The 56045-nt window shown below is 45.1% G+C and overlaps 6 protein-coding genes across 10 annotated transcripts in view; 3 read left to right on the top strand and 3 right to left on the bottom strand.

Moving 5' to 3' along the window:
* The first annotated feature begins 7590 nt into the window (after nt 1-7590).
* On the top strand, nt 7591-30743 carry itgb4 (integrin, beta 4). 2 transcript variants are annotated; one of them, XM_028970472.1, is made up of 42 exons: nt 7591-7610; nt 10037-10116; nt 10246-10328; nt 10504-10599; nt 10889-11093; nt 11180-11276; nt 11411-11582; nt 12105-12368; nt 13205-13294; nt 13393-13515; nt 13598-13765; nt 13915-13991; nt 14656-14852; nt 14933-15036; nt 15115-15210; nt 15289-15418; nt 15518-15643; nt 15894-16000; nt 16370-16403; nt 16470-16664; nt 17142-17245; nt 17330-17388; nt 17482-17505; nt 17597-17745; nt 18576-18755; nt 19141-19292; nt 19383-19590; nt 19670-19768; nt 19847-19950; nt 20021-20201; nt 20286-20423; nt 20522-20704; nt 20893-21015; nt 23917-24528; nt 25762-25926; nt 26198-26314; nt 27534-27683; nt 27765-27953; nt 28046-28201; nt 28279-28443; nt 28527-28649; nt 29170-30743. In XM_028970472.1, the coding sequence occupies exons 2-42, from the start codon at nt 10041-10043 to the stop codon at nt 29301-29303; spliced, it is 5955 nt and encodes a 1984-aa protein (XP_028826305.1). In that variant the 5' UTR covers nt 7591-7610; nt 10037-10040; the 3' UTR covers nt 29304-30743. The 2 variants fall into 2 exon arrangements, with proteins under 2 accessions (XP_028826305.1, XP_028826306.1); XM_028970473.1 differs by lacking the exon at nt 26198-26314 and having other exon boundaries at nt 7593-7610.
* Nucleotides 30487-36667, bottom strand: LOC114784790 (erythroid membrane-associated protein). The gene is made up of 10 exons (XM_028970483.1): nt 36455-36667; nt 34651-34724; nt 34425-34523; nt 34242-34343; nt 33419-33568; nt 32663-32800; nt 32220-32271; nt 31999-32025; nt 31890-31916; nt 30487-31605 (listed from the first exon to the last, which is right to left on the bottom strand). Exons 2-10 carry the CDS (start codon nt 34711-34713, stop codon nt 31046-31048), a joined length of 1218 nt encoding a protein of 405 aa, XP_028826316.1. The 5' UTR covers nt 34714-34724; nt 36455-36667; the 3' UTR covers nt 30487-31045.
* A 23-nt stretch (nt 36668-36690) lies between these two features.
* Nucleotides 36691-41030, top strand: LOC114784789 (uncharacterized). 3 transcript variants are annotated; one of them, XM_028970480.1, is made up of 16 exons: nt 36691-36936; nt 37436-37540; nt 37649-37724; nt 37814-37970; nt 38056-38101; nt 38179-38237; nt 38548-38583; nt 38667-38719; nt 38841-38973; nt 39327-39544; nt 39630-39675; nt 39762-39827; nt 40074-40133; nt 40217-40302; nt 40609-40703; nt 40781-41030. In XM_028970480.1, exons 1-16 carry the CDS (start codon nt 36900-36902, stop codon nt 40813-40815), a joined length of 1308 nt encoding a protein of 435 aa, XP_028826313.1. In that variant the 5' UTR covers nt 36691-36899; the 3' UTR covers nt 40816-41030. The 3 variants fall into 3 exon arrangements, with proteins under 3 accessions (XP_028826313.1, XP_028826314.1, XP_028826315.1); XM_028970481.1 differs by lacking the exon at nt 40781-41030 and having other exon boundaries at nt 40217-40318; nt 40609-40666; XM_028970482.1 differs by lacking the exon at nt 36691-36936 and having other exon boundaries at nt 37484-37540; nt 37649-37720.
* LOC114784792 (histone H3.3) lies at nt 40905-42954 on the bottom strand. Its single transcript, XM_028970486.1, has 4 exons — nt 42826-42954; nt 41823-41956; nt 41568-41721; nt 40905-41485 (listed from the first exon to the last, which is right to left on the bottom strand). Exons 2-4 carry the CDS (start codon nt 41948-41950, stop codon nt 41357-41359), a joined length of 411 nt encoding a protein of 136 aa, XP_028826319.1. The 5' UTR covers nt 41951-41956; nt 42826-42954; the 3' UTR covers nt 40905-41356.
* A 399-nt stretch (nt 42955-43353) lies between these two features.
* galk1 (galactokinase 1) lies at nt 43354-47216 on the bottom strand. Its single transcript, XM_028970485.1, has 9 exons — nt 46866-47216; nt 46507-46696; nt 46282-46401; nt 46003-46138; nt 44649-44830; nt 44229-44379; nt 43960-44122; nt 43685-43867; nt 43354-43480 (listed from the first exon to the last, which is right to left on the bottom strand). Exons 1-8 carry the CDS (start codon nt 47028-47030, stop codon nt 43796-43798), a joined length of 1179 nt encoding a protein of 392 aa, XP_028826318.1. The 5' UTR covers nt 47031-47216; the 3' UTR covers nt 43354-43480; nt 43685-43795.
* Nucleotides 47217-50204: 2988 nt separating this feature from the next.
* The window catches only part of LOC114784788 (alpha-actinin-2-like), an 18470-nt gene continuing 12629 nt past the window's right edge, over nt 50205-56045 (top strand). For both annotated transcript variants that reach the window (XM_028970479.1, XM_028970478.1), the window contains exons 1-8: nt 50205-50493; nt 52852-52966; nt 53044-53163; nt 53322-53408; nt 53492-53579; nt 54287-54365; nt 55763-55844; nt 56042-56045. The exon at nt 56042-56045 is cut by the window's right edge and continues 82 nt beyond it. In XM_028970479.1, the coding sequence (XP_028826312.1) occupies nt 50365-50493; nt 52852-52966; nt 53044-53163; nt 53322-53408; nt 53492-53579; nt 54287-54365; nt 55763-55844; nt 56042-56045 (704 nt within the window). In that variant the 5' untranslated portion in view covers nt 50205-50364. The remainder of the gene's footprint in view (nt 50494-52851; nt 52967-53043; nt 53164-53321; nt 53409-53491; nt 53580-54286; nt 54366-55762; nt 55845-56041) is intronic.

Here is a 56045-nt window from a genome sequence, read left to right as displayed (position 1 = left end):
GGGAGCGCAGGCTCTGCCTCTGATCACTGGGAAAATTGCCGGCATTCCGTCTGAAATCCTTCACGTTCGTCCAGAGTGGTGCAACATTCAGTTAAGGAGGCGTACAGAGCCCAACACACATGTTTCCCAACAGTGTGGTGTGATGAGGAATTTCATCTTTTTATCAAAGGTGTGTGTTTGGCAGTTGAGCGGTATCCTGGAGTGAGGCATCAGCTTGAGCTCAGTCACCCAAATCCGGCGGATACCTGGTCTTACGTTAAGCCAGAGGTCAGTAGAAGATAAGATCAAACTTTTATTAGTTCCACAAGGGGGAAATTGCAATTGTCACGGCAGAAAGTGGATAGAAGCAGAAGGTAATAGCAGCACAAAAAAATAAGATAAATACAGGGAGTGCAGAATTATTAGGCAAGTTGTATATTTGAGGAATCATTTTATTATTGAACAACAACCATGTTCTCAATGAACCCAAAAACTCATTAATATCAAAGCTGAATGTTTTTAGTTTGTTTTTAGTTTTTAGTTTGTTTTTATTTTTAGCTATTTTAGGGCGATATCTGTGTGTGCAGGTGACTATTACTGTGCATAATTATTAGGCAACTTAACAAAAAACAAATATATACCCATTTCAATTATTTATTTTTACCAGTGAAACCAATATAACATCTCCACATTCACAAATATACATTTCTGACATTCAAAAACAAAACAAAAACAAATCAGCGACCACTATAGCCACCTTTCTTTGCAAGGACACTCAAAAGCCTGCCATCCATGGATTCTGTCAGTGTTTTGATCTGTTCACCATCAACATTGCGTGCAGCAGCAACCACAGCCTCCCAGACACTGTTCAGAGAGGTGTACTGTTTTCCCACAGTTTCTCACATTTGATGATGGACCACAGGTTCTCAATGGGGTTCAGATCAGGTGAACAAGGAGGCCATGTCATTAGTTTTTCTTCTTTTATACCCTTTCTTGCCAGCCACGCTGTGGAGTACTTGGACGCATGTGATGGAGCAATGTCCTGCATGAAAATCATGTTTTTCTTGAGGGATGCAGACTTCCTGTACCACTGCTTGAAGGTGTCTTCCAGAAACTGGCAGTAGGACTGAGAGTTGAGCTTGAATCCATCCTCAACCCGAAAAGGCCCCACAAGCTCATCTTTGATGATACCAGCCCAAACCAGTACTCCACCTCCACCTTGCTGGCGTCTGAGTCGGACTGGAGCTCTCTGCCCTTTACCAATCCAGCCACGGGCCCATCCATCTGGCCCATCAAGACTCACTCTCATTTCATCAGTCCATAAACCTTAGAAAAATCAGTCTTGAGATATTTCTTGGCCCAGTCTTGACGTTTCAGCTTGTGTTCAGCCTTTCTTACCTTGGCCATGTCTCTGAGTATTGCACACCTTGTGCTTTTGGGCACTCCAGTGATGTTGCAGCTCTGAAATGTGGCCAAACTGGTGGCAAGTGGCATCTTGGCAGCTGCACGCTTGACTTTTCTCAGTTCATGGGCAGTTATTTTGTGCCTTGGTTTTTCCACACGCTTCTTGCAACCCTGTTGACTATTTTGAATGAAACGCTTGATTGTTCGATGATCACGCTTCAGAAGCTTTGCAATTTTAAGAGTGCTGCATCCCTCTGCAAGATATCTCACTATTTTTGACTTGTCTGAGCCTGTCAAGTCCTTCTTTTGACCCATTTTGCCAAAGGAAAGGAAGTTGCCTAATAATTATGCAGACCTGATATAGGGTGTTGATGTCATTAGACCACACCCCTTCTCATTACAGAGCTGCACATCACCTAATATGCTTAATTGGTAGTAGGCTTTCGAGCCTATACAGTTTGGAATAACATGCATGAAGAGGATGATATGGACAAAATACTCATTTGCCTAATAATTCTGCAATCCCTGTATGTATCTGTATATATCTACAAATTTACAATTTAAACAATTTACAATTTAACAGAATGTACCACAGTGTGTGTGTTTGTCTGTGTGTGTGTGGTCAGCTGTGAGGTCTTTGTTATAGAGTCTGACAGCGGTTGGAAGAAAAGACCTTCTGAACCTCTCCTTCCCACATCGTGGGTGCAGTAGCCTGCCACTGAAGGAGCTGCTCAGTGCTGTCAGAGTTTCCTGCACGGGGTGGGAGATGTTGTCCAACAGGCATGACAGCTTAGCCACCATTCTCCTGTCACTCACCACCTCCACTGGGTCCAGAGGGCATCCTAGAACAGAGCTGGCCCACCGGATCAGCCTGTTCAGCCTCTTCCTGTCCCCAGCGGAGATGCTGCTGCCCCAGCAGACCACACCGTGAAAGATGGCCGATGCCACTACAGAGTCATAAAACGTCTTTAGGAGTGGCCCCTGTACTCCTCCGCAGCAGGTACAGCCTGCTCTGCCCTTTTTTATAAAGTGCATTAGTGTTATGAGTCCAGTCCAGTTTATTGTTCAGGTGAACCCCAAGGTACTTGTAGCTCTCCACAGCCTCAATGGCCATACCCTGGATGTCCAGTGGTTGCAGTGCAGGATGTTTGTGCCTGCGGAAGTCTACCACCAGCTCTTTGGTTTTTCCAGTGTTGATCTGGAGGTAGTTCTGCTGGCACCAGTCCACAAAGTCCCTTGTCAGTTCCATGTACTCCCTGTCGTCCCCATCAGTGATGAGGCCGACTATTGCAGAGTCATCAGAGAACTTCTGCAGGAAGCAGTTGGTGGAGTTGTGCGAGAAGTCTGCAGTATAGATTGTGAAGAGGAACGGCGCCAGAACCGTTCCCTGCGGGGCCCCCGTACTGCAGACAACCGTGTCTGACACACAGCCCTGAGTTCTCACATACTGTGGTCGGTTAGTGAGGTAGTCCAGGACCCATGTGGCTAGGTGAAGGTCCACTCCTGTGTGCTCCAGCTTGTCCCTCGGGATTGTGGGTAAGATGGTGTTGAAAGCACTGGAGAAATTAAAGAACACAATTCTCACAGTGCTCCTAGCGGTCTCCAGGTGAGAGAGGGAACGATGTAGGAGGTGGGTGTTGGCATCATCCACTCCAATGCCAGGCTGGAAAAACTACAGGTCTGGTAAGCCTCCAGATCGATGCATTTCTAGTTGGGTTAGGGTTAACGAGTGAGGATTCATCATCCTTGAAACCAAAAATGGTGCACAAAAATGGCGGATTGGTTTATTGTCAGTACAACTGTATGCACAGTATTCAGTGTATTGAAATAATGTTTCACACAGACCCCCATAGTACAATCATAAAATATAAATATATGCATACTGTACAGGCCAAACGTTTGGACACCTTCTCATTCAATCAGTAGCCTAGGGTGGTTGTAATCTAGTAGTAACCTAGACTACTAGTCAGGTTGAAGACCCAGGTTCAAACCATGGTGTCCCTGAGCAAGACACCATGGGGCAGTGGTGGCCTAGCGGCCCCGTAATCAGAAGGTTGCCGAATCCCGATCCGGCAACTATGAATGAACACATGTGGAGTTATGTACTTAACAAAAAGTGGAGACCTGACCTCCACAGTCACCGGACCTGAACCCAGTCCACATGGTTTGGGGTGAGCTGGACCAACAAGTGCTAAACACCTCTGGGAACTCCTTCAAGACTGTTGGAAAACCATTTCAGGTGACGACCTCTTGAAGGTCATCGAGAGAATGCCAAGAGTGTGCAAAGCAGTAATCAGGGCAAAGAAACTAGAATATAAAACACGTTTTCAGTTATTTCATGTGGAGTACATAACTCCACATGTGTTCATTCATAGTTTTGATGCCTTCAGTGAGAATCTACCAAAGTAAATGGTCATGACGGCCATCTTTCACAGTGTGGTCTGCTGGGGCAGCAGCATCACCGCAGGGGACAGGAAGAGGCTGAACAGGTCATGAGGCAGTGGTGACCCTAGTGGGTAAGGAAGTGGACCCAGAAATTGGAAAGGTTGCCGGTTCGAATCCCACCAAGGGCGATGGCTTAAAAGCAGAGGACACGTTTCGTCGTGTCACCGTGTGCCGAGCTGCAGTGTCCCACGGCGACATCCACTTTCAGCTTTTTTTTTTTTTGTAACCTCTCGTGTGTCGCGGCCCTGCCTCTCCAGCTCGGTTTTTTATGATGTAAATGAGCGGGGTGGGGTGCTGGGCAGGTGACCCCTGAACTGGAGCTGGTCCCATTGGTCGCTCGGCGGGTTGAGGCGAGGCGAGGCGAACTTTTTGTCATGGAAATCGGGGGTGCCTGCTGGAGCTCGCGGGAGAAGGGCGGCGAGAAAAACGCGCGACTTTCATGAAGAAACGGGGATTTTTTTATTTTTATTTTTTTTAGTCGTCGCGCGTCGCCTCTCGACTAAAATTAATAAACGCGGGGACAGTTTTGAGGCTTTTCTTTGCTTCTATGCAGATATTTTTCCATTATTTTGACAGCGGACGACCGCCCATAGTCAAGGACAACGTGAGTTTTGGGAGCTTCAGAAATGTTCAGAAAATGTACTCGGTCTACTCCGAATTATATTAAATGTAATAATGGAAACGTTATCGAGAACAGGGTGTTTTAGCACTTAATTTAATCCTTCACTTGTTACTCATTCTGCAATTATAAATATAATCATGAAGTTATAGTTATAATCATCTGTAGAATAGTATTATCGAACCAGTCACCATTGTTTACAGCATTTATCAGACGTCCTTATCAGTAGTTACAGGGACTGTCCCCCCCAGGAGACAACCGGGGTTAAGTGTCTAGCTCAGGGACACAATGGTAGCAAGTGGGGCTCGAACCTGGGTCTTCTGGTTCAGGGGTGGGTGTGTCACCCCTCGCATGGCCAGCAGCATATACATCAGGATCTTGAGCAGTTGCACCATCGAGATCTGTTAGTATGTCGAATTCTCAATTTTTCAAACCTGTACTGAGACACATACGTCCATGAATTCAGGGCAGTGGTGGCCTAGCGGTTAAGGAAGCGGCCCCATAATCAGAAGGTTGCCGGTTCGAATCCCGATCTGCCAAGGTGCCACTGAGGTGCCACGGAGCAAAAGCACCGTCCCCACACACTGCTCCCCGGGCACCTCACCAAGGGTGATGGGTTAAATGCAGAGGACAAATTTCACTGTGTGCACCGTGTGCTGTGCTGCTGTGTATCACAAGTGACAATCACTTCACTTCTGATACCTGCCTCTTAATTTAGTCCTTTTTTGGACTTATTTTGGATGCACAGTTAGTAGAAGTGACTACAGCGACCACCATTATGTGGGCATTTACATTTACACCCTTATCCAGAGCGACTTACGATCAGTAGTGGCAGGGACTGTCCACCCCTGGAGACACTCAGGTTTTTTAAAATTAAAATTTAAAGTGAAGTGAAGGGATTGTCACATGTGATACACAGCAGCACAGCACACGGTGCACACAGTGAAATTTGTCCTCATCACCCTGAGTGAGCAGTGGGCAGCCATGACAGGCGCCCGGGGAGCAGTGCGTGGGGACGGTGCTTTGTTCAGTGGCACCTCAGTGGCACCTTGGTGGATCGGGATTCGGCAACCTTCTGATTACGGGGCCGCTTCCTTAACCGCTAGGCCACCACTGCCCCATGGTGTCTTGCTCAGGGTCACCATGGTTTGAACCTGGGTCTTCAACCTGAATAGTAGTCTAGGTTACTACTAGATTACAACCACCCTAGGCTACTGATCTAGCAGAATTAGCAGCAGTAAGACTAAGGTTCACACTCATGACCTTGCGTTTTGTTGACCACTACGCCCGCCACCCTCCAGGCCATGTTGTTAGGTGAACCATTGCTGAGCGTGGAGACACAGACGGATGGGCTCGCGCCGATAAACATTTACAGAAGTGAAAGTGAAGTGGTTGTCACTGTGAAACACTGAAATGTGTCCTCTGCTTTTAACCATCACCCTTGGTGAGCAGTGGGCAGCCATGACAGGGGACGGTGCTTTGCTCAGTGGCACCTTGGAGGATCGGGATTCGGACCGACAACCTTCTGATTACGGGGACACTTCCTTAACCGTTAGGCCACTGGATATGTCTATAAGACACAAACAAGGCAACTACTTCTGTTTCTCAAAGGGCTCCCCAACCTCCAGCATTATAATTAGTTTTACACAGGAGGCGGTTTTAGTCTTAAGATGAACATTATTCAATGCTGAGGTCCAGCACACAGCAAGTGAGGATGTGTGGTAGTAGTCTAGTGGGCAACACACTCGCCCGTGATCCAGAAGAGCATAAAGTCTTCAAGTTCAGACCCCAGCTACTTCCCTTGTGTGCTTGAACAAGACACTTAAACCTGAGTGTCTCCAGGGGGACTGTCTCTGTCACTATGGATCGTAAGTTGCTCTAGATGAGAGCTAATGGTGTTTATGTGAATGTAACTAGACTACATTGAGGGTATTAAGAATAATACTTACACTGCAATATTAACAGAGCACCACATTAACAGGCTACCACAGTTTAAGAACCAAGGCATTAAACTAGGTAATAGCATTATTAATATAGTTTATTTTAGCTTTTGAATGAATTACTAACAATACATGACATATTTAGAGGGCTTAATTGGCTGTCTACGTCCTTCAGGGATGTGTACAGAGGCACTTCATAAAGTTATTTAAGTACGTTTCGTAAAAGGGAGTGAGTTCCTCATGTGAATCATGAAGACGTGAACTTTGCGTGTGTCTCTTCTTGTGAACACCTGTGCGGACGCAAGCCACCCTACAATTTTAAAGGGGAAAATGAGAACTCAGAATGATCACAGGGGATTTTCCACTCTAAATTTTGTGTTTTGCTTGCTGAGGTTCGGACTAAAAGTCGTATTAAAGATGTGTGCATGCAGCTATTTGTGTGTTATACCATAAAGGTTGCAGTGTGTGTGTGTGTGTCTGTGTAAAAGTATCTTCTGACTAAAGAAAAGAAGTTGCGCACTTGTGACGGTGCCTCTTTGTCCCCTACAGGCACAGTTGTTCTCTCCTGCCCCACCCTTGGCAGTGGGTGGGGCTTGGCCAGCGTGTGACGGACAGGCGGGGGGGCGGGGGTGGAGGGGGTTGCTTCTGCATTCTCAAGCCCACACAGGTAAACCTTTCCTCCGAGGAATGTACGAATCCGAAGAACCCTGTTTTTTAAATGCTTAAAAAAAAAGAGAGGGAGAGAGAGAGGGAGAGAGAGAGAGAGAGACTCCTCTCACTCTTCTCTCTCTTTTTTTTGTTCCAGGAGAAAGAATGAGAGTGAAAGAAGGGTGTTGCCCATTACTCACCTGGGTTAAAGGAGTCCGACGCAGGGGAGGGATCAAACTCGCATACACACTCTGGCCCTCAGCGCTCCGCAAAGCGCACTTCTTCCAGGAGCTGAGAGACGCTCTCCGGGGACACACGGTCCCCACCGAAAACCTGAAGGGGAGATAAAAGTCAATATTTAACAGCTTCGCTTCTTTTTTTTGTCCCCCCTTCGACGAAAAGAAGAAAAGCTGAAAGCACTGCTGGAAGTTTTTTTTCTTGCCTGTGCAGAAGACAGGTGAACTCTGACACCGACTGGACTCTTTCTCTCGCAGTGGTGGGGACGGGGGACGGGGGCAAAGGATTTTCATTTCCCATTTCGGACTGAACTTTGGGACTCGGATTGGGATAAAGAGGTCTGTAAGCTCAAACGATCCCCACCCTGATCCGGCCACTCTCTCCTCTCTCGCGGGCACTTTTATCGGAATGCCGTCGTACAGGGCACCATTATCGGATTAGTTGTGCAAGCACCGCTTCTTCTTCTTCAAACAAACAAAAAAAACTATCTGGAGGGTATTGATTCCTAAATAATTGTTTTTTTTTGTGCTATGTGCTTTTACCTCTTTTAATTCGTTTAATTATGTATTTATTGGAGAGCATGTTGAACTCAAGGCTATGAATTATGGACCACTTTGTAGTTTTTGGTGTCAGTCATGCTCTATTATAATCTGTTGTGCCATGCCCGTCATAACCATTATGAAGGTGTGATTATATAACACCTCTGAAATTGCTGCTTTATTGGTATCCGTAGGTTCGTCTTTGGCTCTTCTGACGTTTTGCAATGTGCTGAAGTCTAAAAATACTGCAGTGCAGAGTTTTTTTTTTTAAACGATACTTTAAATTTGTCACATATTTTTGCATGAAAAGAACAGACAGTTTTATTGATTGGAAAGCTTAGATAATTGATGTAAGAATCCCACCGAGCGCTCTGGTAACAGGGACTTGTTGCAGCCAGCCAGCCAGCATTCCTGCGGTGCCGCTGGTCCAGGTGGGTCTTGGGTGAATAAACAAACGCTACCTGGTCGCCCCTTTCCGTCTCGCCACATGTGCTCCTCGGGAAAAAGCGCCGCTCTGCCACGTGGTGGACGCATGGCAGTTACGTTCGGTCAGATGTGCCCGTCATTTGCTACTAGATCTTTTAGTAAACGGAAGAAAAAAGAAAAAACCACACCCTCCAGCGTGAGAGAGAAGAAAGTGCTGAGCTGTTGAAGCTGGTCGCAGCTACACGATATTGCAGAAGATCTCAGTTTCCCACAAACCCCCCCTCCCCGTGGGGCAGAGCCGTGCCAAAGTGGGTCAGGTAGATTTTCGTCCTCCGGAGAAATTCCTCTTTTATGAGTCATGGATTTGAGTTGGGACGAGGGGGAGTTCTTGAGGTGGACAACTGGTCACCTGCCCTTAAAACCGTCCTGTGGAGTGTGAAACTGAATTTGATTTATGCAGTCATCTGATAACCTCGTGAAATGATTATTAGTTATTTGCTTAAAAACGTAGTAAAATAGTCAAAATAGTTTAGAACAGCATGGATTTATGAAATACTATGAAGTGTCTCTTTGGTATGGTATAGTACGTTTTTTTTTTGTGTCTGAGACTACCAGATTAAGCAGATTAAATGCAGATTAACCATCATTAGACTAATTACAGGCTCAGTAATCAGGGAGCAACGTGGGGTTAAGTGCTGTGACCAGGCAGGGCTGTATACTAGATGCTTGGTAGGCCACTATTAACACTTACTTCATGAAGCACTTTGTCTCGAGTAGATTTGTTTGAAGCGACGGCTCCGCGCGTTTCGTAAACCTCTCTTTGCGTGGATTTGTTTTTTATTGGAATGGGTACTTGATGAATGTGCTTTTTCTGAGGCCACAGGAATGAAAAGACTTAATTCTGCCGCATAAATCACAACGTGTCTCATTCTTATCATACTGGGCTGCGTTTCCCGATAGCGATGAATCTTAGTGGTTTCGAACGTTCTCTGCAAGCGGTTTTAAGAACACAGTAACGTTTGTGCGCCTCCATGGGCCTTAAGTGCATTTCACCTTAATGATGTTAATCATCATTATCTCTGCTACCATATCTTCTCAATCGTGTTACCTCTGTCAAAATTGGCCATTTGTGCTCATCCAGACTGTATCTGTCCACTGCAATGTGAAACTTTTCCTCCTTTAAACGACTGTTGCTGTTTGTTTGTTTGTTTGTTTGTTTTGGAAGGAGGAGCTAAACGGTCCCTAATCATCAAGTTTATAATTAAGAGTCGTTTTCAGGTGGCCCTGATTTATAACCGAAGCACGGATTTGGTTCGCCTGTAAAGCCAATCTGTTGTTTGCTGCGTGAAAATGAAGAGTACAAAAGGCGGGCACGTACAACAATCCGTCCGTTGCCAGACTGTTCCGCAGCACATCTGCAAAGAATATAGGACGGATTCTCTGGAAGCTGCTGGCAGGCTGGCGAGATTTATGGGGGGGGGGTGAAGTCACCGCTGGGTTCGTTTGAAGTCTTGAGAAAGGGAGTTCGCCTCCGCAGGTCGTGGGTTTCAGGTTTCTCTCCGGTTCTCTGCCACTGCCACATGGTGCATGCACCTCATGAGATTTGGCCTGGGCGTGTCTCTGACTAGCCGCTGTGTGTGTTCAAGGTGTGTGTTTTGTTGGAAAGCAGCTTTATCTCTGCTACCATATCTTCTCCAGTGGTCTGTGGAGCATCTCAGCTTGGTTTCAATGCGATTCAACTGAATACAATTACTTAATGTAAAGGTTTCATTTGTTTTTTCCATTTGTTTTTTCTTTAGGGAGATGGGGAGATGGGTGGAGTGTGTTGTGGTGGGTCTCATCTGTCTGACCTTTTTGACAGGCAGCCGTGCAGATGGCAGTAAGAACCTTTTTTTTCCTACAAAGCACCACTGGAAATATATTTTTTTTGTGCGTATAATTTTTGAAAATGGTTTTGTGTAAACGTAATATATTGGCTGTCATAATTATCTTATTTAATCCCGTGCAGTAAATCATTGCATAGCTGTTCAGGCCAGAACCTGCTCCCAGTGCGTACAGTCTGGGAAAGACTGTGGCTACTGCCCTGACGAGGTGAGAACAACTAGCATTACCACTATAACACCACAAATATAGCTGACTATGATATATGCACTATTAATTAAACGACAATATATCTTATGTAATATGTAACTAGAGTCTTATTGTGTCTGGATGCGATAATACATGTGTTTTGGTCATGTGTGTGATGTCGGATGTCTGAATACAGAAGTTTGACGGCCAACGCTGTGACCTGGCAGTCAACTTGCAAGCTTCAGGGTGCAAATCTCTGGTGACCTTTGAGAGCTCCATGAGTGTGGAAAAGGTGAGCATGCTGAATCTGATGTTGCCCAAACGGGTAAGCATGGCGGCTAACTGCATTAGCAACTTGCGCGGTTTGATCCAAGCAAGCACCGGTTGCTAACAAGAATTTTGGGACACTTACCTCGGAATGGAGACTGGCTGAAATGCAACGTGCAATTTTATGTTAAGTTCGCATTCCACTTAATAACAAGAATTTTAAAGTTTTCAATTGCTTCAGTAGGTCAGTAGGTCTTCAGCCAAGGATAGTGGCGATCCACTATCTGAGTTAACGACTGTCCTCTACTTGACAGAATGAAGCCATCAGGACGTCGCTGAAGCAGTCTCAGGTGGCTCCTCAGTTTATGTCTATGACTTTGCTGCCCGGTGAGGAGAAGGAGGTGGACCTGCAGATTTTTGAGCCAACCAAAGGCCCCCTGGACCTCTACATTCTTATGGACTTCTCCAACTCTATGTCTGATGATTTGGACAATTTGAAGAAGATGGGTGACAGGCTGGGTAAGATGCTATGGTGTTTTTGTATCTCCCAAAAGAACAAGCAAATTGGTTTTGCATTGATTTTTTGTCTGTCTTTTGTGTGGCAGCTACTGTGGTGGAGCAGATTTCGGACGATTACACCATTGGCTTTGGGAAATTTGTGGACAAAGTTACTGAACCACAGACAGACATGAGACCTTTGAAGTAAGAACTTTCTTATTGATTCTAGCCTCCTTCAAGATCACCTGAAGGAAGTGTGTAGGAGGACAATTGGAATGTCGGAAAAGTCCTTGTTTTAAACGCAACTGAACATTTTCATTCTGCTTGCCGCTTTTCAGACTGCAGAAACCATGGCCAAACAGCGACCCTCCTTTCTCCTTTCAAAACGCTATTGCCCTCACCAGCGACATTAACATCTTCAAGGAGAAACTGAAGAAGGAGAACATCTCCGGCAACCTGGATGCCCCTGAGGGAGGTTTTGACGCCATTCTGCAGACAGCCGTCTGTCAGGTACCCCATCAATTGAACAGCAGATAAGGTCGACACCAGGGTTCTGAAGGTCTGGATGGATGGTCCCTTATTATGAAAATTTCACTTTGTGAGGTTATACATTAATATGAGTTTCCCCAGCCTGTCTATGGTCCTGCAGTGGCTTGAAAAAGTTTTGTTCTGTCACATGATACTCTGAAGAACCAGTGGGTTAAAAAAAATGCTGACAAGACTTCCTGTCTGCGCCAAACATTGTGTTTGGTGAATGATGTTGATGACGCCATTTCTGCGGATGCCCACTATAGGCCTCTCTCACTATTATTTAAATCCTGGGGAAATCTCATTGTGGGACTAGATTAAAGTGGCTGTATATCTGCACCATGGCGGAATTTCAGAAAGGGACTTCAAATACAGTATTAGGGGGCCACTAAGAATGATATAAAAGCAAAAAAAATAATTATGTCATGGGACCTTTAAAGCAGGAATTCCAGATTGGAATGTAATCACTTTTGTGACTTTCATCTCTTTCTTGTTGGTTACTAGTCCCAGATTGGTTGGCGAGAGTTCAGCACCCACATCCTCGTCTTTTCCACGGAATCTGCCTTTCATTACGAAGCCGACGGTGCCAACGTGCTGGCGGGCATTCTTACACGCAATGACGAACAGTGCCACCTGGACAGAGAAAACAAATACACCCATGATACCAAACAAGACTACCCCTCCGTGCCAACTCTAGTGCGCCTCCTTGGCAAACATAACATCATCCCCATCTTTGCTGTGACTGACCACGCCTACACCTATTACGAGGTACACGGTCAAAAAATATTGTTTCTACATCATGTATCCTCTTGTCCCACAATGGGGATTGTTTTTGAAGTAGTGCTTCGTGCTAAGTGTGGGGCTTGTTCCCTAGTGTCAATTAGGGAATCCTCAGGATTTACATAAGCAGATAAAAGAAGAAAGAACTGCTTGGTAGTTATCTGTATCTTAATGCAGACAAACTAACTACACTCCTCACACAGAACCTGATCTATAATGATGTTTTTTATAACCAAAATGAGGAGCCCGATGATTGGTAGCTGTCAAGCACACTGCTTCCTCATTCTGGATATTTTAAAGCCACGCCCATCAATACTTCGGGCCAAACATCATTAAAAATTGTGTGTATTGTTTTACCTATTCATTTATGGGAGTATCCATTGGGACAGTGGTGGCCTAGGTGGTAAGGATTGACCTCGTAACTGAAAGGTTGCGGGTTCAAATCTAAAACTGTCATGGTGCCACTGAGGTCCCCTTGATCAAGGAACCGTCACCACACCTTTCTTTGCTGCCCACTGCTCACTATGGGTGGCGGGTTAAATGCAGAGGACACATTTCATTGTGTGCACCTTGTGCTGTGCTTGTTTATTTTCACTGAACTAAGGGGTTTGATCTGAATCACCATTTATTTTACCATTTCTGTTCTACCGTATAAATCACAGATATAAAGACAAACATGGCTATCTAGGCCAATTATATATAGATTTTAAATGAAATATGAAATATAAAACAGGACCTTTCGTGTTATCATTTATAGATTACTATCTTTTTTTCTGTCAGCAACTATCGACTCAGCCACTTGCTGTTTGTGCTTGTCTGTGCAGAAACTTGCTTCTTATTTCCCCATTGCTGAGATTGAGAAGCTGGAGGCTGACTCCCAAAATCTGCTGAACATCTTGCAAACTGCCTTTCAGGTAATAATCTGTGTGTGTGTTTGTGCACATGTGTGTGTCTTTTTTAAACTTAGGAAACGTTGAACGTCTTTTTTTTTTTTTACATTTTTGTCCACCAGAGTATCCGCTCAAAGATCAGCATCCGTGCCGAAGATAGGCCGAAAGCTGTGGAAGCCACGGTCCTGTCAGCAGCCGGTGCCAGCACCCAGTCTGGCTTCTTCAACATCACGCCAGGAGAAATAGTACGGCCTGTTTAGGTCTCACCGCCTTAGAGGACGCTTTGGTGCCTTGTGCGCTTGTTAAGATGCTCTTTCTCATCTGCAGCACAACTTCAGGGTGAAGGTTAAGGCGAATCAGAAGGTGAGCGGTGAGCCTGTGTGCCAGCTGGCCACCTCCAGCAGGCAGGGGACAATGCGGGTGAAGCCTACAACCTTCAGCAGTGCTCTGCAGATCGGCACCAACGTGCTGTGCCCGACATGTGATTGCGAAAAGGTACAATCACTTCCAGGAATGACTTCCAGGAATGCCTGGAATTTGGCCAAATGATTATTCTTTCGTACTCTTTCAATAATAAATGTATTATAATATTACATGTACTGTTCTTTTTTGGGGGAGCTGACTGTATTTATTGTGCCTGACAGACACCTTCTAAAAATTCAGCACGTTGCACTGGGAATGGGGATCTTGTCTGTGGAAAATGCCAGTGTCACGATGGATGGTAAGAATAATTGTTAAAAACAAACATACATTTTTCTCTTTAGAACTTGACCTCACTGTTGTGCAAAATGTGTTGAAACATGAGGCACCGAAGCACGACATCTTGCAGTAAGTTGTGTTTCAATAAACAAAAAGAAAATAGGCATGATGGCCAAGCACACATACAACAGAAACACATACAACGTGGAGTAAACCAATAATGCAGACATCGGGGGTGTGGGAGAAACTAAAATCACCCCTAATCACCCCTACCCAATGGACTTGGCTGCCTAGGCAGCAGAATCTCCTTCCGTTGCCTTTTATTTAATGATTATTCTCAGTAACTCTTTTACTGTTGTCCAATAGTTTAGCACTATTCACTTCTACATTTATCACTCTATATGTCTCACTTATATTTATAACTCAAAATAAAAGCTTTGTCCATCTGTGTGTGGGATTGGTGTGTGAGTGTGTGTGTGGGGGTAGGTAGGACCAAGTGGTTCTGAAAAGTGAATTGGATTCAGTCATTTATTCTACTGCAGGTCATGAAAAGTGATGTGTTCAGAAAAATCCAAAGGAATTCCTAAACTTGGCAGATCCCACTATAATTAATATTATCATCCACAGATATGGATTGATGTGGTTCCCACCTCAAGGCAGTAATTACTTTTCCCCATTTTGTGTAGGCTTGGGACCTTTTGCAACTGCTCTGCTAGTGCCGCTATTAATATTGGGGGCTGTGTTGGACCCAACATGACAGAGCCGTGCTCTGGTCGTGGGGACTGCCTTTGTGGGACGTGCATGTGCTCCAGCCAGTATGACGGCATCTTCTGTCAGTTTGACAAGTTTCAGTGCCAACGCTTTGGAGGATTCCTATGTAACGGTCAGTGGAGAAAACATTACATTCAGGATAGTTGCGTGTGGCGGCGTATGCGTTCACTGTCTGCCTGTTCTCGGCCCCAGACCGCGGCCACTGCTTCATGGGTGCATGTGCCTGTGAGGATGGATGGCAGGGCTCAGCCTGTGAGTGTCCAATCAGCAACCAGACCTGCCTGGACAGCAAAGGAGTAAGCGTCACCGGCGTTCTCCAATTGGTTGTTGGCTAGTAAACAACGTGACTCAGATTGTTCTGATTTATTTTTTAGGGAATCTGTAATGGACGTGGGGTATGTAAATGTGGCCGCTGTGAGTGCCAGGACTCTGGATTGTTGCTGAGCCCCACGTGTGAAGCTAACTTCCAGGTGAGAATTCTTCGGCAAAACTTAGGGTTGCTGTAGTATGTTGGAGAGTTTTTTTCGATTTCCAGTGTCCTTGTCCAGGCTCAACTGGGGATGTGTGAATCGAGACGAAGCTGCGTCCAGTGCAAGGCTTGGAAAACTGGAGAGAAGAAGGGAGAGCAGTGTGCCGACTGTCCATTTGAGATCACCATGGTGGACGAATTGAAAGACAGTAAGAAGGCGTAACCCTGGCATGATCCTGCACGCCGTTCTATTGGCAGGCATTGCCCGTCGATGGACTTGACTGAATATCCTCTGTGCTTGTTTACAGAGGACAGGGTGATCGAGTATTGCGAGTTACGAGACGAGGACGACGACTGCACATACTTCTTCACGGTAGACTACCCCCCTAATCCTAAAGACAAGGAGGCGGAGGTTCAAGTGCTGAAGGAGAAGAGTGAGTGTTTTTTTTTGGTTTTTGTATGTGTGGATGAATGGGTGATTAAAGTAATGACTACAATTAGAAAATTGCTGTCAAGGCTTGTTAACTCGATGTGGAAAAATAAAGGCACCTCCTCTGTCATTTTCTTTGGCTCGCCAGTAAAAAAATATGCAATATAATTAAGACAAGATGTCGTGATCAACGCAATAACAAAACCACGATTAATCACACACATATGTCTGTGTATGAAAATCTCTGCATCCAGAGTGCCCTCCTGGTGGCTTCCTGTGGCTGATCCCCCTCATCATGTTCCTCATGCTACTTCTGGGTCTGCTGCTTCTCTGCTGCTGGAAGTATTGCGCCTGCTGCAAGGTAGACACTTACACACGCACATGCGTACACATTGCACAACCAATACAAAAATGTATAAATACATTATAATTTACCTAACAATCTCTGAGCATGCTCTTCACTGACAAGTTTGAGCCTTATCAGGGCTCTTAGTTTGTAAACTCAATATTCTATAGAAATCGAATGAGAATTGCTGGTGTCTTCCTCTTGTAAGTCGCTTTGGATAAAAGCGTCTGCTAAATAAAGTAAAGGAAAGTAAAGTAGAGTGTTCTACACATCACCTGTCCAGCTGGCCTAGCTAAAAATACAAAAGATACATACAGAATACTGGCGATTTGTTTCCCTTGCCCTTGACGCATTCATTAAAATCAGATTTCTGTGTTCCTCAAGGCCTGCCTTGCTTTGCTCCCATGCTGTGGAAGAGGTATGCATTCATTTTGAATAATTTAAAAGAATGGCGGCTTGTGATAACTGTAGTTATTCTACGCAGGTCGCAGGGTGGGCTTCAAGGAGGATCAGTACCTGTTCCAGCGTTCCATGCTGTCACATGACTACGTGGACACTCCAATGGTGCGCACAGGTCCTCCGAAAAGCAGCGATGTAGTGCGCTGGAAAGTCACAGACAACGTCCACCGTGGCCCCAACCACCCACTGGCCCAAGTGCAGCCCAGTCCTAAAGAGATCGGTACGTGGAAACTTTCAGTAACATTAGTCACTTGGACCTTAGATGCTTTTCTTCTTGATATAATGGCAAGTAAAACACTGGTTATACCGATTCTAATTTCTGATATGATACCGATACTGATTTCGAGGGCAGTGGTGGCCTAGCAGGCAAGGAAGCAGACCCATAATCTGAAGGTTGCCGGTTCAAATCCTGAACCACTGAGGTGCCACTGAGCAAAGTATCGTGCCCACATTCCGTTGTGTCACCGTGTGCCGTGCTTCATAATGACTTTCACTTGATTACAATTTTGACTATAACAATTATAAAATGATCTAACCATCTATCTGTCTAGCTGTCTTTCTGTCTGTTTATCAACGCATCACAACAAGTTTTTCAAGAATGTTACAGTGATTGCATCCGGTGAAAACTAGCCAACACGGTGATTGAGGCAACTTGCATAAATTCAATTTATTAACGCCCTGCTCTCTTTCTCTCCAGTCCCGTTCCCCCTCACCATGTGCCTGAACCGCTTGTACTCAGAGAGCCTGGCTCGTGGGGACAGTGCCGATTCTGAAGCCTTGCGACACCAGGTGGAGGACAACGTAAGTGCCGACTTGTTTCGACCGTGTCGACCGTACTCACACAACTGTACTTTTGCTGAGCTGAGCTTGCTGTTCCTGTATTAGCTGAACACCATCTACAGCCGTATCCCAGGAGCAGAGCAGCTAGAGAAGACAAAATTCAGGTGAGGTTCCTGGTTTTTATGTTTTCGTATTTTTTTCAAGCTTTTATATTTCCATTTCACATTTTCCCTGATTGCTCTTTTGTTGCATTTTAGGACTCACAGAAATGCTGGCACAAGGTATAAATTTTCACAACAATGAAAAACTTTGCTCATATATTACTAACAAGTATGTTTCATTTGATCATTTTGTAAAAAATGTGACTTCTAGACCCAACTACACCATTGTGGACACAGTCCTGTCAGCACCACGTGCCAGCTACCCTGAAATCGTCAAAGTGACCGACCAGCAAGTCCAAGTGGGCAACTTCAGCAGTCTTAAAGTCTTGCCTGGCTTCTACACTGTAGCATCAGACAGAGGTCAGAGTTCATCTTGTGCAGAACAGACCCACACTACAACATGTACAAGAAGCACTACTGCCCCATCTTAATATTTGTCTGCGTGGTATTTTAAATATTCCTCTACACAACTGGTCACCATATCATGGATTTAGAAACAGCCCACTGCGTCATTTTGTGTGCCCGCCTGAAACACTGAAACACTATGGTAGTAGCTAAGTGGGTAACACCCACCAATGAACCAGATGACCGTGCAGTCACAGGTTCAAACCTCCCTTACTAAGATTGTGTCCCTGAGCAAGACAACTAACGCTGAGTTGGACTGTGACGACTGTAACTAATTTGTTTGATGTACTGCATTCAGGTTGCATGGGAGCCAAATGTTGTTCAAAAGTGACATAGTTAAATTCCTCTGTTGAGATGTTTTTGGTTGCCTTACTAGGCTAAATTTTAACATTTACTGTACAGTATTACAGCAATATAAAATCAGATTGTAATAATAATTAAATATAAAGGCTATTTACTTATTTATTTACATTTACATTTACATTTACAGCATTTATCAGACGCCCTTATCCAGAGCGACTTACAATCAGTAGTTACAGGGACAGTCTCCCTGGGGCAATTTTAGGGTTAAGTGTCTTGCTCAGGGACACATTGGTAGTAAGTGGGATTCGAACCCGGGTCTTCTGGTTCATAGGCGAGTGTGTTACCCACTAGGCTTCTACCACCCCTACTATCCATATCCATAAATCAGACATCACCTTGCTTTTGCAGAACTAAAAAACTGTTTGGATTAGTTTTGCGTTTGATGTCCCAGCACTGACAGTTTGGTCAACATGCATCTGCAGAGGCTACAGGTCTGGTGGAGCTCCAGCAGAACGTGGAGTCGGTTGACGTGCGTGTGCCCCTCTTCCTCAAAGATGAGGACGATGACCAGAAGCAGCTACGCGTGGAGGCGTTGGGAGTTCCCGTGGGCATAGCCGAGCTGGGACGCCGCATTGTTGACATCACCATCACCAAGGACCAAGGTTAGGGTCCAGCTTCTGTCTTGTCTTATGCCCCGTCTACAGGAGAACATTATTTCTTTTTTTCCGCGTATCCGTGTGGACGGCAATGCGTATTTTTTGTGAAAATGCTGAAAAGGCTGGAGAAGAACAACATGTTTAATACACCGCGGAGGAGAACTAGACACCAAACAAGGAGAGCTTTTTTGTGAGACGGTGTGGTGCGGAAGGAGTTTTGAAACAGCGCTGGGGTCGTTCTCTGCATCTCAGTGTGGATAACAACATTTCAGATAAAGCTCCTTTAGAAACAGAAAACCCGCATTAGAGAAACGCATTCTTGTGTGGACAGATGTTGGGCAGATAAACTGATAAAGCTGTATTCTAATGATTTGTGGCGTTTCATTCGCAGCCAAGAGTGTTTTCACCTTCCTTGAGCCTGCATACACTTTCAGCCGACTGGACGATGTGGTGGAGATCCCTGTGAAAAGAGACATCATAGAAGAGGACCTGAGGACCCAGGTGACTTACAGCTCCCGTGACCTCACAGCCAAGGACAAGAAGGTGAGAAGAAAGCTCTCAGGCACTGATCACCAGCTTCATGTCTTTATTGCTTCTGCAGTTCTGACTAGTAATTTTATCTAATGTTCCTAGGATTATGTGTCAGTGGATGGAGATCTTACTTACCAGCCTGGAGAAAAGCAGAAACCTATTAGAGTGAAGCTTCTTGAGCTCAGCGAGAAGGACAGCCTCTTGAACAGCCCACAAGTGAAGCAGTTCATCATGGACCTTAGCAACCCACGGCCAGCAGCCAGGCTGGGCAAATACCCTCGCACCACCATCACCATCGCCGATCCGGCTGGTAAGTTCCCCGGACCGACAGTGAATACTGATACTGATGTTCAAATGGCTTTGGTTTGGTGACATCCCTGTCTCCACAGATGCAAATATTCCCATGATGGGAATGGGCCGATTCAACCATGAGCAGAAAGTGACAGAGTCTATTCAGATGAAAAATCTTGAGACCCCTGTTGTCTCTGGTAGGCATTTGATCGATTTTTTTATAGCAACCTTCTACTCCTTCCCAATGTTTTTTCTAAAAATTCAATCTGTTGTAGCCGGGCGGCTATCCAGCCCTCCATCAAACATCAAGGCAACCGCCACTGGCCCAAAGGATATCCGCCTCAAATGGACTCCTCCACCAAATGCCCAGGGGTACAAGGTGAGCAGAGGAAAATTTCGTGTTCACTGCAGACCGCGTAAAACTGTGTAATGACACGCTCCTCTCGAAGGTGAAATACTGGGTCTACGGCGACCCAGAAGAAGAGGCCCCAGTAATGGATGTGAAGACCCCACAGGCAGAGCTGACGAATCTTTACCCGTACTGCGACTACGAAACGCGCGTGTGCGCTTACAACGCACAGGGAGAAGGCCCTTACAGTGACATTGTGCAGTGTCAGACTCTGGAAGATGGTGAGTACGACTCTCAGCCTTCCATGACCTTCTAAATTGTTATTTGGAACACATGGTTCATCCATCTCCACCTCGTCTCATTAGTGCCCAGCGAACCCGGTCGTCTGGCCTTCAATGTCATCAGCCCTACTGTCACTCAGTTGAGCTGGGCAGAGCCTGCAGAGCCCAATGGTGTCATAACGGCATATGAGGTTGTCTACACGCCCATCGATGAGAATAAAAGTGAGATGCTTATCGTTGAACAAATACCGCATTTTTATTCTTGAACACGTATGTTTCACCAGCTGCTGATACATTTTTTCTGATGTTACTCATTCTAGAGCCCACTGGAAACGATAAGACGGTGAAGATCGACAATCCCAAGAAACGCATGTTGCTGATAGAGAACTTGCAGCCTTCGCAGACCTACCGCTACAAAGTTCGTGCCGCTAATAAAGTTGGCTGGGGACCCTACAGGGATGCCACCATTAACCTGGCCACTCAGCCCACTAGACCGATGTCCAGTAAGCAGTGGGAAAGAAATATACTCTTAATTCTCTTCCTAGCATTGGCTACGTTTGTAAACCGAGAAAGTCTAGGACAATTTTTCAAATAGAGCTTGACGTGTAAATTGCAAACCAAATCAAATATTCCTTGAGACAGTTAAGCACTGCCATACACAATGACTGACAGATCCCTTTCTTCCTCCCAGTCCCTATAATCCCAGATATCCCGATTGTGGATGCCGGTGATGAGTATGACAGCTTCCTGATGTACAGCAATGAGGTCCTTCGCTCCCCCACCGGCAGCAAGCGACCCAGTGTTTCTGACGAAGGTGGGTTATGTGAGCTAAGATTCAAGATCAATGCTTTTTGGGGTCAAATCCTTGTGATATGAGACACATTTCCAGTTACGTTTACATCGTGAACAATAGAAAATCCCCCTAAAGAAACACATCAATTTAGAAAAAAATTAATTGGCCTCTCCCATAATTGGATGCTCCTTTGCATAACATAACTTGCGTAGCATGCTTGCGTAGCATTGCGTTTTCATTAGAAATAATAATAGCTAGTGTAGTTGCTGCAATAGAGATAAACCTGGTGGATCTAGAGGAGGGGTCTGCAACCTTTTAACATTCAAAGAGCCATTTGAGCCTGATGGGGGTGGTCACCCTCATGAAACAAACGTATATTGCTATAAACTAGAATTTATATTGCTTTAAATATATATATATACATTGCTAAATATATTTCAATATATGAGAAACTTCCCCATATATTTGTAATGCCTTTTTCAATATATAATCTCATTTAATGTAGGACATTTTTCAGTATATATAATAATATATTAAATAGTATAACAATGTATTTATTAAATATATGAAAATGGCAATAGCAGTATTTTGATATATTGTCATATATCCTATTTCATATATTTATATATTGCTTACATATAAAATATGTTATTATAGAATATATCAACATATATTACTATGTACCATTAACAACATATGAATACACATGAAACATATTGCACATAAGATATTGAGAAAGGTATATGGGCAGGCAGTGTGGTGGGCATATACGCATTGACGGCATTTGGGAAAATTAAGCACATTGCATTTTAATGTTACAAGACCCCAGTAATCTATACATTTTGAAATACAGTAAAAAAAAAAAAAAAACAACCGAATAAATTTAATTTAAAACACGCTTCAATTATTTATTTTTCGAAAGCCACAGGGAGCTGCGGTGTAAGGATGAAAGAACCGCAGATGGCTCCGGGTTGCCACGGGTTGCCAACTCCTGCTCTAGAGGGTTCTGACAGTCCATCGTCATGAGAAAGCACGTTTTCACTGCATGGAAACATGTGGCAATTGAGATTTAGCAACATTTTGAGCCTATTGCTTTAGTTTACATTTCCCTTGGCCTGGTCGTACTTTTTTCACTCTGTTTCTTGACACCTAATCCAAAACCGCAGTGCTCAAGGTATTTCCATCTAAACCAATCAAAATGATTACTTCTTTCTCTTTTTTATTTCCTGTGTCATATTCCACATCAGTGGATTACACTGATTACACTGCGGAAAGTAGCATGGGTCCCTGTAGGACACTGCACAGTTGATGCCCATAAAAGTGGCTTTGCTCTGCACTGCCTGCAGAGGTAAGGGATTTAGTGCGCAAGCAGTTTCCTGCCACCCCAAGATGATGTGAGCCAACATCATTAATCAACCCACTCCCGGTTCAGCATCTGATGAAGCTGAATTTATTCATTCAATGATTCATTCACTTTCTGCGACTGGAGCTCTGCCCACTTCCATACTCTGTATCTTTCAGCTTGCTTGGGTTTTTATTTATGTCTCTTTTGAAAAGGTCCTGATTTTAAACATTTTAAAATCTAGACTGAAAGTACTATATAATGTATGTACCTTCAGGAAAAGGTCACAAAAGTACTAGCAAAGGTCTCAAATTCATATGGTTCAAATTTTTGTTGGCCGGTATTGTCAGCTTTCCAGTTTTTATCCTTCAGCTCTGCCATCTCTAAGGCCCGGTCCTCACAAGAACATTTTTCTCTAAAACGGGAACATTTCTATCCAATCTGTCCTTGCATCCACACGGAGACGGTGTTTCAGGGAACCCAGAACAGTTACTATCTAAAACGGTTCCAGAGTGAATTTCTCTTTTCTTTGCTGACGTTTTAGCCGAACCTCCAACCTGACCTATAACCCCAAATGTGTGTGGTTGTGCTGCAGCAGCTGCAGAATCTCACTAGGCAACTAGAAGAAATCCTCTTTACAGACCACGTTTCTAATGAAAAGACGAGGCTGGAGAATAATGACGTGTTCCGGATGATTTACACAAAGCGGGTGTCACTTTGGGTGAGGCCAGGGAGTGACAGCGCCTCCTACAGGTGTGGAGGGGGTTAAAACAGAGCTGGGCCTTTCAGCAAGTCTCCATGTGGATGACAAAATTTCGGATAACGCTCCCGAGTGGACGCAAGTTTTTTAGAAACCAACAGCCTGCTTTAGAAAAAATTTGTTCTTGTGTGGACGTGTCCTATGTCTGTTTGAGCTCTTGCTTTGCCAAAAGAGTAAAGCGACTAACCCCAGCCACACGGCCGACTCTCCCCCACCATGCTCGCTTGCTTTCCTACCTCTGGCTGACCAAGGCTTGCGTTGGAAGCACATTCAGCTTGTTGGCGACGACCTGGACCTCCGCAAGATCTCCTGGAGGCTTCCAGCCGACATCATCCCCCGCCGGTTGAGCAGCGACACCGAGAACAGTGAAGAGCAGCTACGTCGCCCAACCCATGCCCTGACCCCATACCAAGGTGAAGACCGCCATGATAGGCAGCATGCCAGCCTAACGTGGCCCACCTTACCGGCCATCCCATCATCTCGCAATCCTCCACAAGCTATCTGGGTCGCGGCGCTAGAGTTCTGCTCAGCTCTGTTTGCGGCAACAGCCGGGGATCTTGCCTTCTTCCCACTCATTGCTCTTGGCTCCATCGCTGTCAAGGAAGCAGCTTGCAGTAATGGTTTCTGCTCGAGAGTCACACTTCAGGAAAGCTGGGACTTACATGAGTTTGCCTTGGAAGGTTGACCATCATGTTACTCTTGTGCATTCTGCGTTTGCGCTTTTGAAATCAAAATTGTGATTTCCCTTAAATAAATTCGTTTTTTTTTATGATAGCATGCTAAACCTACCTCAACCACATGCAACCTTTTACAATTACAGATCAGATGATGAACGGCAAGTGGGAGAAGAATTTCCTGTATTCCGGTGGAGGTGGTTCAATCACACGCAATATGAGCTCATCGTCCTACAACCAAGCCTCGCCCAGATCCCCAATGACCTACGAAGGGTCTTTTGGAGGGGCTACGACAGAAGCCACCACTACATACATCACTGGCCCAGGCGGTTCACACACAGGTGGTTCAATCACACGCAATGTGAGTTTGTCACCCTACAACCAGGCCTCGCCACGATCGCCAATGACCTACGGAGGGTCTTTGGGAGGAGCCACGATGGAAACAACCACTACATACATCACTGGCCCAGGTGGATCACACGGAGGAGGTTCAATCACACGCAATATGAGCTCATCACCCTACAACCAGGCCGCGGCCGGATTCCCAATGACCTATGAAGGATCTTTGGGAGGAGCAATGACTGAAACCACCACTACATACATCACTGGCCCAGGTGGATCACACGGGGGTGGTTCAATCACACGCAATATGAGCTCGTCACCCTACAACCAGTCCGTGACCCGGTCCCCAATGACCTACGAAGGGCCTTTGGGGGGTGCGACAACGGAAACCACCACTACATACATCACGGGCCCAGGTACATACTGAGGTTTCAAGGTAACACTAAGAGCGCTGTATTATAAAAATACAGTGTTATCTACTTATAAAAATAAATAGATAAAAAGTCAACAATGTACTGCATGCTAGTTATCTCTTGGTAAGAAGGAGCTAAATACTAACTTGTTGGTATGTAATTATTTTAGAAACACAGAAGACAAACTTTAATGATGTTTTTGTCAATGAAGCTAATAGTGGAAGGGACAAATGGAGTGGATTTAAACTTCCTCCTTGCAATAGAATCCATTTCTTATCTTTCCCTTCTGTTGTCTTCAATTATCTATGCTCCTAATATACCTTGTAGACATGAACAGGCATGGAATTTTTGTTTGACCAAAATTAAAAATTCTAAAATTTAGTATGCTTGAAAAAAAAACTTGCTCAGTCATTTTGAGATAAAGACTTTAAATATAAGAGTCATATAAGTATAAGTCTTTGGACTAATTCCAAACATATTTTCATTCATTTGTAGCTTGTAAATACAGAAAATAAATTAATTAATATTCCTCACATGCTAAGAGGCTAAAATGGATTGTTCCATTGGTTTAATGAATAATCATTTGTCTGGCTATTCTACCATTCAAAAAGAATATCTTTGTAGTTATGTGTCTCTGGGTCATGTAGGGATGTAAAGTCTAAATACTGAGATAAACCATAGAAAAAGGAATGTCACTGAGTCCAGATGTCATGTATAGTACATGCCAAAAGTTTGGACACACCTTCTCATTCAGTGTGTGACCATTTACATTGGTAGATTCTCACTGAAGGCATCAAAACTATGAATGACCACATGTGGAGTTATGTACTTAACAAAAAAGGTGCAATAACTGAAAACAAGTTTTGAGTCTGCTTTGCACACTCTTGGTATTCTCTCGATGAGCTTCAAGAGGTCGTCACCTGAAACGGTTTTCAAACAGTCTTGAAGGAGTTCCCAGAGGTGTTTAGCACTTGTTGGCCCCTTTGCCTTCACTCTGTGGTCCAGCTCACCCCAAACCATCTGGATTGGGTTCTGGTCCGGTGACTGTGGAGGCCAGGTCTCCACTTTTTGTTAAGTACATAACTCCACATGTGTTCATTCATAGTTTTGATGCCTTCAGTGAGAATCTACCAATGTAAATGGTCATGAAAATATAGAAAACACATTTAATGAAAATGTGTGTCCAAACATTTGGGCTGTACTGTATGTAAATCTGAATGCATATTCTGTTTCCAGGGAGCTCCATCTCTCGCAATCAGGAGCATTTGATGAAAGGCGGATTGCTCACGCAGGACGTGATGGTGAGGCGACGCACCGAGAACAGGGGCTACTACGAAGGCGAGAACCTCAGGGACTCCATCGTCATGGGCGATATGCCACACGGATTCATGGACAGCCTGAGTAAGGGTTTCATGACTTTCCTCTCCTTTGGACGAGTTCATGGCTTTATCAATCAAGGATGGGCTGCGGTGCTGCTGCGTTTCAAAAAAAAAAAAAAGAAGCTAGTGCCCTTTTGCTGACCTGCGCCCTGTGGTCCCTCTCTTTCTCTGTCTCCACTCATTTCTAACCTCTCCTCTGCTGCAACCTTGCCCCATCCTCTCTCCCTCTCCTTCCTCCGTCCATCCCTCCATCGTCCTCCTCCTTCTTCTCTTGGCTGGCTGATGGCTCGCAGGTGGCTCTAGCTACAGCACGTCCCTTCAGAACTACAGCATGGCCATGAGCTCGAGGGCACACATGCAGTCGGAGGACGTGAACGAGGCGCTGCTCAGCCTCGAAAGGGTGCTGCAGGGTGAGTGCCCATGGTTCGGGGGAGCTGGCAGCCAACAGTCTCCCAGGGGCTATGAGTCAGAAATTTGCCGGCTTGGATTAGTGTGAGATACACACCCACAGAGTGGCAATAAGCGGAAACATAATCACGGCACTGTGATTCAGACGTGTGTGGAGGTAAAGAAAAAATAAACGATCCCTGATATGATAAGTCTCTGTCCAAGTATCTCTGGATGAGTGTAGAATATGTGACATTTTTCTTCAGTCAACACCACCGTGTTAGAAAAACATAATGCCACAAATATTGGAGAAAGTGGTCTGATCTTATTCAAGGTCATATTGTATTCAGGCCATGATTTAGTACGACTGAAATCATACTGAATCAAACCGCTCAAAGTTTGAGCGATTGGTAGTCAATCTAGACCTGCATGTATTGTTCAATTGGACCAAAAGTGCTCTAGTCGTCTGTCACATTCCTAACCTGAGCTAGGGGTCTAGGAAACGCGACAAGGGTGTGGAGAGGAGGACGTCCACTCTTAGACACACACCCAAACAAAGCATACAAACAGTGCTTTTATTTGTAGTGAGCTAACAGGTACCATAAAACAGCAGACCCAGCACAGCTAACCAACATCAGTACAGCCTAAAGGAAGGGATAAAGCCTAAAGGGCACATAAAGCTAACAGGCTAACACAGGCTAACAACAAAGGGTCTATCACACAAAGCAACAAGACACACGAATGAGACCCCCAACGAAGCTCCTTGCAGATCTCCGTGGACCCTGGGGACCTCCCAAAAGAGTAAGGGCCTAGCAGACCCTGTGGACCTCCCGAACACAATCCAAAGTCTCTTTATATAGGTGGAGGTGACCAACAGGCAGATGGTAGATGGAGCTGGTAGGCTTCAACTCCTCCCACGAAGTCAACCTAAAAGAGACAGGACACAAAACACAGCCAGCCACACAGAACACGTGGGAGCAAACGTCCAGGGACGTAACACGTCAGTTTCTAAGGGGACGGCACATGCGATTATAAAACATCATACAGTAAGTGAGTAAATTTGGGGTGAACTCAAAGTGTCTCCAGAGGGACTGTCCCTGTAACTACTGACTGTAAGTGGCTCTGGATAAGGGCGTTGGCTAAATGCTCGAATTGTAAATGTTAAAATCGACCCTTCTCCCATGACTGAATACTTGGACTGTGAATGGAAACCTACTGACTGGTTCTGTCTTTGGCCTTCAGAACCACGCATGACCCCTGGTATCCCCGAGACCCCGACACGCTTGGTGTTCTCCGCTCTGGGCCCCACCGCCCTGAAGGTCAGCTGGCAGGAGCCCCACTGTGAGAGAGATGTGCTGGGCTACTGTGTGCTCTACCAGATGCTCAATGGAGGTCAGTGGGATCTTTGACACCACATGTTGACGGGTTTAGCCACTAGCACCGTGCAAACAGTGAAGAGTTTGTTTTGTGCAGGCGAGCCGATGCGCATCGATGTGACCAACCCAGCACAGAACTCCGTGGTGGTGCAGGATCTCCTGCCCAACCAGTCCTACCTATTCAAGGTGAAGGCGCAAAGCCAGTCGGGATGGGGCCCAGAGAGGGAGGGCGTCATAACCATAGAGTCCGCCGTGGACCCAAAGAGTCCCCTGTCCCCGATGCCAGGTGAGCATGAATGTCCGCGTCGTGAACATCTCAAACACGACGTCTGGATTGTCCACAGACGTTTTTGAAGCTTTCTGCCTCCGTTCCTCCAGGCTCACCGTTCACCCTCAGCACCCCTAGCGCTCCAGGCCCACTGGTCTTCACTGCCCTCAGCCCAGAAGCTCTGCAGCTGAGCTGGGAGAAACCTCGCAAGCCAAACGGAGACATCCTGGGCTACGTGATCACCTGTGAACAGCTGCACGGAGGAGGTATGCGTACGTGGTTGCACGTGCAAAAACGTTTCACACTTTCATGTTTTATCTCATGTTATTTGGGCCATCTCCAGGTGACGTTCGCACCTTCAAGGTCAGCGGCGACAGCGCTGAGACCAGTCTGACTGTGAAAGACCTGAGTGAGAACATGCCCTACAAGTTCAAAGTTCAAGCACAGACGACTCAGGGCTTTGGGCCGGAGAGAGAGGGCATCATCACCATTGAGTCACAGGATGGAGGTATTTCTAGACTCATTGGCATAAACGATTTCCTTGCCTTTGGCAGGAAAACGAATGTTCTAACCTCACTCTCATGGCAACAGGTACCATGTCTCAATACAACACTCAGTCAACGATGACAAAGAGGGAGATGTTCAACCTTCCAACGGAGGTCAGCAGCCGCTCCAACGTCACCCACACCGTCTTCAATGAGCCTTACTTCTCAGGTACGCTGTCACGTATGTAAAATATCACATTCACTTCTTTTTTATTAGTAATGCAATAATTTAGGTGTTTAATATATTATGCACAACATGAAATTACCACAAAACCATTACTCTTGTGCACGTTTTACACACACAGACGGTTTTAATTGTGAATAAAAAAACTAATCAAAATGTGATTTTTTTTTTTAACTGGAGATCTCATTGGGTGTCGTGGGCATGTTTATGATGTCCACTGATGGTACTGTGAACAAATCAATGATGGCAAATGCAAGATGAAGGGAGGAGACAGGAGCTTGTGCTTAGTGTTGCCAAATTGGGTGTTTTTTTGGATATAATGGTGAAAAATTGCTCGTCAATATGGGGATTCATTCTTATTTAAGTATATTGTGTGGTTGCAGACGTTATACACATTAGATGGTTTTAGCAGTCTCATGAAGTGTAGCAAATGTTTTATTTCGGTAATCTGTTGTTAGCCCTCACGAAATCTGACATAATAAACAAATTTCATGTCGATATGCAGAGGGGATGATGATGAGCACCCACTCGGAGATCGGTGGAATGATCACGCGACAGGTGATGAAAGAGGTGGTGCAGCAGGGCATGGTCTCCAGCACAAGCACGACCAAGATGCTGGAGAAGAAGACCTACAAGTAACGGGAGTGTGCGCTGCAGGAAACTGAATGCTTCCTGGGGAACAGTGAGATACTCCCCATCTGTTACACGCACAGAGAGAGAACTTCGCAGGATCAGCTGCTTCAGAGTCTCCGTTTTCCTCGCGTATGCATGCAAGTCTTAAGGCCCTCTGATTTCCCTCCTGGGGAATAAAACTCTGCAGCGCTGTTTACCAAACCATTTATCCCCTCCGCAGCGTGTCTCCTTGAACAAGGCTTTGGATTAGCACGGACGCTTTTGGCCGCAGTGATTATGGCGCTGTCTCCTCGGTGAGATTATCGAAGTGTGAATAAGCATATGGCAGGCGCGGGATGTATAAGGGCTCAGATTTAAAAGGCTGTTGGTGTAAAAAAAATGGCCGCTCATTATCTGCAAAGCTTTAAAGACTGACTTGAATCTAGAATTTAGAACATTCCGACAAGCTCAAGAGACTGTTGCTTTTTTAACCTACATGTGATGCCCACTTTTCAACTTTCAGCTTTCTTCCTGATGTGGTACAATAACATACGTCCTTGTGCCAATAGCACCAAGCACTTGGGAGTGACAATATTTCACAATGAGGTCACTCTGAAGCATTTCAATATCATTCCACCGTAAAAATGACATAACCTAAGCACTCACGAGTCAATATCTCACAGTACATCAACTATTAAGATCTGCCCAAATTTTTGGACATGTCTATACGGAGTTGACTTAACTATTTCATTTCAGAATTGAAAAGGGACATATTTGGTTTTATATATATGTGTGTGTGTGTGTGTGTGTGTGTGTGTGTGTGGTTAAATGTGTTTTATGTACTGTTATGCATAAATACTTAACATGCTTAACTTCCCCAGAAATGTGCATGGTTTATACATGTATTTAAAAAAAATGTTTAAGTGCCATACACCAGTACTTTTTGTTGGTTTGTACAACTTTTTGGCTTCTTTGTTCTTTTCTATGAATTCTTTTCTAAAATATATTTTGTTTTTAAATGATATACAAATGTTTGAACAGTCCTCATACATGTCACTATTCTAATGCCAGGCAATATGGAGCTCTGGGAAATACTGAAGAAGCCACAGCAAAAAGATATCAAGTTTAAATAAATAAAAAAAATCATCCAGAACTTTAAACAACTTTTTTTAACAGCACTTTTAACAAAACAAAAAAAAAATTTCAGCAATGCAAGTAATTAACAGGTTTATTGATTAACATAATATAATAATATTGAATTGAAAATAATAATTATTGAATAAAATATTTTAATCAGTAAAATGTAATAAAAAAATAATAATAATTGAAATGCGCGTTTTTGTACATGGGCGTCTTATTTTCCAGCGCTCTGTTTGTCCTACATCATTATCCAAACCATACTGAATGCCAAAAAAGTCTGTAATGCATGTCAATAATGTTGCACTTAATAAAATGTTTCAAATAAAATTTGTTTATTCTATTTATTTGTTGCTAACAGGCTTTTTGGAATTCACCAATTTGTTAATAGACCCACAGTATCTAGCTCAGTGTTCGCTGGCAAAATGTTATTAAAATCATTTATTAATGCTTGAAATTCAAAACGTGCACAGCAAATGAGCTTCACAGGAAGAACCTAAAGGCTAAAAGCACAGAAAGGTCTAGCCTACAGTAAAATAGTTACGTAAGCTCATTATTTGGGAGTTCTGGTCCCCCTCGCATAACCCGTGGTTGATCTGCATTTATTATGCGTGACCGGGAGCCGCGTGGCTTTAGCTCCACAGACACGGGCCACGGCAGAAGCAGCGCTCCCTCAGCCCAGCCGGTCGGATGGCCATGTCCCTCACCACCTCCACCGTGCCGAACACCGGGTAGAGTTTCTCTGTGAAGCTCTCGGCGTACGTGTAGATGTGCGCCCGCCTCTCCGCGTCATAGAAGGACAGCTGGCCCTCGTCGTAGTCCAGGTAGACGCCCACCTTCCGGGGCGCCGGGCTCTGGGTCAGGTGGGTGCAGGGGACGGTCAGGGCCTTGAGCTCGGCGCCTCTCTCCAGGCGCAGGGTGAGGTAGCCGGCCTGCATGGACAGGGGCCTGTAGCCGCTCCGCAGTGCCGACTCCGTGGCCACGCCCAGCCGCCAGTCCCGGTCACCCACCTCGACCTCCCAGTAATGACGGCCCGCGGCGAACCCCTCGGAGCCCAGCGCACACCACCAGCTGTCAAACCGCTGTCGAGAGTTGGGCACCTCCCTCTTCTCAAAGCCACACCGCATCTTTTTGTTGTCCTCAGAGATGACCAGATAGGGGTTTGCAGTTTCTCTGTCGATGTTTACCTCCTCTGCAACACAGCGGCCATGTTCTGGTGTCATTTAAATCGAAATAGAAAACCAACACTGACAGCTAACAAATCCAGATTTGCTGATGCACCACGTTATATTACATTTCTGATCTGTTCAACTGTTGTCAGCTCTACTAAAAGGGGTTTGTAATAATCATGGGACCTTTTAAAGTCCATTAGTGAACACAGCATTCCACTGGAATTCAAGATAAAGAGGTTCCAGCTGCCTGTTGTTTGATTATTGATTTTTATTCAAGAGTAAATATCAAGAAATATCAAGATACCTGCAGCATCACATATCCAGTTCCACACTGTAGAGCCAACACACAACAGAAAAGCTGTTAGAACACTTTATGGCTGTAACTGGAAATACATGCACATAGTGACACTTACCTGCATGAGGTAAGTATCGAGTGGCATCTGAGAATGTGACGGTAAGATATTGTTAGAGTAATATTTATTACTACTAGTGATACAGTTGTGCAATATGAGACATGGGGGCCAATGAATTATTTAGAAAGTGGTGAATACATTATTTAGTAGGTGATAAAATTATAAAATTCACCCACATCAGAACCCACTACAATGGGGCCTAGACATTGCGATTGCCTCACCAATCTTTTGGTTCCTCTGTTTCTGCACCAGCCACATTTTATGAATGGCGTCCTGTTGAGCACAAACACTTCATGTGAGTTTTCTTATGGATTAACTCGCTCTCACTCACTATCCATAATCGCTTAGTCCTGTTACTCCGGGTCGCGCCTGCCAGAAACCATCGAGGGAGGCTGGGTGTAGGGCAGGGCACACACACACACACACTATTCACTCACACACTCGTACGTAAGGTCAATTTAGAGTCACCAATTCATCTAGCGTACATGCTTTTCGGCCGGTGGAAGCAAACCGGAGAACCCGGAGGGGAGAGCACGGGGAGAGCAGGAAAACTCCACACACTCGAGGTCCAAGACGAGATTCAAACTCACAACCTTTATTGCATAAAACTCAACCATTTCGTGCAATAAAACAGAGTGTGGCCCAAAGACAGTTGCAGCCTGACCTTGTTGTGGTTCTCCTCCAATGCGGCCAAGATCAGTAGCTCCATGGTGGACTGCAGACTGGGAAGACGACCTCTCTTCCATTGGAACTCAAGGTCGTCCAAAATCATCAGCAGTCCCTCCCCAGGCCAAATACCGTTCTGATGAGGGGGTGGGGGGCAGAAAAGTTAAAGATCTCTCGCTGAAACAAGCTGGTCATTATCAGAGAAAGTGGGTCAGTGGGTGTTTAATCACAATCACTCCTCGCTGGACAGGAGGTCAGCGGAGGCGGAACGGGCTGGAGGATCACGGACATTAATAACTTAATCGTGGGAGGGGGGGGGGGCTGCTCCGATACCGCTTAATAATGATCTTTATTAGGAGAATTATTACAATGACAATATTTTGAATGATTATAAATTATGATTTCGTCTGTGTAAATGTTATTATTCCATTGGACTGTATTTTGATTAGATTTTTTAATTTAAATGATATACTATTTGTCACACCTAGCCAGGCGCTGCCAGTGGACAGGGTGTGTGAGGTCCAGGTCAGTTCTTGTACGTCGCTCAGACTCTGTTACGTTGCCTTTTTGTTTCATTTGTGTCCTGTTTCAGTGTTATTCAGGGTTATTAAACTATTTTTCCCACCCATGTCGTGCGTTGGTATCTGCTCATTTCCTCTTCGGAGTGACATTATTAAATATAATATCATTTCTTTAAGGTCTGAAAAAAAATCCATAAATTCTTTTTCTTTAATGAGACTCTTCGCTCTCCTACCTGATGCCGAGCCTTTTGCTGTCGGACCCAGTCCATGATGAACCTTTTGTATGGCCCCATGTCGTGTTCCCCGCCCTGCTCCAGCATGCCCAGAAGATGGCCCCTCCAGTCTTGCTTCTCTGGTGTGTAGTCTATCAGCAATGTCTTCTCCTGAACATGCACATCAGGAAGCAAACATCTCATGTGGCCAATCAATTATCCCGACATGCCCATTAGCGCTTGTCCTGTGCGCTGGCAGGCATGTCGATGAAGTGATGGCAATGGTGACATCGCCTGATTACATAACTGCTTTCTAACGAGGGGACGGGTGTGGAAATCAATAGTTCCAAATGGAGAGCAAAGCTAGTTGGCTCTAAACGTCCAGTTAATTGCTCCTTGCAAAGAGAGTGGGCAGAAGACTATTGACTGACTGGCCCAGAAAGTCATTGGTTAACAAACGGTGAACTCTCGGACTGCATAATTTTAAAAGAAACAACCTCCAGTCTGGACCTACCTTGTCTTCCAAAACCCTAATAGAGGAACCCTACAAGATCCTACATGTCTTTTGTGAAGACCTCAGTAGATACCTTCAATAAAATCCTGAGGGTAGAGAATACACCCATACATCCAATACTCTCATGGCTCCAAGACAATGGCTCTAAACCAAAATCACACTCGCCTATGAACCAGAAGACCCAGGTTCAAACCCCATTGTGTCCCTGAACAAGACACTTAACCCTGAGTGTCTCCATGGGGGGACTGTCCCTGTAACTACTGATTGTAAGTCGCTCTGGATAAGGGTGACTGATAAATACCGTAAATGTAAATTTAATGGAAGAAGGACCTTATCCTCAATCACAGCTGCCCAGTCCATGATGAATTCACGGCAGAGTTGTGGAGGCCACACGTCCTCGCAGGACCAGATGTGCACCAGGACATCCGATTTCTGTGGGAGATGCGGAGCAGCGTTAGAGCAGCAGATCTACGCTCTGGGGATGGTTCTGCATCGTGGCGGCAGCGTGGGCACCTTGAAGAGTTTGTTCAGCTCCCTGGCCAGCTCCATGATGAAAATCTGGCTTTCCACCAGCGGCTCTCTCTTTATGGTCTTCACCTTTTTCCGCGTGCCCTGTGTATACGTTAGTTTCGTTCGCAGAAAAACAAGGGTTTTCTCCATCAAATTATTGACTTTGACAATTCCCAAGGGAAACAAGACAATATGCCCAGAATAAACCTGGTTTGCTACGTGCTTTTACCTTGAGACGGATCTTGAGGTTCTTGGCAGGCTCGATGAGGAACTGAAGGCACTCCTTCATCATTTTGATCGATCCTGTGTGTTGAAAGGGACGTTATTTGACCTCTGTGCCATTATGAAACTCTACAGAAAGAACTGAGGTCAGTTATCCTGGAAAGGATGTCACTTTGCATCACCTATCCTGCACACAAGGTGACCGCAGCCTTGGATGTTCTTGTCCGTGGTTCCCAGATGGTGGGACGAGCTTCCAACCACCATCAGAACCACCATCCTTCCACCCCCACTTTTAATTCAAGCACTCTCTTGTTTGTTACCTCATGAGATTGAAATACACGCACAATTGATACACACACACACACACACACACACGGTGCACACAGTTAAATGCGTCCTCTGCATTTAACCCATCACCCTTGGTGAGCAGTGTGCAGCCATGACAGGCGCCCGGGGAGCAGTGTGTGGGGACGGTGCTTTGCTCAGTGACACCTCAGTGGCACCTTGGCGGCTCGGGATTGAAACCGGCAACCTTCTGATTACGGGGCCACTTCCTTAACCGCTAGGTCACCACTGCTTCAGGGGGACTGTCCCTGTAACTACTGATTGTAAGGACATCTGAGAAATACCATAAAATGTAAATGAGACATGAGAGGTGGATGGGTGAAATTGGTTGAAAATGTTCACTGCCATGGATTGGAGTAGAGAGAGAGTCCTGTGGGGGCTGAAGAGGCCGATCCTTAATAGGATCAGTGAAGGTAACAGGGCAGTGTGGGGTAAAAAGCGCACCGCGGGTTGGGTATTTGTCCGGCTCGGCGTACTACTGCATCCCGTCCACTGCTCTCTGAAGGGGAGAAATTCCAATGAGATCTGAAACAGCATCTGAGAGCACTTTTTCAAGCCAGATTGCTGGACCCCATTATGCTGACCCAGCATCTGTCCGCAGCACCCACACACACAAACACACACACACACACACACTCAGCCAACCTTCAATAACTTAACAGGTGTCTTTAAACACTGCAGCAGCCCGGAGTGAAGCGCGCTGGCCAGGCAGCAGGATTTAAAAGGGGTGGAGGGGCGGTGGGGAGGGTGCATGAGGGATTTCACTCTTATGACTTAGAGGGCCATACATACCACTGCTGACACTAAACCTGCCAAATGGAAACCGTGTTTAATGCCAGTGCAGCGCACATTTCCACCTCATACTCCATCCATTTCTACACCTCATGCAGTATAGTGTATAACGCATTTTTGACACAGCAGCCCGCATTTCACGTAGGAATGCGTTATGGCTTGGAGGGTTGAGTGGGGGATTAAAGGAAGGCACATCCATCACACGTGCTCCACACCAGCAGCACCTCTCCTGAACCCGAGCCTCCTGATCCGGTAAACGAATTAAACAGGAACCTTGTGAGCACGTTGAAGAGCTGGGTGGTAGTGAAGTAGTAAGGCTACAGCTACAAAAATACCACACATAACTCCTAAAATTGCTTTCTTAAATGCATGTACCAAAAAACATGCACCAATGTGTGCAGGCAATATATATATATATATAATATAATATATATAATGTATAATATATCATTTTAAATTAGATATAGTTGCAAATAATTGTTTTGCAAAATGCACAGCATAATAGTACAATTCCAAGTTCACTGTATCACAGTAAAAAGATATTTAGTTTTTTCTGCAACAATATACACTGCAAAATACCTACAAGTTTTTTTTTTTATTTAAAGCTTTTGGAGTCATTTGCAATTACTTAGTTAAGAATTTTTGTAATCTGACACCTATTCATTTTGACTTACCTGTAGAAATCGGGTGCAACTGGAAAAGATCCCTAATTCACGCCGGTGTCGGCCCCGCTGCCTCCTTCAGCGCCGCTCCTGCAGTGAGGAGTGCGAGAGTGGCGAGTGAGCGACCTTGTTTACATGGTGAATGAGACTCGGCAATTTCCGGCGACACGAACACTGCCGAACGGTAGCTGTTTCAGATGTCAATACTCCCATCTCGCCGCTAGAGGTCGACAAGAAGCAAAGTAAAAATGATCATTACAGCCCCAAATAAATACCATATATTTATTAAATTATTGAAATATACGTTTATAGACATACAAATGATTAGAATATTATATTTTTTTATTTAGGTTTTGCTGAATGTAAGTTCTTTTGGCTAGGTGTGGCGGAATTTGGCCGCCGACTGTTTGCGGAAGTGCTGCGCAGCCAAACGACAGACGTTTCGCGGTGACGGATCATGCCGCTCAAGGATCCCCTTCTGGAAACGCTCAAAGGTAAGATCCTCCCTGCAGCTGATGTTTGGTTAAAAAAAAGTCATATTTTATGGTATCTGCTGACATTTTATTATTATTTCTATAGACGTTGCGTCCTCAACAGCTGACAAAATGTGTCTAGTAACCTTGATACTGTCGATAACATTGATATAAGATGCTAAGCATGTAATATAGCGGAGTAAAGACCATGCCTGTTATAATGAGCAAATTAAGGCAGCGTCATGCACTAATTAACCTAAGCCCGAATGCATAAAAGCCCCACAAATAAATGAAAGGAAGATAATTATCCCTGTGGTGTTGCTTTATAGTAGAGATTCCATCATCACAAGGGTAAAGTGATGCTGCGTTGCCTGGTTACCAGGTCTCAGGCTGCTGTCACTGGTAAAAGGATGACTAATCAGAGAGCTTGGGCGTTTTTTGGAATCAACGTGCATCTTAGATGGATGGATTTATATGGATTCTGTGGCCCGGCCATGATTTAAAACGTTCTAACCCCCAGTGTGCATCCTGAACCTCCAGTCAGAGAGCCCCGTAATTGACCGCAGCCCTCACCTTAGTTCATGCTGCGAGCTGCTGGAGCTCATCCTTCGCAAAGGACTACAGCGTGAGTAGCTGTAACAGTAACTTCCTTTCCGTTTTCGCTGTACGGGTTCTTATCGGTCCAGCTGAAGGTGATGCAGCTCTTCTTTTTTTTTTTTTTTTGCATCAACAGAGCCCATACTGAGCATAGTTCAGAGAGACTATTGGCATGTCATTGATAACCTAAGACAACAGGACACATGTGGCAAGTAAGCATTTGTATTATTGATACCATTTTTTATCATTATTACAGTACAGCGTGTAATTTATTACATTTCCCTTTCCATCGTCGGATCAGGCTTGGGTCCCTTTCTTTGGCAGCAGAACAAACCTTAGCCTGCAAAAAGCTCTTGACGGCGCAGGGCCGCGGCCGTTATTTCCTCAGGATGGCCCTGAACAGGAGAATTCTGGGAAACGTAGTCCAGCACGTGCTGCACGTGCCTAAACTGTTGGAGGTGAGGCGGCACATCACCTCAATTCTGACTTGTCTTCCAATGTGAAAATATCCTCTTCTTCTTTTTTTATCTCCACTGCATGTAGTGGTACAGCCCCTCCACCTCCATTCTGAAGAACGAAGCGTTTGTAGGTCGGTTCATATTTTTGCACTGCTGCGGTATTCAGAAGTGCCAGCGAACGTGTAAAAAACAGCTTTTGTCTCTCCAGAGCCTTTTCTTTCCCTTCTGATGGTCATCTCAGAAATGGACTTCAAGCTCAACGCTGACGTAAGCACCACACAACTGTTGTGGATCGTCTTTCACAAATACCCTCCGGTAGTAGCCTAGTGGGAAACACACCTGTCCCTGTAACTACTGGTAGAAGGTTGCCGGTTTGAATCCCGGTCCACCAAGGTGCCACTGAGCAAAGCACCTTCCCCACCCGCTGCTCCCCGGCCGCCTGTCATGGCTGCCCACTGCTCCCCAAGGGGGATGGTTAAAAGCAGAGGACACATTTCGTTGTGTCACCGTGTGCTGTGCTGCAGCGTTTCACAATGACAATCACTTCACTTTCTTCTCTTTCCATGTGCCTCTCCAGAACTGCAGCTTCCTGGACGAGAGCTGGCTTCTCCCGGTGAGTGCAGTACAGTGTGTGGAGTGTGCCGTGAAAGAATGCCTGCACTGTTTGAAACACTGAACTTGCCGCATGTTCACCAGATTTGTGAAACATATGAGGCTGTTCCGTGCCGTGAACTGGGGATGGTGCTAAGGTCAGAGCCACTACGTGTTGGTCTGAGCCAGTGTGTGTGGAGTCACCTCATCGTCTAACTCCACTTTAAAAATCATGTTAAAAGGCTCTTTTGCTGAACTGAACGTGGTTGACGCCTTCAGGTACCTCGAGGGCCGAGTTTTTGTGCTGGATCTGTTGCCGGGCAGCCAGGCCGGAGTGGACGGGTGTGTCCACCCTGGTGACGTCATCGACGAAATCAACGGCGTGTCACTGAGAAATGCCAGCAATGGGCAGGTGAGAAGAAGCCTATGAACCAGAAGACCCAGGTTCAAATCCCACTTGCTACCATTGTGTCCATGAGCAAGACACTTAACCCTGAGAGTCTCCAGGGGGGACTGTCCCTGTAACTACTGATTGTAAGTGGCTCTGGATAAAGGGGTGTGATAAATGCTGTAAATGTAAATGAGAAGAACGTTTTATTACCTGTGGCCCTTGTAAGGAGAAGAGCCCAGGCAACTAATTTAGAAGTAAGGCCGCCTGCCATTATCTTACCTGCAGGCACTGGCTCGAACATCATGTTGGATGGGATTTAGGGGGGGGGACTGTTCAATTTGACAGATTTGAACATTTTGTTGACCTGACCGAAGGCAGGCGTGGTCCTGTCCAACCTGAAGGGCCACCCGCTGTCCTTCCGACTGCTGCGTTGGAGGGGACAGGACGGCGGCGTCTACCGCCCCCTGCTCCGGCTGCTGAGGGCGCTTCAGCAGGAGAACCCGTCTCTGCGCTTGGGCCCCCAAGGGCCGGCCGGTCAGCAGAGCCTCGCAGGGTCGAGCCAAGGTCACACGCAGTGTCTCAAAGAAGGCAGGCAAGCGGCTTTCGTTCATGCAGCCGATTGTATTCAATTATCACGGCTCCACGCCTGTTGACTTGGCCATTCTTTTCTCCAGCAGGATTGTGTACATTGTGCAGTTCCTGGGAAAGGCAAATATTGGCATGGTAGATACTCCACCTTTTGCTCGCTAGATGCTTGTTATGTGTGAACCGTATGTAAGACTATATAGATTCTTCTGCCCGTGTTGTAGTATGGCGGAAAGGAGGTGCTGCAGCACGCAATCCCTCTGGTGTTGGGGCAGAACCGCCCAGGGAAGGTACAGAAACCATATCCTTTCAGACATCTGTGCCATATTCAGAAAAAACTGTTTGTCGTTTTCACGCATTCTACACAAACCTTCCTGTTCATCATCTCTCTCTCTCTCTGAAAGTGTGTTGGTAGTCACTGTCATATGAGAACACGCCACTAGGCGGAGCTGTCACTTTTGAAAATGTTGCACCTGACCGCATTTTCATGTCATTGACTACTAATACACCTTCATAAGGCTTTGCTCTGCTTTCAGGAAGTACTCCTTGACTTGAAAGAGACCCACGTCACATGCACGGAGAAATCCAGCAAGGCTGTAAGTGTTCTCTGCACAGCCTTTACCAATAAAGGCTTAACGTTTGTTTTTAGTAATAAAGCAATCCTTTGTTGTCATTTCAGGATATGTTCCAGTACAGCTACCCGGAGATTTCCTGTGTGGGGAGATACAGCAAGCCTGACTACTCCATCTTTGCCTTCTGTGTTGCGTAAGTTCCCCATGTGGTATGAAGTTATAAGTTGTTCATAGCATGAATTATGCATGATCCTGGTCAGACGCTTTATTTTTCCAATAATGCGATAAAGCTATTCAGCCATGCACAGCTGATATAAATATTTAACAAATCCTTATTTTGCATGGGTAGTGCCAAGAACATATGGACAGCAAGCTTTCATCATTTTCTGTACATTGCACAGAGTTTGTGTGTGCTGGACAACAGGAGCTTAACACATTAACAGGAGCCATGGAAACTAATCAGCTTGTTATTGAATGTGAATATGATTGGCTGTTGCAGAGACACAACAGAAAACCCTCCTTCAGCCGAATTTAGCTGCGTGGTGCTACGAGCGGCCAGTGCCAAAGACTGTGAGGAAATAGTCACTCGTATAGGTAAGTCTTAAAAAAAATAAATTCAAAGATGCATAGCTTATGTGTGATTAACAATGTGGTATAACTTCACCTTTCAGCTGCTGGATTCAAACACACAGAGTGGTTTGTATAATGTAGTCATGAATTAAATAGTGGCAAATAAATTATAATGTAGCACATGGTGTTTGAGGGCTCATAATATTCAAAAAACACAACACAAAAGTAACTGAACCTATAATTTAATAGAAAGTTTACAACATGATAACGTTTCATAAATAGTATTCAATGTAGCTGCCAGTTTATATTGAGAGGGAGGGAGAGAATATAAAAAAAAAAAAAAAAAAAAAAGCTGTCAATACATGAGGATCTCCAATTGGAGTGTTGAACCCACACATGCTGTGCAACCAGGATTATTGCATGAATGACTCTTGCCACCTCAAAGCTGGCAGGTTCAGCACAAAAGTACCACCTGAGTAGCTGAGAATACCCTACCCACCCTCCCCCAAAAAGGACATAAAACACAGACTTTACAAAACAGGCCAAGCCTCAAAATCACAGCAATCTAAATACTATGGTTGTGTAATGGCCAACCTTTAGCATTTTCTAGAAGGGGAACATTTTTGAAAAATTAAAACGCATGATAAATATTTTAACAGGAGTACGTGGAATGAAATCTAGGCACGTTCTCCTCTTATCCTACGTGCCAGCTGGATGTCTTTGGGCATGATGGTCACCCTCTTGGCATGGATGGCGCACAGATTGGTGTCCTCAAACAAACCAACCAGGTAGGCCTCACTGGCTTCCTACAACAGAGTGGGGGGGGCCTTTAAATCACACTCTCAATTATGGAAATTTGAAACTAAATTACACAAATGACCACCATACCTGAAGCGCTCCAATGGCAGCACTCTGGAATCGGAGATCAGTTTTGAAGTCCTGGGCGATCTCCCTCACCAAACGCTGGAAGGGAAGCTTACGGATGAGCAGCTCAGTGGACTTCTGGTAGCGCCTGATCTCTCGCAGTGCAACAGTACCTGGCCTGGAAAAAATAAAATAAATGTTACAATATTCTATGCATCCACAATACCGCGTCAGGTTACTCCCACCGGGGAGAAAACAGCGGCATAGATCTGACTGTACCTGTAGCGATGGGGCTTCTTGACGCCACCGGTGGAGGGCGCGCTCTTCCTGGCCGCCTTCGTGGCCAGCTGCTTCCTGGGAGCCTTTCCTCCGGTGGACTTGCGGGCGGTCTGCTTGGTACGCGCCATTTTTCACTACGAGGGTAAAAACGAAGTGGAAGAATACTTAAATCACAAATGTTGGCAAAGTTTCTTAAAATTAAAAACGGCTAAAACTGTTTGCGTGGCCGCGGCATGGCCCCTCCCCCTTCAATGCGCCCCGCGCATGCGCACAAGGCCAACGCTCGTGTGCGGGCTGCGTCTCAAACCGGATTGTTCAGTTGTCCGCCGAACCAGAGCCTGGATTTGACGACACTCCTATTAGTATATGGAGCAAGAGGCAGCACAGATCCTTTCTTTGATAAGCCTGTGGTGACCACTGTATGCCAAACGTGGGGTACAAAGACAGTGTTGATAAAAAAAATGGGGGTGGGGGGGATTTGGCGCCAGGGGTCCGCCGCATGCCCACCAATTCCAACTCATTAACACCGGAACATGTTCAAATTAAAAGAATAATCCAGAATAAGCCCCCCCCCACCCCCGAGAAAAAAAAAATCGAAATCCGGGTAATTGTCGCATTCACACGGTTGCCCGGATGTGAGGGGGGCATTCAGACCATACGGCTCGACGTCGGTGTTCAAAGCCTGACGTAATGTAATTTACCATCCAGGCTTTTCTCCGAACACGATGGGGCTGAAAATAAGTGGCGGTTCAAGTGCTAGTTCGACGAACAAAAGAAAAAACGACGAACTGATGCGCTCAGAAAACACGAACAATTATATTTTATAGCCTAAATTCCACGTCTAGCTAACGTGCTAGTGTGCTAACAGTAACCTTGGCGCGCGCGCGCGCAAACTAGAGCAAAGCAGAGTTAAACGGAGAAACAAAAAATACGAACGGGTTCTTTTGACTTCTTTATTCCCTTTTAGACGTTCCATCGCAATAATTCGTAAGACAAAGCTTACCGGTAGAGGTTGGCGGTGGAGTCGTTTAAAAGGAAGCTCTTTATCCTGTCGCGTGGCCTGGCTCAAAATAGTAAAAAGCCTTCAGGAAGGAAGTCCTGCGGGATGCCTTATATATTGGCCGTGTCACCGCCCACTTTGTTTCCCCCCATCTTGGCCGCCGCTGATTGGCTGATCCGGGAGGCTGCAATCTCATTGGCGTAGCGGGTTCCGTTCAATTCGCTTGTGTTGGGGGGTGTGCTGTATGAATTTGAGCGGGCTGATCGAGGAACACACTTCAAATCTCCCAATGTTGTTAAAAAATAAAACTGAACGAGTCACCTATTTCACTGTGAATCTTGCTAAATGTCCTTTACTTGTTGGTCATTTAAAAAGCACATGGTTGTCTAGCAAATATGTTAGGGTCCATTGTAAGCTTTGGTTTGTTTTGAGTTCCTAGTTTCTTCAAAATAGCCAAGAAAAGGCTGTAAACCATGTGTATTTTTATAGTGGAACCTAGTGTTGCAGTGGCACAAAATCTATTCCAATCTTGTCTGCGTGATGTGTGTCGTGCTGATGTGAAACCTGGCATTAAGGAGCGAGATGACTCTTTGTTTGAGATTGAATGGAACGGGGTAGTCCTGTTCTGATGATTCTCCAGCCTTGCTTTATTTAACACCTGCATGGGAAGACAGTCACGTGGAAGGATTTAATAACGGTACTTATCAGATAAAAAAAAAATAACGCATGCCTCTCGTCTGAGAAATTGATATGATCATAGTCACAATATCATTACACTGTAATTACACCCCAATCCTAATCAAATCCCAAGTACTACTTATTTACAGTGTAAATGGCACTTTAATATAAAAACTATTATTACAGCCATATTTGCTATTTTTCTTCATGTGTAGTTAATCATTGGACATTGGACATGACGTGAAGCGTTAAGAGGGTCTGTAGGAATGCAGCTTTCAATTTCCGGGTGTCCCACTCAAAGCCTGAGCACTCGAGCCCCTTGTGCGGGAGTGGTGATGTAAAAGGACGGGGCTCCGCTATATCTTTCCTAAGAGAGAGAACCAGAAATGAAGGCCAAATGATAACCGGGGGATTAGAAAGCATTTCATAACCACGACATTCAGAAGCTTTAATGCCCACCTTGATGTGCTGTATGGCTCTTCCAACAGCATCAGCCCGAAGCAGGGTTACTGTACACCCACCAAACCCTCCTCCAGTCATCCGGCTCCCGTACACGCCATCCACCTCCAGCGCTGCGGCAACCAGTTCATCCAGCTCAGCGCAACTCACTTCATAATGGTCCCTGCAGACAGACAAAAGAAATCAGAAAAAACTGGAGTAACAAGAGGCTTCTGGTTTTAGACTCGACATATGGGGACACGCAACGGTATTTGGGTTTTGCAGCAAACCTGAGCGAGTTGTGGCTTTCCACCATGAGCTTTCCGAACTGTTGGTAAGCCCCGCGCTTTAACGCCTCGGCTGCTCCGGCGGTGCGCTGGATCTCCTCAATGACATGGTGTGCGCGTCTGTACATCACAGCGTCCAACCGGTCCTCCGCATCTACAATGCAAAAATGTTTAAAAAGAATACGACGTGCACTATGAACCGAGAAATAAACCACACTAGCGAGCCCTTTTGTTAAACTTTGATTTATCCTTTAACTTTAAATAACAGAGGGACACCTTGGACGACCCGACCGTTCTCCCATATTCACATCAATGAGGTGTGAAAGGTCGTTGGGGTGCTGGGCGTGTTTGCAACACAGCACAGATAGAAAATAGGTACTTTTTTTTTTTTTTAAATGTGATTGCCAATGTGATGTCCCTCACCCTTGAGGTCCTTCATGGTGGCATCCCTCAGACTACTCTTGCCCAGAAGAGCGGCGGCCTCCTCACACTGTCGTCTCCTGGTGGGGTACTCGCTGCCCGTCAGGGAGTGTCTCACGTTGGAGTTGGTGATGAGAACGACCAGCCCCGGGTCTGCGAGTGGCACTGGCGTAGCCTCCAATGTCCTGATTTTTACAAAGTGCAGAAAGGTGTTTTTTACATTTTACAATTGATAACATTGCAACGCGATCAATTTCAATTCTTTCTAACACACTGTTCATTTAACCCATGTGCCTTCTCACACTTTTCATCTACAAAAATGTACGCGCCCAAAATCTTCCATGAAATCCTCATAAATCTATATTTTTTACTCTCACTTAATCAACTTATAAAATGATCAAACATTCAATCATTTTCAGTATTTTTACCCTCTAAGTGCCAGTGTAATCACCTGAATCACTGATTTTTTTTTTTTAATGAAGTGGGAGATGAGGCAATCGTCTTTGTCATGTCAAAGATCAGCAAAAAAATTCATTCAAATGCATAAGTATTTTTGCACCCTCTCGCACTCTTTGTGTACAACAATATACACACATTTGTTTCATAAATCAATTTGAGCCCTTTACAAAACGATCAAACATTCAATAATTATCAGGATTAAAAAAAAAAAAGAACAAATTAAGGAGTACCACCTAAAATAACACTAATTGCATGCTATTCTCACATTAACATTTACATTCACGGCATTTATCAGACGCCCTTATCCAGAGCGACCTACAACCAGTAGTTACAGGGACAGTCCCCCCCTGGAGCAACTTAAGGTTAAGTGTCTTGCTCAGGGACACAATGGTAGGTAGTGGGATTTGAACCTGGGTCTTCTGGTTCATAGGCGAGTGTTTTACCCACTAGGCCTTCTGGCATTAAATAATAATTTAGTCATTTTCAGGTTCAGATTTAGTAATAACAATCACTATGTGTCATTGTTTGTGGTCAGGAAGGTTTGAATGATCAGATTATATCTTATATCTCTTTATAAAGGGGCAGTGGTGGCCTAGCGGTTAAGGAAGCGTTGCCATTCGAATCCTGATCCGCCAAGGTGTCACTGAGGTGCCAACGTCCCCACACACTGCCCCCCGAGCGCCTGTCATGGCTGCCCACTGCTCACCAAGGGTGATGGTTAAAAGCAGAGGACACATTTCGTTGTGTGCACTGTGTGCTGTGCTGTGTATCACAATGACAATCACTTCACTTTCATTTTTCATAAACTATATTGCTAATTAGAATGGTCCCAGTCTTACTGAACTGCTTTTAGCAATTGCTATGCATGTTCTTCGGCTGAGTGGAGAAAGTCCAGTACCTGCAGTCTATTAGTAGTGCGTGCGACTCCTGGCCCAACACGGACACAAACTGGTCCATGATGCCACACGGCACCCCTGCATGGGTGTGTTCGGCCTTCTGGCACGCCACGGCTTTGCCCACCTTATCCGCATCATCTGTGGACAGAGAATTTCTCAACGCCTTCCACATCATGGCTACTCTTAATTTGTACTTAAAAAAAAAATAAAATAAAAAATTTGTGTCATATGTGTTCTGGAGGTCTCATTCACTTTCCACACACACTGAGAGCTGATCTGACCTGGACACAGTTGCTGGAGGAAGGTGTACACCGCAACTTCCAGCGAGGCTGAGCTGGACAATCCCGCTCCAAGAGGGACGCTGCTGACTATCACAGCCTGGAATCCGGGCAAGGGGCGGGCTGCGTAAAAAAAAAAAAAGAAAAGTAGACCCCTGCTTGCACTCAAGCCCGAAGAAAACCCGTCCAAATATTACATTTGAGGTAGCTGCACACGTGCACGGTTACCTCTGTAATGCTGGATCACCCCTTTCACGTAATTCGCCCAGCTGGGCGTTCCGGGAGCCAGAGGCGCGTCAGGCGTTGGAAGAAGGAAATCGACCCTTTTCGGCTCTTCGACGGCCTCTGACCCCGTCACCACTGAGACATCTTGGCCAGGGGTCCTCGTTCCCACCATTACGGTCACAAGTGGCAAGGCCTGTTCACATTATACAGGTTATACATCAATAATATTTATTGCTTCAGTGATTGAAAATAAATGCACTGTCATGCATTTTAACAGCTGCCAGTTCCTGTCAATAAAATGTTATGCTTTTGTGACATTTCTAATTTCTGATTGCAAACTAAACGAATGAAATGCAGTTTACCATAGGCAGAACAAATCCCTGATTGTAGTCGGTGTGTTCCCCAATGAGATTGACACGTCCTGGAGCACAGACCGCGACATCCGGACCCTGTCCCCCGAAGGTCTGGAGGTACACCTCGCGTGCCCTGACGAGCAGATCGTCCACGGTCGGAGAGCTGTTGGCCATTGTCGGGCCAGGTTGAATGAACCAGACCGACAAAAAACTAATGTTTTACAGCCATGTTGGCAAAACGACACACAGTCATGACCGGAACTTCAAAGAGTCAAATAGCTTAAAGAGAGGGAATAAAAGTTTGCTGCATGAAAGAGACCCAAATCACGTGAACTAGTTCCTGTATGTTTTATGTTGCCAGAACCCGTAAAATCGGGCAAAAGGACACGAGGGAAAACGACCTACCACGTGATAGAATTCGCCCTGGAAAACCCCAGACGAACTCGATCATTTTACACTACGCCCCGCAGAGGTGGGAATCCGAACTCGGGAGCGAAAGAAAATCAAGCAAGAAGTTGCAGGTTTTAAGCGGTACTGGCAATCTGGTCTGTGGACGCACCAGACGTCACGGGACTTTTCAAAATAAAAGACTCCCCCAAAAACGCAGCAGAATCCTCCTGTAAATTATCTACGTCGGACAAATGTATATTTTTATAAATAATAAACGCACACAGTGTTATTATACACAGTTATGGCAGAGAAAATGATTATGTATTTCCATGGTATAAAGAAAAACAACAATATACAAAATAGGTTCAATCTTCATAAAAACATAAAGATTACAGAAGTATTCATAATGGGTAAATAAAGTGCATTTGCAACGCTGTAGCTGTTTACCAGTTTGACGGCGAGGGGAAAGCTGGTCTAATTTGAAGGCTTCAGATGGCTGCCAGAGGGCAGCAGGTCAAAAAGTTTCCAGGGTGTCAGGGATGATTTTTCCCCCATGCACTTTTCCTGGATCTTGAGAGGAACGTCTCCTGGATGGAGGGCAGGGGGACACCGATGATCTTTCCTGCTGTCCGTACAGTCTGTGGCAGTCTGTTCCTGGGCTGTGTGGTGGCTGCACAGAACAGACTGGATCAGCTGTTCCTGTGGAAGACTGGACTTCAGAATGTACATCCTCTGCTGGGTCTTTTTAAGGATGGAGGAGATGTTGGTCTCCCACTTCAGGTCCTGGGTGATGGTGGTACTCAGGAACTCTAGAAAAGAAAGTGAAGCGATTGTCATTGTGAAGCACAGCAAGCGCAGCACATGGTGACATAACGAAATGTGTCCTCTGCATTTAACCATCTCCCTTGGAGAGCAGTGGGCAGCCATGACAGGCGCCCGGGGAGCAATGTGTGGGGACAGAGTTTCCGTTTACGAGTCCGCTTCCTTACCTGCTAGGTGGAGCAGCGTTGAGGGACGTCTCCTGAAGTCCACTGTCATCTCTGGACTCTTGAGCGTGTTCAGCTCCAGGTTGTGCCGACCGCCGCCTCACTTCCTCTCGGTATGCAGATCCATCACCATCTCGAATGAGTCCAATGACGTTGGTGTCTTCTGCAAACGTCAGGAGTGATCTCCCCAGGCTTACTTGCTCCCTGTCTGGTGATCCACTGAAGCTGGTGATCCACTGACAGGTTGCAGGTCACATGCTGAGATGGGAGAGGTTGGAGGAGAGGAGATAAGGCACAATGGTATTGAAAGACCAACTAAATTCCACTAACAGGATCCTGGCGCAAGTTCTTGGACAAACAATCGGAACATATCTCTATTACGTTCCTATAACGGCATTATTTGCTCGTTGTTACTCTGCATGTTCATATTTCGCCGTTTTTTAGCACTGTTTGTATTGTTATTCTGTTGCACTGCCTTTGTCCCATGTTTGCACTTTATGTAGCCGGTTTGTCCGTCACACACGGTCACTTTATGTCAGTGCGTAACGTTGTTTAAACGTTACATGTAGCACCAGGTTCCGGAGAAACGTTGTTTCGTCTCACTATGTAACCGTCTAACATGTACATAACTGGAATGGCAATAAGGCTCAACTTCAACTTGTACTTGAAAGGTCAGGGCGACTGCTCGGCAGAAATTCGGTGCCGTGGTGGTGGCTTTCGTGGGACCGGGGTGACGGTGGAGCGTTTGAAGCTCCAGGGGAATCTGTTAAAGACTCGGGTGAAGATGGGAGCCAGCTGGTCAGCACAGAGGCAGGAGGGGTACACACCGTCCGATCCCGGGGCCCTCCTGCTCTTCTGTTTGTGGAACAGACGTCTCACATCCTCCAGGTGCACTCTGGGCTCCAGGGGGGAATTCCAGGGGAGTTAGAATAATGACTGTATTAGTTATCATTAAAAGAAAGGCAACAAATGAAGCTAAAATGCTCCCTTGGCCGTGCAAATGAATTCTAATTTAAATGTACAGCGACCTCTTCTGGCCATGTGCGAATACAACATGACCACTCTCCTCAGTACCGGTTACATTTACATTTACATTTACAGCATTTATCAGACGCCCTTATCCAGAGCGACTTACAATCAGTAGTTACAGGGACAGTCCCCCCCAGAGCAACTTAGGGTTAAGTGTCTTGCTCAGGGACAGCGGGATTCAAACCTGGGTCTTCCGGTTCACAGGCGAGTGTTTTACCCACTAGGCTACTTCCACCTTTACAATGACAGAATAGAATAGATAGAATGCCTTTTATTGTCACTGTACGATTAAAAGCAGCTCCTTCAGTGCAGACATGTATGTACAAAATAGTGCAGAGAATACAAATACAGTACAGGCCAAAAGTTTGGACACACCTTTTCATTCGATGTGTTGTCTTTATTTTCATGACCATTTACATTGATAGATTCTCACTGAAGGCATCAAAACTATGAATGAACACATGTGGAGTTATGTACTTAATAAAAAAGGTGAAATAACTGAAAACATGTTTTATATTCTAGTTTATTTGCTCTGATTACTGCTTTGTACACTCTTGGTATTCTCTCGATGAGCTTCAGGAGGTCGTCACCTGAAATGCTTTTGCAACAGTCTTGAAGGAGTTCCCTTGTTGGGGTCCAGCTCACCCCAAACCATCTCGACTGGGTTCAGGTCTGTGACTGTGGAGGTCAGGTCTCCACTTTTTGTTAAGTACATAACTCCACATGTGTTCATTCATAGTTTTGATGCCTTCAGTGAGAATCTACCAATGTTAATGGTCATGAAAATATAGAAAACACATTGAATGAGGTGTCCAAACTTTTGGCCAGTACTGTACATAAATAAACGCAATACAACGCGATAAGGGTCACGTGGGAAGAATAAATAACCGAGTATGGTTTTTATATAAACCGGTCCTAAACGTCGCCGCGGTCACGTGACACGTGGCCATAAACCACGCGCCGGGCGGACGGACGGGCCGAGTGGGCGGACAGCGGAGACACATCACACTGCGCCGTCAGCAGACATCGATCGGGAAAAGACCCTTGCGAAGGGAAACCCACGCGTTTCTTGTGCGTCTCTCTCTCTCTCTCTCTTTTTTAAGATGATCCACGTAGACGCAGCGCAGTACAGCAACGGGGGACAAGGCGAGGACGTGGTGTACATGATGCAGGAGGACGAGTGGGACAGAGACTTGCTCCTGGACCCCGCCTGGGAGAAGCAGCAGAGGAAGGTTGGTTCACCCGCACAAACGGACCTGACTGAATTATCGCCAAGAAGCGTCATTGCAATATGACATAAATGATGTAAAAATCTAGTTTCTTTCATACTTGATCTAACTCTTCTCTGTAGGTCCCAAAATCCCGTTTCTGTTTGGATGTTTCTCAAAATCAATTTCGTCTATGGATTAATTTTTGTTAAATCCATTTGGCTCATTTTTAAAGTGTCCCTGTGTGTATTATATCTACACTGGGTTTGGAAATGGAATATGCCAGCCGCAAAACTGTGTGGATTGAAATCCACGCCATTATTGCATCTGCGATGTTGTTAAATACTGATATGCAGCCACTTATTTGCCGGTGACACAGCTGGTGACAGCCAAGGACCGTCCATACTTCCAGCATAGGCCAGGTCTGGTATATGGGATAGTTCAGGTCCCATTCTGGTCCTGTCACTGGTCCTGGACCGTGGGATGATCAGGGGCACGTTGGTTGATGGAAATGACAAAGAACGAAAGCCCTCCCTCCCCCCGCAGAGATGCACCTGACTGCATACCTTAAACACACTGAGTGACAATGTGTTCTGCTGCGTGGCATCTGCCTGCCCACAGAACCAAAGTGCCAGTGCACCGTAGCATCGGGGTCGTGTTTCACAGGGTCAGTACGTATGACAACACAACACAGTTAACAACCAAAAATAAAAGTCGCTGACAGTAGGGTTTTATGACAGTAGAGTCATAAAAATAACCTATATACAGCCACAGCAAAGCCTAGATATGTGCACACAATGCAGAGAAATATAGCAATATTCTTATCTGCAAATAGAAGCTTTTTGGCAACGAACCTGAAACTGAATCTAATATTAGAAAACGTAGTTTTGTTTGCATGGTGCAGTCGTGTGATCAGAACAATTTCGAAAATTAAAGCGGCAATAAACGGTTCAATGAAACTGTGTGCCAGGAACGTGAAACTGTGTGCCAGAGGTTGAGGACGTCCCCCCCGACCACGTGAAAAGCCGCTCCGCATCATTCAGAGGGTCATGGGGGTTGCAGTCATTTGGCGATCTGGCAGTGGCATACAGCAATGGCCCCAGTTATTTCTTGGTAACCAAGTAACATTTCATTTTCCCGCTACAGATTGACGGGCCCGCAAAAAACAGACCGCATGTGACATCAGAGACCCTTTTTTAGACTTCTGAAATGCAACGCATGTAAGGGCGAGCTTTGTCGGACAGAGGCGGGGACTCTATGTGCACTGCATTGCATTAGGCGAGATATCACATCGCTATCATTACAAACACACCGGTAAACAATGAAATTTCCATGTCCTGAAATAGCCTAAACACCTTTCTAATATTTTTAGTTTTTGGTTTTCGGGTCACCACAGCAGACCAATCGGTCTGGTTGTCCACACAAAGACTTGGCAAAAGGTTTAGGCTGTATGCCCATCCTGAGGCAATCCTCACCATTTACATGGGCTTGGGACCATGCAAGAAACGCATGGTTACATTTGTCTCCAGTGGCTGGGTTTTTCTAATATTTTTACTCCTGTACCATAAATATGTGAAAGTAAAAAGTGAAGTGATTGTCATTCCAAACCACTGCAGCACAGGACATGGTGGACACAATGAAATGTGTCCTCTGCACTTAACTTACCTTGGTGAGCAGTGGGCAGCCACATACTGCTGAAAAGCAAATAGCATAAAGACATGATGGCCAAAAGCAAAACAAATGCAGGGTATATAGATACTGCTGAAGAGCAAATGAAATAAAGGCATCATGGCCCAAAGGAAACCAAAGCAGGGAATATACAGTTTTCAAAGACTGAACTCAAAAAGTATGTCCATATACACACAAGGAAATTGATTACAGATGTGAGCACTGTTCATTTAATAGACAAGGGAAGTAATGGCCAAGTCCCATGTACAATAGCGGCTCCTAGTGGCCAAGGCCCAGTAGGGCTGGGATGTGATATTGACTTTAATTAATTCAATGGAATTGCATCTCATTCATTCCATTAAATATCAGAATGCATGTATTGATATTGCAAACAGAAAACACACCTAATGGAAATTCATTCAGCTTCTTGCCATAGTGGGCTTGGGACCAGCACTAAGAAACACGTGTTCACTTGCATCTCCAGTGACATTAGCAAAAAAACAGGTCACCTGCCATACAGCAAACCATTGCTTAAATGCATATATTAGAATAAAGTTGAGAGGATCATCCTGAAGTACTGAATCCACGGTCCCTGCTATTATATACCAGAAATCATTTATGCGTGGAGTGCAACAATTTTTTTACGTTTAAGTTTAGGCTTTTATTCCCTGAAGCCTTCAGTTGTCTAACACTTTCTCATACACTACACTGTAGACTTTTACAGCCTGGTGCAACTCCCACCTGAGAAAGGCAGGGACCCAGATTGACAACATTGAAGAGGACTTCAGGAATGGCCTCAAACTTATGCTGCTGCTGGAGGTTATCTCTGGTACTGTACAAATCCTCTTAAACAGAACATCCAGCTCTTATCTTCACTGGTGCGTGACGGAAGTGTTCGGTTGGCAGGTGAACGGCTGCCCAAACCAGACAGGGGAAAGATGCGCTTCCACAAAATAGCTAACGTCAACAAGGCTCTGGAGTACATCACAAGCAAGGGGGTGAAGCTGGTGTCCATTGGAGCTGAAGGTACATTTTGAACCATTTGCTTTGGATTGTTCAAATGACATTTGGGCAACGGATAGTGATTTGGCAAGAGTAACCTGTAGCTCTCCATACCACATTAACAAAAGTAGTTACTTTTAATACAATTGTTAAATAAGACTTTCTTTCTTCTGTTTTTGCAGAAATTGTTGATGGGAACGTGAAGATGACCCTTGGCATGATCTGGACCATCATCCTTCGTTTTGCCATTCAGGACATTTCAGTAGAAGGTCACACAAAACCCACAACACACTGGTGAAAAAATAACCCCCAACCACCCCTTACATCTCCATTTTAATGTTTCAATTTTCAGAAACCTCAGCTAAGGAAGGTCTTCTGCTTTGGTGTCAGAGAAAGACTGCCCCCTACAGAAATGCTAATGTCCAGAACTTTCATTGCAGGTGGGTTATGTCCAGTCCAACCACCCGTATTATGCTCTCTTGTGCATTTTTTAGGTCATAATCCATCTTATTTAGTGCAACTGCCTTCCCCCGAATCAGTCATCATCAGCTTCAGGAAGGAGACCCACCCTGGGGCTTGGGTTTTTCAGGGTTTTTTTTCTTGTATGTGTGTATGTGTGGGACGCTCAAGCTGCATTTGGAAGATTCCAGGTCTTTCAAGATTAAGAGGTCAAGTCAACCAGATTTTCAACCAGATGAATAAATCGATAGGTATTTGTGGTCCAATCTGAGAAACACTGAGGACCAAAAGGTAGCTCAGAATAAATAATTATATGTAAGGATAAAAAGAAATGAATACAAGCTATTAAAATACATTTAAATCAGTTTTATTGGGCAGTTGTCTTGTGCTATGCTAATACAAGTTTTTTGGATCTAAAGAAGAGGTTCTTCTTAAAATTATTTTGAGGACGGATCTCAAATAAAGAGTTCCAGATGCTTGTGATTGTTTTCTTGAATTGGGAGATGATTAAAATAATGTGATTTGGTGAATTTGTTGAAGTTAAATCAACAGCCTTGCACGAGAAATCCAGTGGTTACTTTGACTGAATCTGCTGAGGTGTTTCATTTATCATCCAGCTGCGTTTTTCTAGACATTTTTTTTTATCTCAAGACCCCACCCACTTGTATTTTTTCCTATGGCTTTGAAGCTGGAAAGATGGCCTGGCGTTCTGCGCCCTCATACACAGACACCGTCCTGACCTTATTGACTACTCCAAACTCAACAAGGTGTGTGTCTGAGGTGGTCTGGCTGCTCATTGGCCTGATTTTCTTTTTCTGCATGGCACCTCATGGCCTTAAAACCCATGCTTTTAACCTAAGATGACCTGATTTTCTCATCCAGCCTCTACCCTCACCACCTCTTAGCTGTACTTCCACCCAAACGCTCTTTCTTGAGTGTGCATGCATTATATGTGTTCTACAGACAATGCACATGATGCAATGTTCTGTGAGCACTGATTTTAACACTGTTAATCACATCACTGTTAATGTAGCCATTAGCTCATAGCTTTCAAAGCTGCTCTTCTTCTGCACCACCTGAACCCAGTGTGAAAAGGGAAACACTTGCTGATGAATCGCTGCTGTGACAGGCAAGGGAAACTTTGTCGAAGGCCAGAATAGCTTTTGAAAGACGAGACCAATCCTAGGAGAGCCCAGGATTATCCGTGCGGGTAATGGGCAGCTGTGATTCCTCACCACGCAGGCCTTTCCACAGGTTAAGCGCTGGGCTTTGAGGGAAAGTCCTCACATTCAGACGGAAAGCCTGAGGAGCAAACGCTGACCTCAGCAGATGTTTGCCTTTGGAAGTCCATTTATGATTGATTGAGATGTGTATAAATGGAGCTTCTCTCGAATGCAACGGCCTCCGCAGTGAAGGGTGATTTATGATATCATACCTGTGGCTGTGAATAAGGCTGTGAATGTCAACAGAGATACAACGTCAATGGAACATTATGCAGAAGGCACCCGAGCCTGCTTGAAATGCTGCCATGAGTTCAGCGATAAACTCTGGCAAATATCTTTTAGGGAGCTCATGACTGAAACTGAAACTTTGGTGGACTCCTCTACAGCTGTCACAGTAAAAAAAAGACCTTCATATATCTTGCATTCATTACTCAGAAAGTGAAATATCTTTGCTGGTTATGGCTGAGAATCAGAAATCCAATCATCTCAAACGTTTAGAATATTACCTAGAATCAATTTAATTCAATGAGCATTTGAATTGAATCTGTGAGGAGTCCACTAAAGTTTTAGTTTTTAAATAAAGTATGATCGACTGCATAAATTCTGTGAATATGCATTTTGTGTTTTTAACCTTTTTTCAGTCATTATTAAACTTTACTGCCTTCTACAGCTTTTTGAGCTCAAGGGGAAGAGTTCAAGAGTTTTGCTAAGGAGACATGCTGTCCTTCAAAAGTGAAACATGACATGCATTCCCTTTTCAAACCTAAAAGGTTCATTCTTGACCCATGATGCATCTGTCCCGTAGGCTTCGTGTTAATCATGTTTCTGAATGATATGACACATACACTATTGAAAACCTAACCTACTTTGTGGAGACAATAAACCATCACTTTGATTATTGCTTAAAATTGCTATTCCATTGTGCTCATCTGGACATTTAGGATGACCCTGTGGGGAATCTGAACCTGGCCCTGGAGATTGCTGAACAGCACCTCGATATCCCCAAAATGCTGGACCCAGAAGGTAGCGACAGCTGTGAGAATTACAAACCTAAAATCGTCCAGGGGGCTCCCAACCCTGACAGGACATTTTCATTCCATACGCCAAATCATTGCGGTTCAAGAAAGTACTGTAATCACAGTACTGTCTCCTTTCCTCATCTCATTTCCTACTCGATATCACACTTCAGTTCTGTTCTCTCCCTCTCTCCCCAACTCCAGATAT

The sequence above is a fragment of the Denticeps clupeoides genome, chromosome 2 (assembly GCF_900700375.1).
Source record: "Denticeps clupeoides chromosome 2, fDenClu1.1, whole genome shotgun sequence".
NCBI lineage: Eukaryota > Metazoa > Chordata > Actinopteri > Clupeiformes > Denticipitidae > Denticeps > Denticeps clupeoides.
The sequence above is the reverse complement of the archived record's forward strand: the minus strand, read 5'-3'. Positions and strand labels throughout refer to the sequence as shown.

Coding starts and splice junctions, on each gene's coding strand:
- itgb4 (XM_028970472.1), top strand. CDS start 10,041: ATGGGGAGATGGGTGGAGTGTGTTGTGGTGGGTCTCATCTGTCTGACC. Junction 13,295..13,392: donor TCTTGCAAACTGCCTTTCAG/GTAATAATCTGT, acceptor TTTGTCCACCAG/AGTATCCGCTCAAAGATCAG. Junction 18,756..19,140: donor CACCATCACCAAGGACCAAG/GTTAGGGTCCAG, acceptor TTTCATTCGCAG/CCAAGAGTGTTTTCACCTTC.
- LOC114784790 (XM_028970483.1), bottom strand. CDS start 34,713: ATGATGAAGGAGTGCCTTCAGTTCCTCATCGAGCCTGCCAAGAACCTC. Junction 34,344..34,424: donor AGCTGAACAAACTCTTCAAG/GTGCCCACGCTG, acceptor CATCTCCCACAG/AAATCGGATGTCCTGGTGCA. Junction 31,917..31,998: donor TCGATACTTACCTCATGCAG/GTAAGTGTCACT, acceptor TTGGCTCTACAG/TGTGGAACTGGATATGTGAT.
- LOC114784789 (XM_028970480.1), top strand. CDS start 36,900: ATGCCGCTCAAGGATCCCCTTCTGGAAACGCTCAAAG. Junction 40,303..40,608: donor ATCTTTGCCTTCTGTGTTGC/GTAAGTTCCCCA, acceptor TGGCTGTTGCAG/AGACACAACAGAAAACCCTC. Junction 40,704..40,780: donor GGAAATAGTCACTCGTATAG/GTAAGTCTTAAA, acceptor TTCACCTTTCAG/CTGCTGGATTCAAACACACA.
- LOC114784792 (XM_028970486.1), bottom strand. CDS start 41,950: ATGGCGCGTACCAAGCAGACCGCCCGCAAGTCCACCGGAGGAAAGGCT. Junction 41,722..41,822: donor AAGAAGCCCCATCGCTACAG/GTACAGTCAGAT, acceptor TATTTTTTCCAG/GCCAGGTACTGTTGCACTGC. Junction 41,486..41,567: donor CTGCCATTGGAGCGCTTCAG/GTATGGTGGTCA, acceptor ACTCTGTTGTAG/GAAGCCAGTGAGGCCTACCT.
- galk1 (XM_028970485.1), bottom strand. CDS start 47,030: ATGGCCAACAGCTCTCCGACCGTGGACGATCTGCTCGTCAGGGCACGC. Junction 46,402..46,506: donor GGTGATCCAGCATTACAGAG/GTAACCGTGCAC, acceptor TTTTTTACGCAG/CCCGCCCCTTGCCCGGATTC. Junction 46,139..46,281: donor CCTCCAGCAACTGTGTCCAG/GTCAGATCAGCT, acceptor CTCTGTCCACAG/ATGATGCGGATAAGGTGGGC.